We start from the raw sequence: 70129 nt of genomic DNA on the forward strand, positions 1-70129 counted from the left end.
GCGCTGCCCCAAAACGAGCACAGCCGCTCAAGCTCCTGCCGGATCCACCGACCCGCGCCAGCAGCCCCGAACAAAGGAGAGGAAAGACCCCGCCGACACGGCTGGCGAGGGAAGGATGGGACAGAGGGTGGGAAACTCGCGGCGGCGGCTATGGTTTGCCCCCGAGCCGCCCGCAGGGGCTCGTGTCGCGTATGCCGTGTCCTGATATTGTTTCGGCCCATCAATTCTCTTGAAAGTATAGTTGTGCTTCTATCCCGCGGAAGCACAAATTAGTGCAGTTTGAAAGCACATGTTAGTTCAATGTTGGAAGCATAAAATTTGACCAATTTTTTCGTCGAAATCTAACATGGGATCTAATTTTAAAGATTTTAACTCGAGAACATGATTGTGAAAATGATTTGTAATTTTGACGCACGGTTTAGAAGATATATATTATTTTAAAAAAAATCTAAAAAAGCACAGACGTACTTGCGTAATTTTTTCCCTCGGAGAAGGTGAGACGTAACCTCTATACAAGAAATAAATACCCTGATGGTTTCGAACATGCATTTATCTGCCCCCGGTAGGCCAGCCGCGATCTAATTCGTTCCTACCGCTGTGCCGCGTGTTCGTGTGCAGGGCAGGCAGCACAGGGAGCCGCTCGTGGGAGCCGCGGCGAGGCGCTCGCAATAACTCGTTCCCGTTCAGTGCATCGCCACCAAACGTTCCCGCGTCCTCCCTTCTTTTGGTCCGGTACATGCACGCACTCCTCTCAAAAGCAAACCATTTTAACGCTACAGCATCTCACAGCGAAGCAACATAATGCTCCAATGATGATGGAATGTACGTGCACTGCATCTGTGATTTGAAGAGGTAGCTTACGATCTTGATAATAATAAGTTTGGTCTCGTTTGTCTGCCTACGTGCACGATTGCCTGCATGCGGCCCCCCGGCCAAATCATTGAAACGTCGTTGCGAAATAGCTGGTGTTTCTCTCAAGGTCTTCAAATTGTTTGTGGCGGACCTAGAATCTTAGCCCTGTGGGTATTATATGTAATATGACTTTAATATATTAGTATGTAAATGTTTTTTTGCGAATATGCAAAGAGTTTATGATGCAACCGCGCCCAGATACAACAACTGAGGGGGGCATTACTGAAGAATTGCTTATAGGGGGAAGCTTACCGGTAACGCGTGGGCATTTGCACCCGCTACTCGCAATCTACTTATTCTGGAGACGACGCGAGAAATGAGATGGAGTATCTGAAGGCAGCCTCCTCTAAAATGCAAACTGGGTGTAGATCAAATGGTTAGGTTTCTTGTGGTGAAACCAGCCCACCAGCGTTCAACTCTTAGACTTAACACCAGTGTACACATCTTTCTGGATTATTTCAGTCTTTTCGGTGACGTTCGTTCGATCAGTGGGCGCGACATTCTCGTCGACTACGAAGCTCCTGTCGGCTCGGTATTTTAGAGGGCCTCATAGGATGAATGTATGTGAGCTTCGCCAATTATACTGTGTTAAAAGAAAGATGGAAATAGAAATTTGAACGTGATTGCCTGCAATGCGACAACCGACAACGTATAAAGTATGAGGTGGTCCCAGACTAGCTATATACTACCAACTATCCAATTTGCAAAAGAAAATATATCGATTATCCAGATGCAACATGACACAACTAGAATGATTAGATGGTCAGGAATTGTCAAAGCCATAAATGTGTTCACTTGATATATCTTTTGACAAAACCATCTGCAAGCCCATTCATGTTCATTTCTTCCTTTTTCCTTGTCTCTGGAGAGGATGCGTGCATATCTTTCCATTTATTGTGAATGTGATGCCAACTCGGGTGAGAACGACAGGGTAACAACAGAAAGCATATTACCTTTTGGTGAGTATATTTCTCGAAATAATCTATAACAGATTTCCTGCTTCCACAGGAGGGCCCTAGAGATTTATGATTCGTTATTTGTACACATTACAGATACTTTACACATTACATATGACACCGCATCGTTCCTTCATGTTTCGTTTAATTGTTGATTGAGATCACTATCATTTTCTGGCAGGTAGAATAACGATAAGTAGCAATAGCTTCATGAGTGGTCACACTTCCCAGTGGTATGGTGATGTGAACTTATGGAGTCAATGGGCAACCATCTTATCGCATGTTAAGAGTTCCGTAATGATCGCCAAAAAAAAATGTTCAAACTCTGCATGAGTTTATCTTAAAAAACACTTCATAATTTTACGACCTAATAGTCTATCCGTTTCCAAATATTTAATTGCGTAGAACAATGCCCGTGCGTTTCAAGGGATATAAATATTTTAGTACATTAGCTTGTGATTTCCATGTCCATAATAATGCATTGTGTAAATAAATGTTCATTAAATTTTGCCTATGAATTATCTTATATTTTGATCAGAAGTTTGGTAAGTAAATTAAAGTGAAATTGATTCAGAAGTTAAGTATATTAAGTTGATTGATTATCATACATGGAAGGTTGGACGAAGGGGTGGTGGGAAGAAAGATGAAATGGAACCTTACGTTCTTTTTAATTAGTAGAGATAGTAGAGATTAAAGAAATGGTAGGCTATAAGATAGTAGTATACTAGAACTAAATATTTTTGGTAGAGGAGTCCAATTTAATGATTATTCCTAATTTTTTCCATTGACATTCATATAAAAACGTAAGACTTTCTGGTTCTCATCGATGCCGATTAAGATCGACAATACTAAGTTTGTGAGCACCTTCAAGATTACGCTTGAAAACTGTACCCACATCCCTTTAATGTGTACAATAATTATGAGGATCGTAGCCATAATCACAGAATTGAGCTGAAACTGAAATTTTGAGTATAAATACCAAAAAGAAGTAGCCATCCATTATAGAGAAGTTTCACAGGGGAAAAGAGAGTAAAGGTAACTACTATGTATTTGTCAAAAGTAGGTGGTGCATATTTCGTGATCCATGATAGAGCCATGCATATACTAAGTCAAGTAAAGAAAAAGGCAGTAACATTAAAAAAATGACCCTGATAAGTGTCACACGTGTGGCACGAACACATGGCAACTCCCAACATTTTTTATGGCAAGTTTAGTGACGAAATGATGGCAACTTTTTTTTTGAATGGCAGTTTCAATTCTTTTGTAGGTTTGTTTTTTCTTTTTCGAATGGCAAGTTTAGTTGTAAAAAAGCCAAAGCCAGAGTGCTTCATACCACACGTGTGGCACTATCATTTAGGTTAAAAAAAGGCAGTCAGTTTACAAATTCCATAATGCAACTTCGTATTTGAAAGTTCAACATATTATTCCAGCTTTTTCTAAATTGCACTGTGTTGCATGGCAATACATCATCCTGCAAAAAACAGTTTGCCAATATATATCAGCAATGCATATTGCACAATTAGTGCAAGTAAAAGACCCAAACCTTTGATATCACTTGCTAATAAATTCCAAATTAGAAGACATTCTACCTTTTTTTTCTAAATGTATATGTATATTGACACGTTTGTGCGTTCGTTCATTCATTTCAGTATATATATAGTCTATATTAAAATATCTGAAACATCTCATAATTCGGAGAGGAGGGAATAATAAGGCCACGCTTGGAATGGTTGTAATTTAATACGGGTGTATTTTATTTACGGGCAAATTTCGAGTAAAAACTAAAACGACGGGCGGAGGCCTGCATTTTTTACAAGTGTATTTAGAAGGGAAACGATATCCAAACAGGCCCCAGGTATGAAATCATAGAAATACATTCTCACCATGCACAGAGTTTTCAAACCAATTAGCCAAACATAGAACTCCACGGAAATTTGCATCCAAACCCAAAGAGGCAAAGAAGTAATGGCCCCAGCGGTCCAGCACCCTGTGCTCCCTTTTCCCACCACCACTTCCCCTTCCTCCGCGGGCACAGCAGCCATGGCCGCCTCCAGCGACCTCCTCGACGTCGACCCGCCCGAGCTCCAGTTCCCCTGTAAGCTCCCCGCTCCTCTCGCCCCCAAGCTCCCCTTGCTACCTTCCTCTCGCTTCGGATTGCTTTTCTCCTGAATTTTCCCGCTGACCCCTCTGCAATTTCTCGGCATGCCCAGTCGAGCTCGACAAGCAGATCTCCTGCCCCCTCAAGATGATCAACAAGACCGACAGAACCGTCGCCTTTAAGGTGGTTCTCCTGTTAACCGCCGTGTTTAAACCCTAGAAAATCCTGTCGCTTTAGCTTCTTGAGGGATCCTCTTATGAGTTATGCTTTTCTTGGTGCCTCTGTGATGCGTCCGGGTAGTAGGTTAAGACGACGAGCCCCAAGAAGTACTGCGTGCGCCCCAACAATGGCGTCGTGCGGCCACGGTCCACCTGCGAAGTTGTAGGTACTGTGTTGTTGTTATGTTCACTGGACCACCTACAGCTCAAGAAACTGCTCAAGTTCAGGCTTTACAGTACTCCTTTTATTTCATTTCATTCATTGGAGGTGTTTCAACGCGTTTTGTGTGGACCAGTGACGATGCAAGCCCAGACTGTTGCACCGCCGGACTTGCAGTGCAAGGACAAATTCTTGGTGCAAAGCGTGGTCGTCGCCGATGGCTTATCGGCCAAGGACATCACCCCTCAAATGGTAATGCTAGTACTAGACTAGAGTGTAGTTTTGATGTGGTTCATGGCTTTAGTTTGACAATGAACTTGTGGGTGTTTCCTAGTTCATGAAACAAGAGGGTAACGTTGTCGAGGAGGTGAGGATGAGGGTCACTTATGTGATGCCACCCGAATCGCCGTCGGAGATTGCGGAGGAAAGCGATGGGCCACAGCGTATCTTGGCGCCTATGCAGCGAATTGTGAATAATGGGAGGAGCGCTTCGGAGCTGTCGAGTGGCTCGGTGTCCTTGAGATCAGCTGAGCTGGGGACAGTAAGTCTACTGAATGTTTCATACGTGGTATTTCTTCTATTAGTGTGAGTCCCTAAGGACATAAATGATGTGTTTTCAGGAGGTCGGATCACCTACTGGACCCGTTGTAAGGACTGAAGAATTACTGAAGGCTGCAGGACATGCTGCTGTATGTGCTATATGAGTTCTATGCTCTATAGTTATTTTTTTAATATAATTTTAACATGTTGGTTGTTTGCCTTCTGATATGAAACCGCAGGAAACAAGAACATATACAGGGCCTGATGCACAGTCCCTTGAGGTGTGTTCTTTTGCCTTCCAAAGCAGTTTGGCAGTTCTTGTCTTCCTTAGTTGTTGTTCTGTGTTCAATACTAACAGCCAGGTCACACGGCAAGTGAAATACTGGAGATACTTATTTGACACATTTTGATCCTTGCCGATTCAATACTGCAATAATATGTTTCCTCTGCTAAGAATAAGGCATATGATCGATTTTTAGTTGCTTCATATTGGAATTATATGATCAAGTGTAGTTATGATTTTTTTTTAACTGTGCACACATGGGTATTGTTGTCCATCCATTTAATTTGCTTTAGATCTTATTGTCTTGGCCATCCTTCTAGTTCACCATAGACATCATACAACTGGCATTGGTTACATGGACATCTTATAATTTAGCTTGTTTTTAGTGTTTAACTAGTGATTGTCTCGGCCTTCCTGGTATCATCTTACTTGTTCAATGAGAATGTAATCTATCTTTGGATTTCACTTGAAATTGTTGTTTCTGGCTGAATAACCACACCCCTTTCTCCAATCCAGCTGTTGGCTTTAATTACAAAATTGACAAAGGAAAAGGATTCTGCCCTTGAGCAAAATAAGAAGCTTCACAATGAGTTGGTGAGTATTACTGTTTTAAGTTCGAAAGTTTGAATCATGTGCTCTTTCCATGAGCTATCATTGGCACCCTAAAAGCAGATGTACTTAATAATGGAAGAGGTCTGTCTTCATGATTAATATATATGAAAAGGTCCGTTTTACTCCCAACTATAATGTCAGTACATAAGCTAAGTAAATGCTCCTGTAAAACATACACACAAAAACCACTGTTGAAGGGTCCAAATTGCATATGTGTGGCAGTATACACCATTAATTAATGCAGTTTGTTCAACATTGCGTGTAATTTTGTGTTCTTATAGGGATACCCATATTGTATCAACAGAGTTTTGTTGCCTGAAGTATCACGCACCTACTCTAGATATGGATGGGAAACAATAGTAGATGCTCACTTATACACTCAATAATGTGAAGTAGGCACTTGTAAGAACTGGAGTAGCTCTGCCCAGAAAATTCATTTGCTTGTTTGAAGGGAATACGGCAGGGACTCGAAGAAGAGATGGAACCTATCCTCTTGATGCTCCAAGATAGAGGGAGCAGATGATTCTGGGTCAATGAAGTCCTACTTCTTCCTTTCCAATGGAGAAATTCCCTCAAGTGAACTCCATGAATATGATCAAACTGGTGAATTAAGAATTATCACCTAGGACGATCAGACTGCTGCGTCGGGAGGATGTATTTTAGTTGATTTCTGCTAGCCTAAACTAAATACTGTGCTAATTGAGGAACCAAAAAAATTCAAGTTTTCGACCAGAATGATTTTATTTGAACATCAAGATGCAAAATCTAGATTGTAAAATGAAGTCAAAGTCCTTGCTGGAAGAATTGACCTGCCAAATTCTGATATCCGCAACCACCTTGATCCTTTTACAAACTGAATGTTAAACATTTGCCTCTTCAACATGCAGGAGCTAGTAAGGCGTGATGCCAGTAAACAAGGAGGATTCTCGCTGATATTTGTACTGGTGTGTGGGCTGCTTAGCATCATTCTGGGCTATCTTGTAAAGAAATGAGGGTTTCAGTTTCAAGTCCAGTCTATTGATTTAATTCCTACAGTAAATAAAAGGTAACATCTCGTGGTGTTCGTCGCCGGCCAGCTACCAAGGTTACAGGGAACAATATTTTTATTTCCCCTTTTTGAAACTTCAGATCAAACCAAGCTTGATGAAGTTTGTAAATGTCCAATTGATGGGGCATGTCCTGTGGAGTGGCATCTAATTTGATCCATAATGTATTTTAATTAGTGATATGAAACTAACGGCCCTTGATTGTGGTTTGTGATTGTATGACTTGTTTATTGTCAGCTTCAGTGTGGATGTACCAAACAGTACCTGTCCAAATCTAAATATACGATTGCTTGAATCGGTTGGTAGCAGACTTGGAACGTCAAAAGCAACAACTCTAGCAGTGTAGTGCAACACATTGGAGTGTTTTCTTTACAAAGTGCAGACCGTAACCCAAGCAATTGTATACACCAGGTAAGAGTTGATAAAATTTACAAGAACAGAGGGCGTGATTGCTGGATCGGCACGCTACACTAACACACTTGTTCGTCTTACAGTAGGAAAAAAATACACAAGCTAATCGCTAATGAATCTTTATATTGAGATATTCTTGAACTGCTTGAAAGTTCATCCAATGGCACTTGAGCTACATGTCTTTTTGTCTCCGCATTGATCTTTCAAAACATTTGCATGCAAGTTAGAGACGTCCATCTTCGGTTTTCTGAGGAAGAGACAAGATCAGCAAACAGAAAAGTTGATTGTCTTCAAAAGAACTAAACTAAACTAGATCTGCAAATGTGTTAAATGGTCCGATTGTCCCTCCTCTAGTGGAGTTCAGGATCATAAAACAAACTACCATCAGAAAATTTTAACAAATTTCTATTTTCAAGCATCAGCAAAGGGGCAGCATTACCAGCAAATCGCCATAACCATACAATGCTTACCATTGCAAAACTATCTTACTAAGTTACAACATCTAATTTGCAGGAGGATAGTTAGGCTAGACGTGAAACCCAACAGAAACATATGAAAAAAAAAACGAAAGAGAGAAGAAAAAAGAGAGTAAACGAAGTATAATAGACTAGGTTAAGGTTTTGGCACATGGATTGCAAATCTCCATGTAGTCCTACGAACAGCCAACTCTCTACTTCTCTGTGTACTATCCACTATCCAATCCTTCAGCTCCCTTTTTACCGCATCCACCCATGTCAACTTTGGTCACCCCTGACACTCAGGCTCCTTTGATTCAAAGGAAATTTGTAGGATTTGATTCCTCAAGAAATTTTCCTACATAGCTTGTTTGATTTGTAAGATTGGAGTCCTTAGGAAACTTTCTAAGTATTGGTTTGCACTTTATTTTGGAGGGAAATTTACATCCACTTATTAATGTAAAATTCTTTTATTTTTCCCATGTCATCAAATACCTTTTTATCCAAATTCTATAATTTCCGAATCCTATAGGATTCTAGGATTCCAGAGGACATACTATTCCAATCATGTATTTTTCCTATCCATGTGTTTTAAAAATCATGCGAATCAAAGAGGCTCTTGGTATTTTCACTACCCCTTAGAATCCCACTATTTAACAGGTGCTTCTGGAGGCCTCCGTTGGATATGGCCAAACCACCTTAGGCGGTGTTGGACGAGCTAAATGTTATGTATGGAACATATTCATCACCAATTTGCAACAAAGGATTCTTTCTTTTTTGGTGTGAGCATATTTACACCCTCAAACAAACATTCAGGAAAGCGAATCTTCTCTCCGCTGAAATATATATTAATATGAAAAGTAAAAAAGTGAAGACTCGATAAAACAAGAGGAGATAGACCACAATGGCAGATAAGATAACTTGGGAAGGGGTGGATTGAATATGAAGCTCTGGAAAACATCTTGACAACATCTCCGACAAGATATCATCTCATGTCATAGTAGCAACAAAACATAAAATCATTACGATTGCGTTTCTACTCCCGTCGCCTCCAGGGGGCGGCTCGGGCGAACCCTAGCCGCCGCCGCACTGGCCCTCCCTCCCCCCAGCTCCCCCGCCGCCGCCCGGCAGACGGCGGGCTCTCCTCCCCTCCCTGCGAGGGGTCTCTGGCTAAGGCATGACGGCGCCCCTGGGTGCCCGGCGTGGCGGCAGAGTTGGCACGCCTGGGGCGGCGGCTGGGTCACCACGGCTGCGGGGGCAGCATGGGGGTCGGCCATGGCGGCTGATCTGGGGTTCCCAGCCCAGATCGGTTCTCCTCCAGGGTGTTGCGGGCTCGGCGCCGGCCGGCGGCACGAAGCTGCGGTGGGCGCGCGCCTAGGTGTTCCTCCTTCACCGGCGTGGTTGGGGGCAGCCGGAGGTGTTGGCGTGGTGCCGGCAGCATCCAGAGTCGGCTCTGCCCGACGGTCAGTGTGCGCGGTGGTGGGAATCTGGCAGGCTGCGGCGTGTTGTGGATCCCGGATGCCAGAGAGGCGGCTCTGGGTGGTGGCCCGACGGGTGTTCGCTTTGTGCAGCGAGGACGGCTGGTCGTGGTCATCGTTTGTGGTGGGGAGGCCGGCGGCATCCGGTGTCACCTATCTCCACCGTTGATGAGCGTATCTCTCCTTCCTATGGCGGTGGACTCCACACGGTCATCGGCCGGGGCCAAATCTCTGCATGGTTTGCCATTGTTGGCAGCGATGACGCCTGCGGGTGTCGTGTCCTTCTTGGGGGCGCTGCCGTGGCCCTGACCATGTCCCTCCTCAAACGCTGGGGGAAACCCTTGTTCCGGCTCCCCAAAACAGGCGGTGGCGGCGTCACGGCGTCGTTACCTTCATGAAGGCGTTGCCTTGGCTGTTCGTGGAGTCCTCGGAGCCAGAGTTTGGGGCATTTCGTTTTGGTGTGGGTTGCCTCTTAGGACATGGACCTCCAGGGCGCTATGTATGCCATCGCCGGCGCATCCTGCAAATCTTCTTCTTCAGGTCCGGCGATCCTACCACCCACTTGCCGACTCTTCTAGGCGCTATGTGGGGGGGGGGGGGTGTACGTTGATCCAGTCAGCTCTGTAGTCCTCATTGCGATTTAGTTGTGGCTTGCAACGGTAGTGACGTGGCCTGTTTGCTCTGTCCCCATCTTCTTCGCCTTTGTGGCTGGAGTTTGGGCAAGGCAAGTTCTCTCTTTCTCATGTGTAGTAGGTGTGGTTCTAATCCCAGGGATTAGCGTGGTGTGTTGCCTTTTGGCATTGTATTCGAACCGTGGATGGGTCTCTTCACCCTTTCTTCTATCAATATATGATATGCATGCTTGTGCGTATTCGAGAAAAAAAACGATTGCGTTTCTGTTTGCAAGTCCACAGGATCAGAACGTAATTGCATGATGTGACATGAATTAATCCAACTTGTTGCCCAGTACAATACATATAACAGTTTTGCTAAAGCACGTCAGAGTAAAACATGAACAACTAATGATTCTCTTTGCTTGGACTGCATCCTTATAATCTATATTTTGTGTCAATCCAAAATTTAAAATCAAACAGGGATTACTATGACTATCATACCTCAAATAATCATCCATTGCAGATCCTGCAGATAAAATCACACAAACCCTTGCATCATCGACGCACATACCTGCATCCAAGGAATACACAGACAACAATCACGATGGAATCACAATGAAAATTAATGAAATCACAACAACTGCCTTCTTCTACAATGACACTACCTCGACGAGTAGCCCCGGTCTGGCTGCCTCTCCTTCCTTGCTGTAGTGGCAAGCAAAGCTCGCTCACGCTCCTTCTCCTTGGCCTCCCTCTTCCTCCTCTCCTCCCTAAGCTCCTCGATACTCTTCTTCCCTCCACTCCTCTTCTCCCCGTTGCCTTCGGGGTAATCTCTCCTCTCCTTAGAGGAGGAAGCAAAAGGCTTCGACATGTACCAGGGCGCAGCCACGCCCTTGCCGGCAAGGCCATAACCCAGCTTGTACTTCTCGTCGTCAGGCCCCGCCGTCCTAACCTCCTCCTCCTTCTTACGCTTCTTAGGGTTTGGCTTAGTGTCTGCCGCAGGCTCCCTCTCCCGAGCTGCGCCTCTCCCGCCGCTAGCGGAGGCAAGCGCGGCGAAGTCAGCGGCCCCACCGCCGCCGGAGAAGAGGTTGATGTGGTCTCCGTCGGAGGCGACGGGGGGTGGAATCGCGGGCCGGGCGGCAGGGGGTGGAGGCCGCGGCGGGGCGACCTGATCCGCGGACCGGGCGGCAGGGGGTGGAGGCCGCGGCGGGGCGACCTGATCCGCGGACCGGGCGGAGGAGGGGGGTGGAGATGGGGCACGGGGAGGGGAGGGCGAGTCGGACTGGAGGCCCCGGTTGCGGCGGAGCGCGACGAGGCGGGCGTGCGACTCGCGGCGGCGGGTGGCCTCGCGCTGGAGCTGGTCCTGGCGGGCGGCCTCGGCCTCGTCGACGCGGACCTTCTCCTGGTTGTCGAACCTGTAGACGTTCCACCGCTTCTGCGGCAGGATGTTCAGCCCGCCGTGCCCGCCCATCTCCGCCTACCGGAGCAGGTTCCTCGCCGACGACCGAGGCGGTTGGGTGGGGTGCTCCGGCGAGTGGGAGATTGGGGATTGCAGCCTCGTTCCCCACGGGTTGCGGTTTTGCTTTGCGCCCGTGCGGGAAGCAAGGCTGGGCCACGGGCCTACGGCTTTTCCTCACTATATTGGGCCGCATTTTCTGCCAGATTCGAAATTCTAGGCCCAACTGCCGTCCTGGGGTTCAAGGCAGTGACGTCACCCTCTCACTTCCGGCCCCCGCTTTTGTTTCCATGGAGCGACTGAAATCGGCGGTGCCGGCCGATATCCGGCGAGCCGTCGGCGAGGGCACGACCCGCGACCTCCCTTCCACCACCTCTCTCCTTCTCGCCTTCCTCGACGACCTCCCTCTATTCCACCAGGTAACCACCCAGCCCGCCGCTTCACTCTTATTCTGTGCTCCTGGCCGGGGCACTAGTCACCATCGTAGCTCGGTCGCTGGTCTCAGTGGCTATTTCGCGCCGTCTCTCAGGTCATCGGCGAGCTGGCCGACCCGGAGCTCGCGCTGTGCCGCAAGGACAAGGGGAGGGCAGCGGAGCTGAAGGGCCGGGGCAATGCCTGCTTCTCCAGGAGGGAGTTCGAGCAAGCCCTTGGGTTCTATTCACAGGTAATTTGTAACCACAAACTTGTCAATACGGCTCATTGCACCTGTGCTGTGAAAAAAGAGAGAGAGAGAGTTTTGTTCCAAACCATATGCAGAGGTAAGCAGTGAAGTCTGTGGGGTTGTTCACTTGTTTGGTTGTTAAAATAGTGTCAACTTGATTTATTAGAATTGACCCCAGTTCCTCTTAGTCACATTTTTTGAATTGGTGATAATAGGCTTTTCTTTCGTTTGTATTTCTGCAGGCGCTGCGTTACGCACCGATTAGTTCTGATGGCACTGGTGATATCTTGGTACCTGCATTATATGTCAACCGTGCCTCCACTATGCATGTGAGTTTTTGATATATCTGTTTGCAGAATCTGGACATGTTTGGTGCAGTTTTCTTATTATAGGACTTTTTTTCCCATCAAAAATAGTGAGCATCTTGGGAGGCAGGTACTAAACTTTGTCATGTTTAATTGCATTGTGAAAAAATAAACGTCAGATTTTTAACCATGGCAAATCGAATGTTTTTTACGGTCGCGAGGATGGCAATTTGCTTTAGCAAGCATGGAAAATCCGGGCAAAAACTGAACAACTACTAAATTTGCCATAAAAAACGTTCGATTTTCCATGCTAAAAAATCTGACGTTCGATTGTAGCGAAATCCAAAATGATTTGTTTTGTCCTGTTTCCTGAGGTGTCCTTGCATATATTCTAATGGATTTTCTGAATTTTGCAGAAATTGGGCCTCCTGGAAGAGTGTCTGCGGGATTGCGACAGGGCCATCTCTGTTTCACCTAATTATGCGAAGGTAGTAGGAGTGTGATAGTTGTAACAATGCATCTTACGCGTAATGTTTGTTTCTCTGTTTTTGAGAATTCAAGCTCCAGCATGGAAGCCAAATCAATGTTTTAGTTTGACCTGTTTCTGTGTTTCAGGCATGGTACAGGAGGGGAATGGTAAATGCATCGTTGAAGAATTATTCATCTGCCATGCATGATCTAGAGGTTGCATTGAGCATGGAAGTAACTTCTTCTGGGAAGAGCAACATAGAACAAGAGTTGAAGTTGATATTGTTAAAGCCTCAATGTGTGAACAAAGTTGGAAGATCAAGCAGTGATTGCAAGGATGCAGGATTGGCACATACAGGTTGGACTTTGGGCACACATACAACTTTTTTGGATCTGTACCTAATACTAAGTGACAGATAATATTTGGCTAACTGGCAGCAGATGCACATAAGGTTGTCCTTGAGTGTATTGCAACGCCGAACAAAGGTAGAGGAATGACATCTCCAGATGATATTCCTCCGACCTCCTTGATTCATGTTGAGGATCCTCTTGCTGCGGTATGATTTTGATTTATCTCTTCAATTGTATACACCAAATGCTGTGTCCCAACCTTCCTGTTGTCCTATTTATTTTCGGAGGCCATATCAAGTTGCCAAAATCTTTTGTGTAGTTCACATATGAATTGATTAAGTTATGTGTTTATTTGAGGTGTATACAATACAAGATTGTTTTATGAAGCCAGGCATTTAACTAAACTCTATGTGCTTTATGTGCAATTATTTGTTGTGTTTATTTTTTGCAAAATTGTCAATTGTTTTAAACTGAAGTTTTGTATGTCTCTTACTTGCAACAGTTGTATGCAGATTATCCTGAAATCTTGCCGGGAGACTCACTGCCATTATTGCTTTAGTGAAGCACCTGCAGATGTTGTGTTCTGTCCCTTGTGTACAATACCAGTTTATTGTTCAAGAAAGTGCCAAGAGCAAGCTGTAGGCGGAATCTCTTGGAATCAAGACACTTATCTTGAATCTAACAGTAATGCAGTTGATCTTGGAATACTGAGCCTAACTTCTACAAGGTGCAAGGCTACAGACTCTAAACAAATTGCTGAACATAGGCACGAATGTGGAGGTGCCCATTGGGCAGCTGTTTTGCCAGCTGATATAGTTTTAGCTGGGCGACTAATGGCACAATACATAGACAGCAGAATGCTGACTGGAAAGAGCTCTGCCATCTCTGGTCCAAAAATGGTAAAAAAAAAAAACTTATATTTTCATACGAGCTTACCATTTTGTGGTGCTGTTAGCATTAGATATTATAACATAAGTATCTCTCTAAAACAAGATATATAGCACAAGTATTCTAAGTACTGTTAGGCCAGGAACTAATGGGCTAAAATGGCTATTGCAGGATCTCATTCAGCACTATGATGTAGATTCTCCTACTAGCAAGTTGGAATCACATATATATGCGATTGTCTTGTTATCATGCCTCCAAAAGCATTATAAATCAGATCTTTCGTGGAAAGAGGAAACTTTAGCTCAGGTATATGTGACTTATTTTTTGAGTTTCCCCTTACGTACATGGGTATTGCTTTGATATCTCAGCAGGGGTTAATAAGCATTCTTTGATCTTGTACAGATGGTTCTTTTGATATGTCAAGTTAAAGTCAATTCAATTGCTATTGTTTGTATGAAATCCATGGATGGAAGCCAGGGACTGACAGAGAATAAAGGGTATTCTGCAGCTGATGATGGAGTTATGTGTAGTGTGGAGCAGGTTTGTCTTCTACACCCTTTTCTTTTCTGGGATCAATACACCATCCTATAAAAATTGAGGAATATATATTGCCTACTATTCAGTATGATGCGTCTTATTATTGATTTATCCTCCGACCTTTAGATATTAGTACACTACTTAAGCACACGGTGTTGTCCTGAAAGTAAAAAACTTGATAAGATCCAGGAAAAAGATGATAAGATGTTTAAATTCATAAACTTGAGAAAATGTGTGGAATGTTTTAGACCTTGTTATGTCAAGTAGGTACCTGTAAATCACACTACATTACACTGTAGGGTTAGTATAGAATGCATGGCATTGTTTACTTTGCTTTATGTGGCTTCTGCGTCTGATGCTCATTTAGTCTCTTTACCATCTGTAACCTGTGTTTGTTTTTGCTTACTGCTAGGTCAAGGTTGCTCAAGCTATCTACATGTCTGGTAGCCTCTTTAATCACTCGTGCCGGCCAAATGTACATTCATATTTTCATTCGCGCACTCTCTTTCTAAGATCTACCACATATATAAAATCAGGGAGCCCAGTCGAGCTATCATATGGTCCACAGGTCTCTCCCATCCTTCCTCTCTTGTATGTGTATCAGTGTATGTGTGACATAATTAAAAGTAACCATGAATTTATGCTTTGCACTGTTTGTGCTTCTCATTTCTAGGCTGGTGAGATGAATCTTGTGAAAAGACAAAAGTCACTTCAGGAGAATTACAAATTTAGTTGCCAGTGTTCAAGTTGTTCAGAGCTACATCTATCGGACCTTGTCATTGATTCATTTTGTTGTCCACGAAGTAGCTGTCTTGGTGCCGTGTCAGAATCAACTTGCTACAAATCCGAAGAGAATTGTGTGCACGTTTCCGTAGATGAATCTGATATCTGCAAACTATCATTGCCTGTAAGATGATTTTTCCCTCCCGAAATTTTCTAATAGCTAGTTTGGTGGCATCAGTCTGAAATTCTTTTTGTTCAGCATGTTTCCAAGGTTGATGAAGATATAGAGAAGGTTGGGAAATTGTTTTTCAGAAATAATGCTGATTTGAAGATTGATCCTGGATATTGCATGAGCTGTAGATCACAAATTAACCTGTCTTCTGCTGTTGCTACATCAGAGAAGGCAGCGTCAAAGATCAATAGGTATGTTATGCATTATTGAATGTGGCTATCTGAATTTGGTTGCATCTTCCATCAGTGAATTTTTAATCTTAGCAAAGTCGGATAACAATTCAATTCACAGGTTTAAGGAACTTGCAGTTATAGACGGAATCTCCGAAATTCCCATCACAGATGCATTACAATCCCTACAACAGATAAAGAAGTTGAGGCACCCATATAGCAAGGCTCTTGCCCAGGTTAGGGCGCTCATGTTACTCACCTTGATAGAAATTTGGCTCCAAATTCTCCTGGCACTCACTGTTGAAAAATATGTCTCAAAATTTACATGCAGGCAGAAGATGCGATTGCAGAAGCCTTTGCAAAGATAGGAGATCAAGAACAAGCAAGAAAGCACTGCGAAGCATCAATTATGGTAGTCACCTCAATTATCGCTCAAATCTCTAACTCGTTTACTGAGAAATACAATGGGAGAAATGTACTTTGATCTCGGGATGCATAGTGCTCCCTTCTCCGACAAGCAGTAGTCAAATTATCAGCTAGGCTTTACAAAGATAGGAGATGATGATGTTATCACAATTTTGGACTTCATCACTTAACTTGTCATGAGAGGAAGCCTCTGGAAACTTGTTTGCTCCCTAGATAAACGGCTAAATTCATGCTAAGAAGTGTGTTTGTCGATTACAGCTTCACAAAATCCACTTTTGAAATTTTCACTTTTTCTGAAGTGCATCTTTTAATAATGCAGATCCTCAAGAAGCTGTACCACCCCAAACACATAGCCATTGCACATGAGCTGATCAAGCTTGTTTCCATCGAGCTGTCTCTGGGGGACAGGGCAAGTGCAGCAGCTACATTCGCCCAGGCAAAGGCGATATTCTCGCTTTATTATGGACCTGATGTTGAGAGGATTTTACCCTATGTTGATGCCCTGAAAAGAACTGTTAGTGGAGGGTTCATCGGAGCACCTTGACAATCACAGGAGCAGACGATCCTCACAGATATGTGCACCTCTTCGCTGAGAATGGATGAACTGACGTGTATCAATCAGTGTACAATATTACTTATTTGGCTGAAGATACAAAGCTAGGACAGGCAGCTGACTTGACCCATTGTGTTACAATCTTGTCCCTGCAATGTACGATTCTGAGCTTTCTGGAACTTAGGAATTCATGATATTTCCTAATGATTCCGCGTAATTTAGAGTTTATGAATTTTACTGTCATGTATTAGCCTGCAAAGCACTTAACAGATACATATTTTATGTGTCCGTTGCGTGAAGAGAAAACAGTTTTATTTTGCAAAGCACAAATTCTCTCACCTCACCAATCAAAGAGTCCACCACACTCCACAGCAATCGGAAAAATGCCAACAATGTGAAATGGACACAAATCAAGCTGAAATTTTGAAAATGCATAAGATGAGGCCCCTAAAAGCACACCCATGTCACACATACTAAGGTATATATAAAAAAAAACTTGTACGAGGCTTTTTACAAACAGTGAGCCTTCACAACGCAACTGTGGCAACTGTGATGATGATGATCCATCTAGACATGTCACGTTACATGTGCTAAGATATCCAAAAATGCTTGGACGAGGCTTTTTACAAACAGTGACAACTGTGGGAGTGACTGTACAGGGTGCCGAGGATCGTCCATCTAGATGCATGCCAATCATATTTGCAGGCTTTCAAAAGATTGAGTCACAAAACATTTGTCAGTTTTTTGCATCCAGTTTACTCTCAGCTTCGCTGATGATCTCCAGCTCCTCCAACAGAGTAGCAAGTTTTTTCATGTCATCATCCTGCTTGCTCTGTGGGGCCTTCTCACGGTAGCCTGATGCACTCATTTTCTGTGACAAGGTATCATATTGCCTGCATTGGTGATGGAAAACGGAGCATGTTACTACCAAAGATAAAGAAAACGAATCGAAGTTCAAAAAGAAAAGACCAATATGAACAGAATTAGTGGATTAGCTAATTTAACAGTAGCATAACTGCACTTACTTTTGAACTTCCTCTCTCTTCTTCCTAAGCTTCTCATGTTCAGCTTCCGTGTCGAGAGCCCCTCGGAGCTGGAGATACACGGCTAGATCTTTGTTTACAATATTTGTGGCACAATCGGGTGGGGTTGGATCATCCTCTGTCAGGATCTGGAAAATTGCTTGGTCAGAACTTTGCTTTTTTTAGTTAGGTGCACGTATCAATTTCGAATTGCAGGCCAAAGACATGATTGCCTAAGACCTTCACGGAATTAGAATTTTATGTACTGACAAAGTAAGGTGAGTTGAAACAGGAAATGTGCATACAGCCAGGGGCGGGTCTAGGGGGGTGACGTGGGTGCCATGGCACCCCCTATAAAACAAAAAAATAGTTTATATAGTATATTTAACCTTAATTTTTGGACTATTTGCTGAATTTACTATGATGTCCAGGCACAATTATACTACTTTTGCCTATGTATTGATGTTTGGCACCCCCAGTAATTTGATCCTAGGTCCACCACTGCATACGGCAAGAGCAAGGCATATATCATCGGAGTATATGGTTACTTGTGGCACATATATCTTCAGCTTCCTTCCAAAAGGATTTTTTTAAGCCTTAAAGAGGCGACGAAAGTGCAAGAAAAGACAGAAATACGCATAGATATTGCATGATCTGTCAAACCTTAAGAGATGATACAGAAGCAAGCGTTGCAATTTGAGCCTGGTAGCACCAAACAGTGGCTGCAATCTCTAGGTTTCGGCAGAGCACAAAAGATGGGCTCCTGTTGAGGTGAAAATATAGATATGTTATCAGCTAGAAAAGAGCAAACTTATTATGAACCTAGACTAAAATAAAATGGCAATCTTAGTATATTTGAGCATAGCATCTGCCATACTGTGTGAAACTCAAAATGATCTATTTGGTGAACAGAAACACACCTTAACTGTATATCTGTTGGTGGCCGGAGAGATCTCAGCTTACTCACAGCATCTAATACAATCTCCATTTCATTCTCAACTTTATCGTTTGCCCATTCCTGTCGTCCCAGGAAATTTATCAGGCACAAGTAGTGATAACAAAATTGTATTGTGGGGTATATAATTGCTTAAACGTAGGATTTCTCAAATTGAGATAATACGCTAACTTTTACTTTGCATTTTTTTTCATATATTCATTATAGAGTAGCTTTTTTTTTTTTGCGGGTGAGAGTAGCTTCTTGTTAATCCTGCGCAGTAGGCCCTACAGTACCGTTCTCGAAAAACAGTAACTAGAAGATCAAATCCTCTGGTTCATTCCTAAGTTGTCCTGAAAAGAAATGTTTACCTGTACAGCTGAGGGGTATTCTGATATCATAATGGAATCTTTCCTACAAGCCTCCTTAGGCTGAGGAAGGCGCTGCCAAAGCTCTTCTGTTATGTAAGGCATGAATGGATGGAGCAGACGCAAACCAGTGTCCAGGCATGCCCATAGTGTATCTCTAGAAGCACCTCTTGCAGATTCGAACTCTTCAGATCCATTGAAGTAAGGTTTAATTGCTTCTATAAAGACATCACAAAGCTGGTATTGCCACCAAAAGTATATAGAGGATGTCGCGTCGGAGAATTTATATGCTTCTAATGATGACACGGTCTTGCCAACAGCCTTACTAAGTACTGAGAGTATCCATTTGCAGATGGGCGGCATAGTATGCACCGCGAGAGTTGCTGGTGGAGTGTACTGATCTCCAAGCTTAATCATCGCAAAACGAATGGCGTTCCACAGTTTATTGCACCATTGTCTGTACCCATGCACTCGCTTGATATCCAGGTTTATCTTGTCGGACTGGTAAAAAATGAGAAATTTTAGTACTAGTAGAGGTTTGCAATAATAATAATCAGAGAAATGGGAAAAACTGGCGATAAGCATAACCTGAGAAGTGTAGGAGATCAGAGCAAAACGAAGGGCATCAGTACCACACTCAGGAATACCATCAGGGAAATCCTTCTTTTGACCTTCTTTTGCCTTTTCCAACTCGCCTTGGTCCAGATTGCCCTGTTCCAACTTTTTCTGAAGACCTTCCAGTGTTATACCATTTATTACATCAATGGGATCAATGACATTTCCTAGTGACTTGGACATTTTGCGGCCATGTGCATCACGAATAATTGGATGCAAGTAAATCTGAGAAACAGATAAGATAGTCATGACGCAAGGTTTAACAACTAATTGTGGATTTTCAATTACACCTACAGAACTGATTCTAAAAAAATTGCTCCCTAAAGAACTGGTGTGCTTCACTTCCAGTGGAAGTTGCCATCATTAGGATAGTAACCTGGGTCATCATAGTTTATTTCAATGCTATGTGACATACTGAAATGCACTGCTTGTAAGTAGATAATGTGACATATAAAAAAAAGGGCAGCCCGGTGCATGTAGCTCACAAGGCAGCAGCTTTACCACTGCGCCAAGGCTCCCCTTCCCCGGACATATAGGTGCAGCAAAATATATATAAAGCTTTTTGACAGAAAAAAAATATAGAAGAACATGTCAATCTAGACATTATTAAGGTGGAAATAAGTGAAAGAAAAGATAAATAAATGGCACAAGATTGGGTCATGGGCAGAACCCCCAAGAGTGATAATAATTCGTTTTTGTTGTAGCAGTCACACATCACCAAGTTGAACGTAAGCAGGCTTCTGCCTAGAGAGTGGTTCGACAGTACAGGAGCAAAGCACATAATAGCTACTGACAAGACAACCATTTGGCAAAACTGTGATTGCATAAATTGGATCCAGAACTATCTAATAAAACTTCAACCTACATATTACCTTTCGAAATGGCACATCACCGTGGAGTAGCATTCCCATCATCACCATCCTTGCTACCCAAAAGAAGAGGATGTCCAATCCAGTTTCAAGAACAGAAGTAGGGTAGAAAGTACTAAGATCAGCTGTATTATCCGGCCAACCAAGTACAGTTAGGGGGAAAAGACCAGCTGAAAAACCATGTGTCCAACACATCAGGATCTTGATCCAACTGATATTTCTTCTCTGGGTACCTCTGTTTTGCCTCCAGTACTGCATCACTTTTATTTCTTGCGATTATCCAGTGGTCAATGTATGAACCCATGTCTTTCTCTTTGTCATCTTCTAATGTCACATACCAAGCAGGTACACGGTGTCCCCACCAAAGTTGTCTTGAAATACACCAATCGCGTATGTTTTCAAGCCACCTGCAGCACACAGAACAACAGTAGTGGATGGATTATTCGTTTCGTGTTAGCGTAAACTGATCCATAAAAGGAAAGATCCACAGAACAACAGTAAAGCAAATAGGATGTACCTGTACCAGTCTTGCTCATATTGTGGTGGAATGATCTCTATCTCTTTGGATTTCACAGCATGAAGAGCTGCCTTTGCCATGGTGTTACAATTAACAAACCATTGGGGCTTGATCATTGGCTCCACGATATCATTAGTTCTTGAACAACGACCTAATTCGATCTCATTATTTTCCATGCCTCTGTATAGACCCTTCAGTTATTGACAAGTGCAAATTGATTAAAATTTGGAAATTACTAAAACAATACATTACGGAAAAAGATAAGCGACAAACAAGGATAAATAATCAGGTAACAAGATCAAACTTTGAATGAAACAAACAACTTATTAATCAGCCATCTTCAAGAATTCTCATATATTACGACAATGCCAGATCGAAAAGGGAGGCCAAAAGCTTGAACAGAGCCAGCTATGCATATACGTATATACCACACATAGTGCGCAAATCAAAATACGGAATAACATATTTCTAATGTAAACATGTCAACGTAATGCTTCCATACCTGCCAAATGGCTCACGATTGAAATATAATTAGGAAAACCGAGAAACATAAAAAAAACAATGTTGTTGCTCATACAAATAGAACTAAATTTACACTCCATAAATTAGCAAAATTCGAAGAAATCAAATCACATCCAAGACGACTCTAGATGCTTTTAGAAGTCAACAGTATAGAACTATGATACCTTTTTTGAATTAGAAGTTTTTATTCCATTATGACAATACATTGATGAATCTTTCCCAAAAACATTGAGGATAAGCAATAAATTAGATACAACTACATGAATGAAGCAGAACTAGTTCTAAAGGAAAAATGGTAAACACTGAAACTATAATAATACCTTTTCCTTTAGCGCATCAATAACAGCAGCTCGAGCGGTGAAACGTGGCATTCCTTCAAATTGTGGACCTCCATTTTCATTTATGTTCCCGTCATCAGTGAAAATATTGATAAAGTCCAGGTTATGCTGTTTCCCAACATTGAAGTCCTTGCTATCATGAGCTGGTGTGATCTGCATATAGAAAGATAGAGATAAGAATGGGCACTGATTTCTGAATGTAAAGGCATCCAAAGTTCCAAACCAGCTCTTCAGATGGGCACACCTACCTTGACAGCGCCAGTACCAAAAGTGGCTTTCACTAAGTCATCGGCGCAAATTATTTCTAGTTTTCGGCCATTAAACGGATGGACGGCATATTTTCCATGCAGATGCTTATATCTTTCATCCTGAGAATGAACAGCTATAGCGGTATCACCGAGCATAGTTTCTATCCTAGTTGTGGCAACGATAATTTCACCCAATCCTTCTTCTAGAGGATAGGCAAAAGATGTCAAAACACCAAACTGAACTGGGTTGCTATAACCAGGGACCTCTAACAAAGTCTCTGCCTTGAGATCAACACGGTCAACCTGAAAACCAGGAATCGAAATATAAGATACAACCCTGCATTCCTGCTCACACATGCAAAGAACCAAACTGGCCAGCACACTGCAAAAGTGCATGCCTCACATACCTCGATATCAGAAATTGCTGTACGGAGCGTGCAATCCCAGTTCACGAGACGAATATCCCTGCAAATGATGAATCATCCAAGAGGTAATAAAGTAATTTAGAGGATTCCAAATAACATAAGATGAGCAAACACATAAGCTCAGCAGAACAAGATACAAAAAAGAGTGCACATTCTGTATGGAAAACTAACCTATATATCAAACCTTCCTTGTATAGCCTAACAAACGCTTCTGTTACAGCTTCTGATCTCTGCTCGTCCATTGTAAAACACTGAAAAACTATGCGATATTTAGACAGACATGTTGTTTTTCTTAGCTATAGCAATGGAGGAATCGGACAAGGACTTTACTTCGTGCGACCAGTCAAGCGAGGCTCCAAGCGTACGCAATTGTCTCGATATGGTGCCACCATACTGATCTTTCCAGTTGTGGACCTGCAAAAAATGATGATTGATACATCGAATGAGTAAATGTGAAAATCAACCAGCATAACAAAGTATGGGCTGGCACTGAACCAAAAAATTGTCTCAATTAATTAAATTAACAGAGCAATTCATTTCATGGCACTGTAAAAATTTAGTTCATTCATTGGCATATGAGCTACCTTGTGCAGAATTTTGTACTGGTATCTAGGGACCTTTCCCTTGAATTGAGCAAAATACATAACAGATGACTCAATGCAAGAAAAATCATTTATGAATATGATTATTTAATCCTTTAAAAAACATGAGTTCATTACAGGTGAGATGATATATAGTGGGTCAGAAATCAGAGTGCTTGCCTCAGATAGAAATTTATCACGCCCTAGATCATGCCTTGACAGCTTCCTCTCACGCATGATCTTCTTTTCCACGACGACCTGATATGGAGGTGAACGATTTTGTTAGATGAAACACTTGCTACAGTAAGAAATAGTAACAATGGATCAGTCAGATAAGACTCAATGATCAACATAACTTTTGAGTAGACGTCAATTTGAACTCAGGCTAATAATACTAGGCCATGAACAACCACAAAAGGTATAACTTGTGCAGAAGATAGATACTGGAGCCTTGGACCCAGTATATATGTTCTATGCACTGGAATGTACCACTTATCAGACAACATGAAGCATAGCAGACCTGTGTAGCTATGCCAGCATGATCCATTCCAGGAATCCACAAAGCATTGTAGCCTGACATCCTCCGCCAGCGGATCATAGCATCCTGCATTGTTGTCAATGCAAAGAAACAAAAGAACATGAACACCACCAATGCTGATAGGGGCGAACAGAAGGGCACCAGTACAGATAAAATCACTACCTCAATGGCCACTGCAATTGCATGGCCTATGTGAAGGGCTCCTGTCACATTTGGGGGTGGCAGGACCTGCAAATAAGTATTTAGTTCTTGTCATTCACAGTAATACATCTTCATTTGTACAAATTATGTTGTACGCAAGATTTACAGTGTGAAATCATCTGGTGAGCAATTCACATAGCGATCGCAAGCAGATGCTTATTCTGAATATAAGCATTTGCCATTTGGGTCATGGAGGGACTTACTATTACAAACGGTGGCTTTGAGCTTGTGGCATCTGCTACAAAATACTGTGATGACTCCCACCAAGGATACCATCTGCATGACAGTAAGAAAAGGAAAATACATAGTTCAGTGAGAAATTTCTGACCATGGACTCCAAAAGCTTTGATGGCATGATTCAACTAAAGCGAGAAAGGCAACATACGATTTCTCAACAGCGGGCGGGCTGTACTGTTTGGCCATTTGAGAAGCAACCAGTTTCTTCTGTCCAGTGGGAGTATATGGATCAATGAAATCCTCAGGATTCTCATTGGTGGCGCCTTTCTTCTTTTGCTTCTTCTCACTCTTGTTAGCTCCATCAGATGCTGATTGGACCTACAGACAATCACATCAGTCAAACAGAACCTCTCCTCCAAAGTCCAAACCAAGACATGAGTTGGCGTCGCCGGTCGCCACCTGTAGTCTGGCCTCCTCTTTCTGCTTTGCCTTGAGCTTCTTCTCCTCCTTCTCTTTCGCCTGTCACAGAACACAGATGACCTGTGGGTAAAACTACTCACACAGGAAACAGTTTGACTAGTGTATTCTCCTACTCCATCGTGAACAGCACAGAACCAGATTAGAACAAGCACCTTCTGTTCTTTCTTCAGCTTCCTTTCCAAATCCTTCTCATCGAGCGGCTGCACGCGCAGTAAACGAATCAGTTCAGACAACCAAGCCAAACAGAAGGTATTTCAGCGATTGCCCAAAGGCCAGGTGAAAATAGGAGCCGCATTCCTAGAAATCACCGCCACCTAACCCCACCGATCATAGATGATGACACCTCACAACCCCCAAATCCGTACTAGAGCACCCCAAAACCAAAATTCCGCGGAATAAAAAGCGATCCCAAGACACAAGCTAGGGTTGCGCGACCAGCAACCAACGCGATACGAAAAGGTCGAGGGGAGGCGGCGGGGGAGAAGCTGCTCACCTCCTCCATGGCGCGGATCGGGCCCTCGGGCGCGAGCTCCCCGCCGCCGCAGCAACCACCACGGCAGCCGGCGCGGACTGCTGCGATTAAGAACCACTGCGATTTTTCCGATTCGGGCGGGTTCGAAGTAGAGGCGGGATCAGACGGGGGCGGAGTGCTTTGGAGCTTTGATTCGGGAGCTTTGAACCTCGTATAGAGTTCGTGGGATCCAAGTTTTAGCGCGCGGAGGTTCGCGGCTTAAACTTGGGGGGGGGGGGGCGAAAGATGCGGTGGTACGGAGAAATTTCGATTATGCCACAAAACCGACCGTTGTTTTGAACAAAAGCACTGGCTTGGAAGCCAAGTTCTTGGGGCGTAGAAACTTGATAGTCAAGTTTCATGTGCATTGACCCGTGTTGCAAAGCAGTAAATGGTAAAAGGCGAAGAAAACAAGGTGGAAATTGAAACGACCTACTGGCGAATGAAATCTGTGTTTGGTGGATGACGATGATGTCAATCATCTAGCTAGCTTTTGACTACTTAATTGTTAGTTTAACCAAACAAAATTTTTGTGACAGATTACGAAATGTGGTGTATACAAAATCCTTATGGTGGAAGGGGCCAGATTCTGTCGTAATCGAGGTACATATCTTTTTTTCCTTTATAAAAAAAACAATCAGCCCTAGCCTCCAGGAACCAATGTAGAGAGAGGAGAAAGAAAGCAACCTCGACACAAACGTTATTGGAGTTCCCACATCTCCGCCGACTGCCCAAGTGACAACGGGAGGGAGGGGAATCGTGATGCCTTATTCCGCGTGTGTCCAGGAGTATGGGGTTTTTTGGTGAGGGTTTTGATTGTTCGTGGCTCTGGTTCCGATGGTGGCAATGGTGGCAGCAAATGTGTTTTGGTTATATCTCCCTTCGATACAGATGTTCTCGCCGCTATTAGTGTTGGATCTAGGAGGCAGAGTCTTGCTCTGTCTCAGGTCCTATGAATCTGGGCGGGTGCTTTTGTGTGTCATGGTGTTCACGTCAAGACAGTCCTCTTTTTCATGCTCCTTAAGGTGATGGTGTTGCGGACAACATGAGGCGTCATCAAAGAAGAATTGACCCGTGGGGTCGGGAGATATTTCCCTGGCCTTTTTGTGGTAGCTACAAGAGTATGGTCTCTTTTTCTTCATTTGGGTGTCTCTCTGACATGACAGATTTTGCTCTTCGCTTGCGTGCAGGTCATGCTCCTTCTCGCATGCAAAGGTGTTCTCTCTGTCGCCATCGTTGCGAAGCTGGCGAAAGTTTTGTTTAGGAGATGGTTTGAATATCTACGAAAGGATTCTACGATGGCAACTTCTTCTCAGACGCATTGATCCAACTGGATCTTAGCATGATTAATTGCCGACCGAAGGATACAATATTAGGCCGACTCCAGCAACGGAGCGGCGGTGGCGGAACGCCTTCGGCTTATGGTGGAGATTGAGTTTGTTTGACACTCTAAAAAACCTAGATGTAAACTTGTTTTTATGATGTCTTGTAGTATTGGATGTCCTTTATAATATAAATAAGATGATTTCTCGTGCGTTGCTGTGGGGAAGCTCGAGTCATGTATCTGAAACATCGTTACCGCACCGCAAAAACAAATTGTGTTAAGATGATTGCAATATATATTTTGTGTTGTGACTTTTTTTGCATGCAAAGAAAGGGTTTTATTCCTCGGTAATAGTGTTACAGTCGGCTAATACAAGGTTAGAAATACTGACTGGGACATGGCGCAACCACCAGGCGGTGCTACCTCCAGAACGGCCAATATTAGCAAGACTATGAGCAACATTTTGATGACGCTCGAGCTTCTGCGGAATAAACCCACGCGGTTCCAGGAGTCTTTTGATTTCCATTATAAGGTGTCCATAAGCAGATCTTTGGAGTGAATCATCCGTCAATGCTGCAACCACAATAGAGCTATCAGACTGAACTACAATAGGAAGATTTGATCGTTCCAAACTGAGTGAAACTCCTTCCAAGACAGCACTGATTTCAGATTCTAGGGCATCTTTGCAATGGAACAGATAACGATAAGCTGAGAAGATGACTGCTCCCTCTGAATCTCTTAGTATCATACCTGAGCCGGCCAAACCAGTTTCTTTAACATAAGAACCATCTACTGATAGAGCCACCCAGCCCATAGGAGGTTTAGGCCAAGGTTTCTTTCCTTCCCGCTCCTGAACCAATCTGTAAGGCCTCTCTCCCACGGTCATTTTTCCTTTGATGATCTCCTCGATACCATAATTCTGAGCTTGACTATAGGAACTTAGGTAGCTAGTCAGAAAAGTTCTAGAGATATCAGGCAGTGGAGTCGGCTTATCATGGAGCATGTCATTCCGTAGACTCCAGGTCCGCCAAAGTAACATGATTACCATGGCTCGTACATCTTCATTTTGAGCCTGCAAGGCAGTAAACAACCACTCTTTACCGGTGTCCAGAACTTGCTCCTTTGCTGGCAATGGCCAGACTTGGCGCATCTCATCCCAGAACTCATGTGACTTAGGACAGATAACCAAATACCAATAAGCAATGTGTAGTATCGAGTTTAATCAATTCTCCACACCTCATGCATGAGATGGCATGTGATGACATGGTCGGCATGCATAACCTGTTGGTGTGGATACTTAGGAAAAGTAGGCACTGGGTTGCAACTATTCAAGAATAGAGAATCCAGGGCCTTAAAAAATATTTTGTTGATTATATTTTTAATTCAACCGAAGCTGGAACACATGACTTAGTTTACGACAAGAGCTTATAGGTAGTTTATAACAGGATTTAAGCTCTAGCACAAAAGAACTCGATTTTGTGCTACAGGCTTAGTTTCTCCCTACGGCTCCTTCCTTCACAGTTGAAAGAAGGCACAAGAGGGTATACTCCTGAGCGTCTCCACTTAAAATTTCAAAGTGCTAAATTTCTCTGCCCTCCTAGTTTTACAAAAATAACGGTGAGAATGCCACTCGAGAGAATAACACTTTGTTGCACCAAAAAACGCTTCGCTGCGCTCCTGCCTCTCTCCTTGTATCCCGCACGAACCGGCCTAGGGGGAAACGCACTGCGCCAAGACCGAGGGTTCCTCACCGCCAGTCCCTCGCCTCAATGGAAGAAGGATGGTGCATGACGTCATCGCCCTCTGACATCTTGTGCTTTGTCGTGTCCGCAATCCCCTACCTCCTCCATCGCCTCTAAGGCCGGCGGCTCCTTCCTCCGGTTGAAATTTCTCTAGGCAATTCAAGGATATTATCCGAGTCGATTTCGCTTATCGAAATCAGCCAATCCATAAGTTTTTTGTTTTTTGACTGAAATTTGGGTCAGCTGAACACTTATTACTTTTTAGCGGAATAATCAGAAAATAAGCTAAAGGGACAAAAGCAAAAAAGAATTGGACCGAAAGCCTCTCAAGAGCTTATTTTCCCCTGCAACTTCTCCCCGCGGCTATGGAGAAGCCGTTTCTGCAAAAGCCATGACTCAAAAGAACCGGTCCTCGAAACACCAGTAGTAGGCAGTAGCCATACAAAAGCAGTAGACATTTCATTGCAAGGCAGGATAACAACTAAGTAGATTTCCACCAGGAAAATGCTAGTGACACCTTATCCATGTAGCCACTTTTGAAAAACAAAACCTATTATGTAAACTTTGAAAAGTTTTTAGAAGTACAATTTTGCAGCAACTTAAATAGTGTTTTTTGGCCAATTTTCTTTTTCAATGGGTGGATTTTATTTACTCAAATGAAGTATCAAGTGGATAAAACACAATGAGCACACACGCAACTTCTGCATGGTTAGGATACACACAATTACCACAAACACGCTCACACAAGTAAACACGTTGGCAAATAGCAAAGTCATACAAGATCAAAGTTATGCCTTAGCATGGAAAAAATTGCATAGCGATCAAAATAACGATCAACAAACCACAACAATGAGAATATCCCACACCAATCATGTCTTGACACCACAAGGGCTACGAGGTTCTTCAACTGCAACACCTTCAAGAAGGGAACGACGCTCAAGCGTCACCATCACCGGATCCAACCATCAAAGGTTAGAATATAGGTTTCACCCTAAAGAACAAGCCCGGGCATATTCGAGCAATGCCTTCAACAAGGTCATGACACAAAACATGGTCATTGTCATGTACCATAACCAACTCGGGTCATACCTAGGATTTTCACCCCAGAGCTCAAGATCGGGTACTCGAAAAGCACCATCACATTGAAGTCAATCATGTGTTGTCGCCATCAATTTTTCACGATCCCAACACCCAGATGCATTGGTCTAGAAAACCCACCACACCGTTGCTCCAACATACCCTCGACGTCAAGCCATCGTGCATAGATTGCATTGCATTGTCGAAGGCGCACTATAGAGCCGCCAAAACACACAATGGATGTTGCATCATGCAATCTCGTCAGTATGAGTCGCCAGCCAGTGTCACCATGGTAGAATCCAAAGAAGAAATATTTCCAAATCAAACACCTAACCTTAACGGCCGCCGATCTGATCTGATGAGACCACCAACAAAATAGGGAGCAACTAGCCCCGACCCTCAGTAGCAACCGTCACTGGGAGCGCCACTTGCACCCCCCCCCCATGGCCCCGATCAGGTCGGATCCTGCACCCGCGCCACTACATAGGCACATAGCAGCATGAGATCCTCCACCAACATGACAAGCATCGAGGGCTGGGCCACAGCGCGACGAGAGGGAGGGCAGGAGGACCAGAGGAGCAACAGTCGTGACATGCCTCAAAAGGGGTAGGGGCGACGCGCGATGCTGACGAGATGAAGAGCCACACCGCCACTTTCCTCGGAGTCGGCATGGGCTTCGGGGCGGCTCCTCTACTGGCGGCGAGACATGAGGAAAGGGGGAGGTGGCGGTGGCTGGTTGCCCGCTAAAGACGCCTATAGGAGGCGGTGGCCAATTTTTTTTGAACACAGTACAACGCACATACACTCACCCCTATGAACGCACACAGCACACCCTAGCCCTATAAACACCTCTGAGAGACTGAGCCGACACATCATCTTGAGATTGATGAAATCGCCACAGCCACCTTCGTAGTCAAGAATGATTCCTCCCATTGAGCACACATCACCGGAGGGCCTGAAATAATCCAGAAAATGCAAGCACCGATGTCTGGGACTTAACTCTGGTGAACTGGGGATACCACAGTTCTCCTAACCATCCAACCACAGGCCCCAACGGCCAATTTCTTATAAGAATCAAATGTGCCAAGTTCCAATATTATTTATTTATTTTTGAGGCAAATGTGCCAGATTCTGATAATCCGCACTTAGGTTCGACCGTGCAACTAGGAGGTAGAAGACTGGCCAGTCATCAAACCCAACCAACTTGTGGCACTGGACCGGGCGGCCCAAAGCAGAACAAGCAGGTGCCCCATTTGTCCTCGGCCGAGCAGCCGCACAGTTCCGTTCCTAGTAGACCTGAGCAGTTTTTGCTCAAAAAAGAAAAAAGAGTAGACGTGAACAGTTGAGCCAGCGCCAAACAAAGAGGCGGGCAGCAGTTAGGACAGTTGGGCGCACAATCTTGCTAGACATAGTTTCAATTTAAATTCTATTTTTATTTGGGATGATGATCCTCCCAGCTTTTTAATTTCGGACACTGTGGATGATGCAACTTTGATTTGAGTTTAATAAAGTGCGCCAAGTGGTTTAAAAAAAAAGGTGGGCAGCAGGTATGACAGCATCGAGTTGCTCTAAAAAGAAAGCCAAATCGAGCGCCTGAGGTTTCCCCGTCGCCTTCACTCGTCAGTCACTCAAAGGAATCCAGCAAAGCAACAGGTCGCCCGGCGTCCGCAACGCCACAACCCGGCAGCACCGGCGCCTCCGGCCACGACCGACCCAATCCATCCCTCCTCTTCCGGGAATAAAATCCCGTCTCCATGCGCACGGTGTGGGTGGGGCGGCCGCCGGTCGGTTGGCACGCACTCGCCCGTCAGCTCACCGACCCTGCCGCCATCCCGCACATACGCACACAGCAGCTGATGCGGGCAGATTCAGACGTCACAGGCGATACAGGGGAAAGTAAACACCACCGCGTACCTCTTCCGCAACGCAGACACCGGCAAGTCCGACTCATCGCTCAACGTCAGTGCTAACCTACCGTTCAGCAAGAGCACGCACACTTGCACCTTTATGTAAAGCAAAACCCGACGCCGTCACCAGCTTTGGTCTCTTCTCTTCCCATTGCTCACATACCTCGGCAGAGTATTCTCAACTCCCTGCTCAGCCTTCCCTTCCCTCTCCTCTCCTTCCTCCGCCCACTCCACTCGGAGCTCCAGAAGCTTGGATGGCGGCCCAGGTACGCAGACGTTGGCGCGGGTTCTTTCTTGGGTTAATTCATGCGATTGCTCGCGCCTGATCCTTGGATTGTATGTATGTTCGGCCGATTCTCAACAGAAGGTGGTGCTCAGGGTCCCGACCATGACCGACGACAAGGCCAAGCAGAAGGCCATCGAAGCGGTCGCGGATATCTACGGTAACAGTTTGCACCTCCCACCTCTGCTGCTTGTTTTGTTTGCCCGTTGGACTTGGAAGTTTTGGTCTGGTATTTCCATCGAAGAAGACAGTATGCATGATAGTTGCAGAAGCTGGCATAGCAATTCTTGCATCATTTGTTTTCCACTCAATCTGTGGTTCATGTATCTGAAAGCATTTGCACATATTTTAGGTGGAAGCTTGAGAGCAGAAACCATGTTAGGTGGAATTATTCTCGCGCACACATTGACATAAAGATGGTGACAGTTCAATAGAGCATCGCATATTTCAAATTGTTGCCATCGGCTTTAGGTGTAAGCATGAGAGGAAAAATCATGTTAGGTGGAATCATCTTGTCATGCATATATTAACATGAAGCACCATTCAACAGAGCCACATCGTATAGCTACGCATGCGAAATGTTATTTAACTTACAGTCTTACACTATCATGTTCATTGCTAATGCCATGAGGAAAAGTTTGTTTTCGGTCATATAGCAGTTATAATCTTCAAAGAGGTATTTTTCCTTTCTAGTTCTATGAGCACCATATCTTAACTCATATAAGGAAAGATGAATGAATATACTGATGGGAAGGGCTGTGACGTATTAACTAATAGTACTATTATACCAGCAGGAAAATGATGCAATACACACCTCGTTTTGTGCGCAGGCATTGATTCCATAGTTGCGGATCTGAAGGACAATAAGATGATCATCATAGGCGAGATGGACACTGTGGCAATCGCAAAGAAATTAAAGAAGGTTGGGAAGATTGACATTGTGTCCGTTGGACCTGCAAAGGAAGAAAAGAAAGAAGAGAAGAAAGAAGAAAAGAAAGAGGAGAAAAAAGAGGAAAAGAAAGAAGAGAAGAAAGAGGAGAAGAAAGAAGAGAAAAAATGATAAAGCATACCACACCATCCCATGGCCTTTCTCCTGTGTGCACTTGTAATAGCTTTGTCTACGGATCTATGTTTCTAAGAGATATGACTTTGTACCATTACATCTAAAGTTCATATTAGTGATATTTCTTTACAGAAGATAATACACTTTGTTCTTCCATTTCTTAGCATCTATACACGCCTACCTCATCAAATTATCTTCAGTTCTTCATGCATGCCTAAAATGCTCAGCTTTGGGATACCAACATCAAATTGGCAACTCATAAATAAAACCTATGAATATTGTGATGAATCATTGAAGGCATGCACCTACTACCAGATTAATCTTGGAATATTATTTTGTTATAAGAAACAGAGGAACAGACGTACAGAAGGTTGACATTGACTAGAACGATAATATTAAAAATTAAACTACCATGCTGCACCTATTGTTAACCCTTAAAAACATGATATAATAGGTTAAAAGAGAACCACTAAGCAAAACAATGCTTAGGCTTTAAGGTCTTGGTGCTAACAGATAATGCACAATTCATCTAAGTTTTTTTCTGATTTGTGACATGTAATCCACTAACCCTATTACTAGGGTTGGCAGAAACGAAACTAGGGAGTTTTGAGTGCTTTCTGTGCTAGCCAATCGAAGGACAAATAAATTTGAAGGCATGTTACTTACCATTTAACATTTATATGGTCGTCATTGAGTAAAACCATATGTTCCATCTTGTACTGTGGATGAATATCTGGCACTACAAACAATATTGATGACTAGTGCCCACCATCTGGTTCAGCACTAAAATTAGGAGCAAAACTACTGTGAATAGAGCTCAACAAAAGGAAAACTTTTTGTGTGTGTAGGAATTAGGACTATTGAAGCAGTGTTAGTTCATTACTCACTAGTCATGACTAGTGCCCACCATCCTGTCCAATTTTATTCTTGCATAAAACAGTTATGGTATACAACATACATTTATGCACTTCGCTAATAAGTATCCCCACACAAAATGTGACACGCAAAGTATATAACGATTATAGTGCAATTGGCTACATGGGATACTCCCTTATGACCTCTCTTTCTGAGCAGGAAACAACCAAATTACAAGCAACTCTGCATTTTTACTATAGGCCCTCTCACCTCAGCATCTTCTATATCCCCCAAACCTCGACAACAAATGAAGATATTGGCCCTTCTTTGTCATGTACTTAATAACATGATTAGCTTCAGAATCCTTTCCAGCATTTCGCAATCTACACACTAAAGTACTGTACACTGAGAAGTTTGGCGTGCATCCATGCAAGTCCATATCCTTCAGCATAGAGCAAGCTTTATCAAACTCACCTACTATGCAAAGCCCGCGTATCATTGAATTGTATGTGTACACATTCGGAAGCTTCCCTCTCACCAACATATCATCAAACAACTTCTGGGCTTCCTCAAATTCTGCGGCTGCCACATAGCCTGTAATCATAACAGTGTAGCAGACAGCATCCGGTTCACACCCTTTCTTCACCATCTCGTCAAAGAAATACCTGCAAGCTTCTAGGTTACCAGCACGGCTAAGACCATCTATCAAGTTTGTGAAATGGAGCACACTCGGCACACAACCAACATCACTCATATAGTTGAGTAAATTGAGAGCTGCAAGCGGTTTGTCTCCTTTACCAAGCACATGAAGCAAGAGATTGTAAGTATGAAGGTCAGGTGTAAGCCCGTTCTTTCCCATCTCATCAAGCAATCTATGGAACTGATCCAATTTTCCGAGCAAATACTTTGCACGCATGACCACGTTGTATGTCAATACATCAGGAGTGTGGCCCTCTGTTACCATTTTCTGGTGAACCCATTCGATCAAAGAGTACTGTTTTATTGTCAGGAGCGTGTGCAATATCGCATTGAACGAACTCCTGAACGGGCGGTAGTTGAAACTACTTGACTTGATGAACCTTTCCACCAGCCTCCGCCTCAACCCAGCCTGCCCACATGTGCATATCAAAATGTGGAATGTACGAGCAGAGACAGGCAGCCCAATCTCCGTCATCTCCTCAAGCAGCCGCCACATCGCCTTAACCTCCCCGCACTCGGCAAAGACCTTCATAACGAGGTTGTACATGCTCGTGTTATGGCGGTACCCATCCTGCTGCCCTGCCCACACGAAGAACTTGTATGCCAGCCTCGGGTACCTCTCGCGGTTGACACTATCAACAGACACAACAAACTTGAACATCACCTGTCTGACCAGCTCGTTGGTCACCTTCAGGTTCATTTCGTCGAGCGCCTTGCGGGCGCTGAACCCCGGGCCATCCTGCAGCAGGACCTTGAGAATCCTATCTGCCAGCCTCAATTCCTCACGGGGCCTCCGCCTGGAACCGGAACCAGAGGACAAATTTTCGGCGTCATCGTCGCCGCTCTCCGGCTGGCCGGGCAGGGGCGGGGGCGGCGGCATTCGGAGGAGCACTTCGGGCGTAACGGTCGCCGGATCTAGGCCCGCCTCGCCCGCTCTCTCATGAATGCAGCCATCATCCTGCAGCCCAGTGCCGGGCACCTCGACACCGGTTCTTGAATCGTCGCCGCATAGGCGGCGGGAAGGCCAGAACAGCCGAGCTACTCGGAGGGGAGGTGCGCGAGCGCCCCGTATCATAAGGAGGTGCCACTCAGGAGCTCGCGCAAACGCATCTCCCGCGAGTGGCTGTGGGAAACATGGCGCCGAGCTTTGGCTCGTGGGATGGTGAGACCGCAATGGCGGGGAGCGGGCCTTTGGCTCGAGATGGTTTGAGTTGCAGTGTTTGGGGGAAGAGGAGGCGGGAGCGGCGGCGCCAAGAGGAGGAAACGTCGACCGTCGAGGTGTTGCCGCCGATACACGCTCGTGCCAGATTGGGCCACACGGCCCATGTTGATCCTAGTCCAAGCCCACTTTAGAGCAACTCTAACCCATCCTAAGGGTTATAAAAAAAAATCATCCTAAGGGCTCCTTTGATTTTCATAGGAATTTTGGAGGATTAGAATCCTTAAGAATTTTTTCTATGTTGGTTGTTTGATTCGTGGGATTGAATTCTATAGAAATTGTTTCTAAAGATTTTTTTACTACCTCTCACGGGATTTCTAGCATCCACTCAAACCTTTTTGAAATAGTCCTTTGTTTTTTCTATGATGCAATCGAACAATCCAAAAATCTTATACGATTGAAATTATCATTTTTTCTATGCTTCAATCGAACGAACCAAAATCTTGTAGGATTGAGATTAACATGACATTTCAATCCTATGTTTTTTCTATTCCTCCTATGTTTTTTTTCTATTCCCGCGTTTTTAGTATCCCGTGAATCAAAGAGGCCCTAAAACTTTTTCAGCTCCCGAAAACTCACTCTCAAATCAAAGAGGCCGTGGCCTGGCGCGCGCGTGGGCCGGCCCATCTCGCTCCCCCTTCATCTAGTCGGAAGCTAGACTCGTTGAAGGCGAGATATAGGGGCGCCTGGGCAGGAAAATCCAGCTTTGCCTTAATGCAGAGGGTGTGTTGGGCTGTTTCAAGATGTTGGGACTGTTTTTTTGTTTGCCCAACTTCTCCAATATCAGAAAGACTAGCACAATGTCCGTGCGTTGCAACGGGAGAAACATATTCATAGTCTCACAGCGGGAGGGACAATTGTCTCGCTGTAAACGGACATCCGCACAACCCTCTCCTATCAGCACCCGCAGTCAACGACTTAATCCCTTTGTCATCACAAAACCTCTTCTATCACAACATAGTAGTTAAGTTGTGGCGCCTCGTCCAAATCCATCAACCAAGTCACCGTGGATTCACTCTGCTCTGGCCTGGCCTTCGGAGCAGCCTACCAGATCTAGTCATGAAAATTTGTTGTTTTGAGGCTAAATTGTTTGATTTCTTCCGTAGCCTGCACATCATCATATAGTATTTAATGGAATTTTGCGTATTTGTAGAGAACAACCATATCGGTGGGGAAAATCAATTGTCTTAGAATTTTTAAATATCCTTTTCAAATAAAATAAAGTTCTAGGCTCCCTAGATCCACGGAGCCAAATTGCCTCACTTAGTGATTGATCTGTTATTACACATTTGAGGGTGTTTATCAGACCAAACAAATTCCTTTATTCATGCAAAATAACTGTACATCACATATCTTTGATGAAAAACATACTGAATATGACACCATCAAATCTGTTAGTCTGATAATATTTTCATGAGAGAAACTATTAAGTCACTTCTCACATGTATTTCAATGAGTTTTTTGCTGGAAACAAAATACTACAATACTCGCAATTGGGTCAACTCTTAGAGAACAAAGCACGAGCTCTTTTATAAGAGTAGAGCGCAAAAAGCATTTATTATTTTAAAAAATGAAAACCAGTCACCTCCATCAATAAAAAATAGATGATCTCACAAGAAGATTTTACACTAAATAACAGATAGAGTAAAGGAAGTAAAGCCTGGTTTCAAAGTCAAAGTATTGCTTCACAAGATCAGCTTGAAACTGGGCAAGATATGTTTAATTATGCATGATGCCATAGTCATTATACATCATAATATCGGCGAATGGAATAAACGGCGGCTGAAAAAATAGAGGCCAAATGCCTGCTCTGGAAGCAAAAGATATGCTTCAGGAGAAACACAAATCACAAGAAATCTGCTCGTTACTAGTAGTAGATGGAGGTAATGTTGTCGAGGATGAGCAGCACATAGTTAGGGGCAGTGGTAGCAGGGGGCTGCTGCCTCAGGAAATGGAGGAGGCATGAGGGGCTTTGTTGGGGCACGGACGCTGCTAGAGGCAAAGTTGCGATGCTTAGGTCGTCGTTGGAGGAGACGTGAGAGGGGCGGAGGGGACGCGCGAGGATGAGGGGTGTACGGTGTTGATGATGGGTGGTCGGCCTACTGACGACGTCCTACTCGGTGTGGTCGGATGGAGGAAGGAAGGGAGCGGGGGAGACATCGAGGAGGGAAAAGTCATGGTAGTGGTGAGAGACAGGAGGAGAGGAGCATGGGCCGGGCAGCACCGACAAGAGCCGCCACGATAGATCAGTTATAACATGCTTGTATGGAGTTTTTTTTTTTCCTGAGATGTGACTAGTCGGGAGAGATCGGAGTTGTCTAAAATTATCTACCTTGGTGTAAAATTATCTACCTTAGGGTGGGCGTCTTTCTGCAAAATCGTTACATTAGATGATGGTTGTAAATTAAAAATGGCAGAAACACTATCATCACCAACTCAGATTTTTATAGAGTAGAGATTATTGTGAAAAGGAAAGGAAAGTTGTTGGCTATGCTCTAAACTGAACTTTCCCAATTTGGTGTAGTACAATGCTGCTGAAGAAGTTCAGCGTTAGCTGGTCAGAGTGAGCACACGTCATTTGGAAACGACGAGCACAACAAAACAGACGAAGAAACATCGTGTTTGAACTTTGAACACACAGATTACACAGGAAGTTCAGAAGAACTTAAAAAGACAAAGACAGAAACATGAACATACACACGCGTACCGTACATGATTTACAGAACACACAAAACGTGTGAAACTTACACGAACACTTCTGGAACACAAGCCCCAAATACATACACGAACGATAAAAGCAGCTAAGCCCCAGATGAACCCAAACACCAGTCAGTGTACACCTGAACCAGCCAAGCGACTTATTCCAGCGATCCCACGAACTGATCACACGCTGCTGCACTTCACATCACATTCGTGTTGGTCCTCGGAGCCTCGCCGTGAAGCACCGGCCCCTCCGCCGCGACGCCCTCCCCGATGTTTCCCTCTGCAGCAACAAGAACAAGAACCCGTCGTCAGCTCCGCTGCGAACGCCGAAAATTTGTTTGCCGTTATATAAGGGTGATGGGGCGGGTGGTGCGTACCTGTGGTGGGCTGCACGGTCTCCGAGACGCGGTTCCCGCCAGTGAGCGACGTGACAGCGCCGCGCGCCCTGGTCACCGCCTGTGCCGGCACCTCTCGCGCCTTGGCCACCGTGCTCCCGACCCCCTCCTTGCGCTGCTGCACGGCGCCGGTGATGGCCTCGCTCAGGGAGCGCTCCTCCTCGCCCGGGCGCAGCTTCTCGGCGATGTAGGCTGTCACGCCGGTCACCCCCTTGTCCTGCCCGTTCCCCGGTCCACCCGCGCCAGGGGTGGCCGTCGCCCTTGTGGTGGCGCCGTCCTGCGCACCGACGCCTGGGGTGGCCGTGGCACTGGTGGTGGCGCCGTCCTGCGCGCCGACGCCAGGAATAGCGGTGCCGGCCGATTGTGTCACCTGCTGCGCCTTGCTCGCCACGGCCGTGCCCACGCCGGCGACCTTCTCGTACACCGTGCTAGCCAGCTTCTTGCCGTACTCCGTGGTGCCCGCCGCCGCGGACATGATCTTGTCGGTGTACGTCGCGCCAGGCGCGCCCTCCGTCGTCGCGTCCGTGGCCGCGTTCTTCAGCCCCTCCGCGCCCGCCGCGTCCGTGGCCGCGTTCTTCAGTTCCTCCGTGCCGGTGAACGACGCCGGCGTTCCCTCTTGCGGCAAGTCGAGGTCCCTCTTCCCGGCACCTGCGGTCATCGATTCAGGGGCGGCAGTTGCGCTGGACTCGTCCTGCGCGTTCCCGCCAGCGCCGAAGCCGGGGGTGACCTGCTGCGCCTTGCTCGCCACGACCGTGCCGACGCCGGCGACCTTCTCATACACCGTGCTCGCCAGCTTCTTGCCGTACTCTGTCGTGCCAGCCGCCGTATTCTTGAGCCTGTCCGTGTAGCTCCCGGTGTACTCGGCGTCCGTGGGTGCGTCGTTCCATTCCTCCCCGGTGCCGTCCGACACCGGCATTGCCTCATACTCTTTGCTCACGTCGACTTGCTTGGGGTCGTCCGACACAGTCATCGCCTCGAAGTCACGGACGACGTCCGTGGCGCCGATGTCCTCGCCACCTCGCGGCATGGGCGTCCTCGAGTTCGGCGCGGCCGGGTCCTCGACGACGGGGCCGCCGAGATCGCCGAGCCGCACCCCCTGGGTGTCGTCGCGCTGCACCTCCTTCGCCGACGCCGGGCCGCCGAAGTCGCCGAGCCGCTCCCCCGCGGCGTCGTCGCGTCTCACCTCATGCGCCGCTGCCGGGCCGCCGAAGTCGCCGACCCGCACCCCCGCGGCGTCGTCGCGCTTCACCTCATGCGCCGCTGCCGGGCCGCCAATGTCACCAAGCCGCGCCCCCGGAGCGTCGTTGTGCTTCACCTCCTTGGCCGCCGCCGGGATCCTCTCCGAGTCGTACACTGCAACGGATTATCACAGGCGATACAAGCCTTAAGCACCGACAGAGTACACGCACGCGCACACGAGTGACACACACCGCGAGCATCTACTTACTGGGTGGGCCGTGCAGCTCGGGGCTGGAGTCCGCGAAAATGGGCTTGTCCTCGACGTCTTGCTGGTAGCCGCCCTTCTCCACCTCGGCTTCCCTCATCGCCGCATCCTCCTCGTCCTCCTCAGTGCTGTTGCTGCCACCGGTGTCCTGCTCGTGATCGTGATCGTGGCCGTTGCCGTTGCCGTGGCCGTGGCCGGCGATGGAGTTCTTGATCTTCTTCACCTTGTCCTTGACCTTCTTGAGCACCGGCTTGTGCTGCTTCTCGTCCCGGTGCATCTGTTGATGCCCGCCCTCCTCTGCTGCAGCCACACACGTATGTCATTTTGCAAGTAAATCAACAATGGACTCATAACGGATGTACGAATGGCGACGCCGTGCGTGCCGGGAATCCAGAGACCAGATTCGGTGTGGCACTACTCACCGGCGATGTTCTCGGGGACGTGCTTGCGCGTGAGCATGGCCGGCGCGTCCATCGTCGCACGTACGTCGGTGCAGCTACTAGGCGATCTCAGACTCTTTGATCACTGTGACGAAATTGGCTTGTTGCTCGATCGCTAAATGCTGTGTGTGGGATGGTGAAAGCCTTGGTCGACTGAGGATGGGATATAAGCGGAGCAGAACGGGGAGGCGAGCGCCACCTCGACGCACACGTGGGGTGGGTGGAGAAGAGGAGGGACGCGTGGCGCTGCCGCTCCGTGCCGTGACGGGGTTTAGTTTGGGGGGTGGAAGCGACTGGAAGGTCCAGCTATCCCTGATTGGCCGGGGTGATCATGGAGCGGTTCCGCGTTTACGACGAGGTGGAATGGAGGCCGACGAGCCGTCTCGTCATGTGGCGTCCGCCTTTTGGCCCGGGATGCGCCGCGTCGGGTTTTGCCTCTTTGGTCGGTGTTTTGAAAAGAATTTATGAGAACAGTTTCGATGGGCAAGAAAACACATTCGGTAATACAGCGACCAAATAATTGAAGGGTGTCAGGTTACTCTTAACAGATTTACTCCCTCCTTTCGTCTAGGCCTAATGCATTTTTCGAAGCTAACTTTGACCAAATATTAGAGCAATAAGATATGACATGCAACTTACACAAAGCATATTGTCAAGTCTGATCTAAACCTTAATGTTATAGATCTCGTTTAAAACAGACCCTCACGTCCAAATCTCTGAAGTTTGTACCCTGTTTTCTTTGATCCCGCTCTAAATGAACCTTCACTCCGATTTAAGAGGGGATTTGGTGATGTGGCACAAGGAGTCCGGGATTATTGACTGACGAAATTAATTATGGCCATGTCGGTGTACACATATGTGGGTCCTGTCTTGTCAGTGTGCTGAAGAAAGAAATACTGAAGGGTTTCAGGCAAAAAATATAAGTCGCCGACGAGGGTTTGAGCAGCAAACCGAGCTGACCGCCGGACCATCCCGCTCTATCTGTCGGAAGATATATTTGTATTCCATATTATGCAATAGGATGCCCATGGCGATGCTGGTACTCGATGCGCTTGTTCCTCCCCTACGCAGTCGCACGCGCGCCTGCACTGCATACTCCGACGAGTGCGATGAAACTGCTCCCACGCAAGCTAGCTCCAGTTGCTTTCGTATCCAGCCGGAAGCAATCAGCACTGCAGGTTTGAAGCTAGCTTGTACCGTTGTACGTATGTCTTTTTCTTTCCTTTCTTTGTATGGGTACTTGCGTCTCGGCGGACTGCATCGATTCAGCAGTGATGCGTACGTGCATGCATCGATCCAGCAGCAGCGACGGGCATTTCGTCGAACAGCTTGGATGCAGCAGCGGAGTTCGAGCAGGCATATGCAGTCGCCGGCGTCGGCCGCGAGCGCGCCAGCGTTTGACGATACGTGCTTGGCCATGTGCGTGCTGTGATGTGCTGGACATGGACAGGACATGGTGGCCGCCTGCCCTGGATCGAAAGCAGCCCCGTGGACATGGACGCCGCCGGCTTCCATCTGCTGACAGTGCGCGCGTGTTTTTTTTTTCGGGGTAAAAGGAGATTTCATTACTCAAGGAGGCATATCAGCCTTCGAAAGGTTTACAACAAAGTCCAGCCCTGAGCACAGCCAAACTACAGTGCATGGTGTAGCACGTCCATACGCGGCAAGCGCATGACTAACCTTATTCTGCGAGCGACTAATAAGAGTAAAAAAAATCTCCCTACGAGCATCTTGTGCTAGTCTTCGAATCTCCTCAATGAGCACACGGTACTGCGATCTATCTCCAGTACGTGCTAGCAGCATAGACATCGCTTCTGCACAGTCGAGCTCAACCATAATAAGCAGGTTCGTACGGTAAAGCGCAAGCTCCAGGCCCTCTCTGCACGCAGCCAGCTCTGCCTCAAGGCCATTATCGCATGTAAGGAGCTGTCTACAAGCAGTATAGATGATGTTGCCTCTATCATCACGAAGAATCATAGCACCCCCGCCTCTCCGGTTGGAGGGACATGGCTGCCATCTGTATTGAGCTTAGCCCATCCCGGTGGAGGAGGGGTCCAGTGCAACTCCGGCTTGGGCACTTCCCTTGTGTGTATAACCGGGAGGCTATCATGCACCACCATTTTCCCTTTCTCCAAGTCGCCATGAGGGTGTTGATGGATACAAAGCAGAGAGGTGATGTACCCATGAAGGAAACGCCGAGATGCTTCTGTCGGCAGCGGCGCCTTATCATGTGTGATCTCATTCCGCACATACCAAGGTCTCCATATGATCATAAGGACAACCATACGTGCCGTTTCTGTCAGCGGCTCAAGGAGGGAGAGTAGCCACTCCGGGCCATTGTTGCATATAGTATCCACCTCCGGGATTGGCCAATCCAAGGCCATGGCATGCCACAGTTCGCGAGCCAATGGGCACCTGCATAACGCATGGAACCCGTCCTCACGTTCCATACCACATAGGGGGCATATGTCAGTAAGCTCGAGATGGCGAGAAAATTTGTTGGCCCAAGTAGCAAGCGAGTTGGACACAACTCTCCAAGCAAACACGCGTGGATTTAGAGAGTCATGGTCCTCGCCAGCGAGCAAGCAAGCGCACTTCTCTTTTCTTGTGCGTGCGTGTTGTCTATATACGATATACATACACCTATGGTTGTTATGTCTACACGAAAGTTTGTTTGATGGGGTGGTTAGGAGGTGGCGCAGTCTAATTATAGGGCTCTGGTTCGAACTGTTTCCGTTTATATTTTACTTTGCTATTTATTCCTTCAACTCACAAGTGGGTCCCACAAACATGTGATGTATAACTCATACATCCCGGCCTTTTCCGAGCTACATAGGAATCCCCCGTTTGGATACGGCTTAAAGGTCAAAAACGACCGGGATAAGTAAGGTCAGGGTACAGATTTTAGGGATTTAAACATTGGGTTCATTTGCGTCGCGCTCTATAATCTCAGGGTTTAAAATAGACTTCACTCGCCTTTTGGCCGGGGATGCGTCCTTTTGGCCGGGGATGCGTCGCGTCGGGTTTTGCCTCTTTGGTCGGTGTTTTCAAAATAATTTATGAGAACAGTTTCGATGGGCAAGAAAACACATTCTGTAATACAGCGACCAAATAGTTCGAGGGTGTCAGGTTACTCTTAACAGATTTACTCCCTCCTTTCGTCTATATAGGCCTAATGCATTTTTCGAGGCTAACTTTGACCAAATGTTAGAGCAATAAGATATGACATGCAACTTACACAAAGCATATTGTCAAATTCGTATATGAAAGAAGCTTCCAATGATATAATTTTCACATTATACATCTCATATACTATTAATCTTGTCAATAGTCAAAGGCAGTCTTGAAAAACACATTAGGCCCTACATAGATGAAAAGAAGGAGTACTAATTCTTCTCTAGATGAGAATTTCTTTTAATTAAAAGAAGGGCAGCCTCCTTGATTTCCATTAAGAAAAGACACAAGGATCAAAAGAACTAAGGCTAGTCCTCAAACAGAAAACACTACACAACTAGCTACCAGATCACCTCAAATAAAGGGTTCAAACTCCAAAACGGATTTTCAGAATATGGGGCAATGGAGCACTTTATTTTGAACCCCAAAACAAGTGCTTAAAAGATTTGAATTTTTTTCAAAACTTTTTTCATGAATATGCTTGCATGTGGTCTAAGTACGTGTGAAAATTAGTTCGAAAATACGTTATTTTGTATGCTGCACAAAAAAGACAAAATTTCAGCCCCAAAACAAAAAAATGACCCCAAACTTGCATGTATTTTGTCTTTTTTGTATCTCACACATACAAGCACGTACACTAATGAAATTTTGGCACATTATACTGCACCGCTATATGTGCATGTTGATAATCCCCAAGTGCAAGGAATAATCGTAGCAATTTTTAAAGGTGGAAGTGATAAGTATGAAGTGTCGAACCGACAAGGAGCTAAAGGTAAGATCAATATTCTCTCAAGTCCTATCTACCATTGATACGACTCTACGTACACTGAACATTTGCTTCCATCTAGAAAATGAGAAATAAAACTACGTTGTCGGTATGAAGAGGATAGCTTTGCATGATATCGGAGAACTAAAATATAAAAATAGGTGTTGTTAACATAAAGTTGAAATATATTACTATATATTATAAATAGCGAGTGTGGAATAATGATTGAGCGGTGTGCGGAATTATCCTAGGCAATTGTTAACATGATCGGTAGTCGTTATTGCAATTTTATATAAGGGAGAGGCATAAGCTAACATACTTTCTCTCCTTGGATTATATGCACTTATGATTGGAACTCTGATACTATGCAACTTTATTCTTATAGACACGTGTTGGGCCTCCAAGCGTAGAGTTTTGTAGGACAAAAGAAATTTTTCCTCAAGTGGATGACCTAAGGTTTATCAATCTGTGAGAGGTGTAGGATGAAGATGGTCTCTCTCAAACGAGCCTGCAACCAAATACAAGAAATCTCTTGTGTCCCCAACACACCCAATACAATGGCAAATTGTATAGGTGCACTAGTTCCGCAAAGAGATGGTGATAAAAGTGTAATATGGATGATAAAAATATATTTTTATAATCTGAATAAATAAAAACAGCAAGGTAACAAATAGTAAACAGGCACAAAAACGATATTGCAATGCTTGAAAATGAGGCCCGGGGTCCATACTTTCACTAGTGCAACCTCTCAACAATGCTAACATAGTTGGATCATATGATTACCCCTCAAAATGCAATAAAGAACCACTCCTGAGTTCCTATTAGCGGAAAACAAAAGATATAAATTGTTTGTAGGGTACGAAACCACCTCAAAACTATTCTTTCCGTTTGATCTATTCAAGAGTTCGTACTAAAATAACACAAAGCTATTTTTTCCATTCGATCTATCCTAGAGTTTGTACTAAAATAACACCAAAACAAATTCATATTCATAATACTCAATCCACACAAAGAACTACAAAGAGACCCCAAAGTTTCTATCGGAGAAAAGATAATAAAAACGTGCATCAATGATGTCTACTACGCAACATTATTCTTGTAGACTCGTGTTGGGCCTTCAAGCGCAGAGTTTTGTAGGACAGTAGCAATTTTCTCTCAAGTAGATGACCTAAGGTTTATCAATCCGTGAGAGGTGTAGGATGAAGATGATCTCCCTCAAACGACCCTGCAACCAAATACAAGAAAACTCTTGTGTCCCCAACACACCAAATACAATGGCAAATTGTATTGGTGCACTAGATAAGAGATGGTGATAAAAGTGTAATATTGATGGTAGAAATATATTTTTATAATCTGAATAAATAAAAACAACAAGGTAGCAAATAGTAAACGGGCACAAAAACAGTATTGCAATGCTTAAAAATGAGGCCTAGGGTCCGTACTTTCGCTAGTGCAATCTCTCAACAGTGCTAACATAGTTGGATCATATGATTATCCCTCAAAGTGTAATAAAGAATTACTCCCGTGTTCCTATTAGCGGAGAACAAAAGATAGAAATTGTTTGTAGGGTACGAAACCACCTCAAAGCTATTCTTTCCGATCGATCTATCCTAGAGTTCGTACTAAAATAACGCAAGCTCTTCTTTCCGATCGATCTAATCAAGAGTTTGTACTAAAATAATACCAAAGCAAATTCATATTCATAATACTCAATCCACACAAAGAACTACAGAGAGACCCCAAAGTTTCTATCGGAGAAAAGATAATGAAAACGTGCATCAACCCCTATGCATAGATTACCCCAATGTCACCTCGGGAATCCGCGAGTTGAGTGCCAAAACATATATCAAGTGAATCAATACGATACCCCATTATCACCTCAAGTATTCATACTGCAAGACATACATCATGTGTTCTCATATCTGAATATTCAATCCGACAAGACAAAACTTCAAAGGGTAAAGATTCAATTCATCACAACAAGAGTATAGAGGGGAGAAACATCATATGATCCATCTATATTCACAAAGCCCATGATGTAGATCACAAGAGAGAGAGATTAAACACATAGCTACTGGTACAAACCCTCAACCCCGAGGGTGGACTACTCCCTCCTCATCGTGGTGGCTGCCGGGATGATAAAGATGGCCACCAGAGATGATTCTCCCCTCCAGCAGGGTGCTGGAACGGGGTCTAGATTTGTTTTCGGTGGCTACAGAGCCTTGCGGCGGCGGAACTTCTGATCTAGGTTAACCCCGATGGGTTTCGGAATATTTGGGAATTTATAGTGAAAGAAGGGGTACGGGAGGCCACCGAGGTGGGCACAACCCACCTGGGCGCACCAGGTGGGCCTGGCGCGCCCTGGTGGGTTGTGGCCCCCTCGGGGCACCCCCCCAGGTGCTGCTCTGGCCCATTGGTTTCCTTCTGGTCCATAAAAAATCCAAAAAATAGTTTTGTGGTGTTTGGACTCTGTTTGATATTGATTTTCTGTGATGTAAAAAACAAGCAAAAAACAGCAACTGGCACTGGGCACTGGGTCAATTGGTTAGTCCCAAAAAATAATATTAAGTTGCTATAAAATGATTGTAAAACATCCAAAAATGATAAAATAACAGCATGAATATTTCATAAATTATAGACACGTTGGAGACGTATCAGCATCCCCAAGCTTAATTCTTGCTCGTCCTCGAGTAGGTAAATGATAAAAGAAATTATTTATGAAGTGTGAATGCTACCAAAGTGCACAAGTTTGATCAATGACAATTTCAATCATTTTTCCTAGCATCATAACAACAATTCTTTCTCATAAATTTTCTCATGTTATAGTGGCAACCAATTCACATGTTAAGGTTTAAATAATGAACTCTATTGAAACCCAACAACCTATGTTCTTAGTCACCAAGCAATTGCAATGCAACTTATTCAACGGAGTCTAAGTAAGAGCTCCACATACTCAACCATCATATAGTCTTCTATGATTGCTAACACTCACCGCGTACACATGAGCAAAACGTTTCAACCGGATATATAGAAAGATAGGGGCTTATTGTTTTGCCTCCCAACGTATTCACCTCAAGGGTGATGTCAACAATAATAACTCATGCTACCCATATTCAACTGGACATATGTGCCTAGATCTTTCCTCACCACATTATGCTTGCCAAAAGAGAAAAATAAAAAGGAATAAAGAGAAAAACTTTGGCTCTTTGCATAAAGGTAAATACTGAAAAGTAAAAGATAGGCCCTTCGCAGAGGGAAGTAGGGATTTTTAGAGGTGCCAGAGCTCAAAGCGAAAATTGAGAGATAAAAACATTTTGAGAGGTATACTTTTTCCCACCAACGAAAACGACTTAGAGCTTCCAACACTTTCCATGCTAGATATATCATAGGCGGTTCCCAAACAGAAAATAAAGTTTATTCCTTTTTCCACCATACTTTCACTTTCCATGGCTAGCCGTATCCACGGGTGCCCTCCATACCAACACTTTCCAAGGAATTTATTATTTGACAACATAAAGTAAATTCATTTTTCATTTCGGGACTGGGCATCCCTAAAACCTTTGCCTTACTCTCGTGCAATGACAAGTGAATAAACACTCATCGTGAGAGTAACACATCTAGCATGGAAAATATTGGCCACCTCTCACCGCCTCGCGAGCAGTACGAGCACACAAAAGAGAAATTTATTTTTGAAAATTAGAGATGGCACATACAAATTTGCTTAGAACGGCACGGAAATACCGCATATAGGTAGGTATGGTGGACTCTTGAAAATAAGATTTGGGTTTAACGGTTTTTGGATGCACAAGTAGTATCTCTACTTAGTGCAGAATTTTTGGCTAGCAAAGATAGGGGGCAAGCACCACATGTTAAAGGATCTATGACAATATGACTCCTATGTGAATATGAGCAAACATAAATCATTACGTTGTCTTCCTTGTACAACGTCAACAATTTTGGCATATAATATTTTGATGGGGGCTCACAATCACAAAAGATTTCCAAGATAGTGTATTTGCATGTGAAAGTTCTCTTCCTTATACTAATTATTCGTGAATTGCCTGTATGACCAATCTTGTGATTGTCTAGCCTCAAAAGGTTTCATTTTCTAAACCCAATGTGAAGCTACCACTAGGCATGGTATAATTTCAACTTTATGACATTCAATTTATTCAACAATTTACTCATAGGAGATAAGTGAAGCACAAGAGTAAATGACAAACTACTCCAAAAAGATATAAGTGAAGATCATGCGAGTAGTTAAGTAAATAGATAGCTATGTGAGGACTCTCTCTTATTTAAAAACTTTCAGATCTAAGTATTTTATTAAAACAGCAAGCAAAACAAAAAATAAAATGACATTTCAAGGATAGCACACATCATGTGAAGAAGCAAAAACTTAGGCTCAACCGATACTAACTGATAATTGTTGAAGGAAAAGGTGGGATGCCTACCTGGGCATCCCCAAGCTTAGATGCTTGAGACTTCTTGAAATATTATCTTGGCGTGCCTTGGGCATCCCCAAGCTTGAGCTTTTGTGTCTCCTTAATTCTTGTCATATCACGGTATTCCTAAATCTCAAAAGCTCCATTCACACAAAACTCAACAAGAACTCGTGAGATAAGTTAGTATAAACCAATGCAAAAACCTTATCATCCACTACTGTAGCAAATCACTAAAACTATTATTCAATATTGCATACTAAATGCCTCTGCATATTTAATACTCCTATCCCCAAATAGAATCATTAAACAAGCAAACATATGCAAACATAACAGCAATCTGCCAAAACAGTACAGTCTGTAAAGAATGCAAGAGTATCAATACTTATTCAACTCCAAACATTATGAAATTCTACCACACTGTAGAAAATTTATCATAGCTTATTAGGCAAAAAGTTTCAACATTTTATCACATTCTGACTTTCCTCGGGAATTTTTGCAACATCGATAAACTTTCTGTTTTCAAACAGCAACATGTATACTTGCAAGATAAGCATGGCAAAGGCTATCAATGCCACTTACATTGAAATAAAAGATGCAAAAAATATTCTAAATAATATCAAGCAAATCCTAACAAAATAAAATGACGCTCCAAGCAAAACACATATCATGTGACGAATGAAAACATAGCTCCAAGTGAGGTTGCCGATAATGTTGGAGACGAAAGAGGGGATGCCTTCCGGGGCATCCCCAAGCTTAGTTGCTTGGAACTTCCTTGAATATTACCTTGAGGTGCCTTGGGCATCCCCAATATTAGGGTCTTTTTCACTCCTTATTCTCCTCATATCGACATCTCAACCAAAACTTGAAAACTTCAATCACACAAAACTTAACGGAACTTTGTGAGATAGGTTAGTATGATAAAGAGCAAATCATTTCACTTTGGTACTGTCAAAGAAAAGATTCACAATTTTTATCACACAATGCATACTGTAGAATATCATTTCCACAATTTATATTGAGCAATATAAGCCATAGAAACTAGAAAACAAGCAAACTATGCATTGAAAACAGAATCTGTCAAAAACAGAACATTCTGTAATGATCTGGATAACTACCATACTTCTGCTACTCCAAAAATTATGAAATAAATTGGAACACGTGAGAAATTTGTATATTAAACTTATTAAAAAAGAATCAACTCAAAATCACTCTTCTGTTAAAAATGGGACTTATTTTCGTGAGCACAAAAGTTTCTATTTTTCAGCAGGGTCAAATCAACTATCACCCAACATGATCCCAAAGGCTTTATTTGGCACTTTATTGAAACAAAAGCAATAAAACATGATTACTACAGTAGATTAATCATGTGAACAAACAAAAAAGTGTTGGGTTGTCTCCCAACAAGCGCTTTTAATGCCTTTTAGCTAGGCATGATGATTTCAATGATGCTCGCATAAAAGATAAGAATTGAAACATAAAGAGAGCATCGTGAAACACATGGCAAGCACATTTAAGACTAACCCACTTCCTATGCATAGGTACTTTGTGAGCAAATAACTTTTGGGAACAAGAATCAACTAGCATAGGAAGGCAAAACAAGCACAACTTCAAGATTTTCACACACATAGAGAGGAAACTTGATATTATTACATTTCCTACAAGCATAAGTTCCTCCCTCATAATAATTTTAAGTAGCATCATGAAGAAATTCAACAATATAAACATAACATAAATCATTATTTTCATGATACATAAGCATAGAAATTTTCTTACTCTTTGCGTAAGCAAATTTATTCTCATCAATAGTTGTGGGATCAAACTCAACAAAATAACTATCATGGGATTGAAAATTAAAATCATGATGACAAGTTTCATGGTTATCATTATTCTTTATAGCAAACATGTCATCACCATAATCATCATAAATAGGAGGCATGCTTTCATCACAATAAATTTTCTCATCATAACTTGGGGGAGTAAAAAGATCATCTTCATAAAACATAGCATCCCCAAGCTTATGGCTTTGCATATCGTTAGCATCATGGATATTCAAGGAGTTCATACCAACAACAATGCAATCATGTTCATCATTCAAATATTTTGTGCCAAACATTTTATTGACTTCTTCTTCTAACAATTGAGCACAATTTTTCGATCCATCATTTCCAAGAAAGATATTATAAAGACGATCACTAATATGATGCAACCTCAAATCCATTTTTATGTAGTTTTCTTTTATAAACCAAACTAGTGATAAAACAAGAAACTAAAAGATTCAATTGCAAGATCTAAAGATATACCTTCAAGCACTCACCTCCCCGGCAACGGCGCCAATAAAGAGCTTGATGTCTACTACGCAACTTTATTCTTGTAGACTCTTGTTGGGCCTCCAAGCACAGAGTTTTGTAGGACAGTAGCAATTTTCCCTCAAGTAGATGACCTCAGGTTTATCAATCCGTGAGAGGTGTAGGATGAAGATGGTCTCTCTCAAATGACTCTGCAACCAAATACAAGAAATCTCTAGTGTCCCCAACACACCCAATACAATGGCAAATTGTATAGGTGCACTAGTTCGGTGAAGAGATGGTGATAAAAGTGTAATATTGATGGTAGAAATATATTTTTATAATCTGAATAAATAAAAACAACAAGGTAGAAAATAGTAAATGGGCACAAAAACGGTATTGCAATGCTTAAAAATGAGGCCTAGGGTCCATACTTTCGCTAGTGCAATCTCTCAACAGTGCTAACATAGTTGGATCATATGATTATCCCTCAGAGTGTAATAAAGAATCACTCCCGAGTTCCTTTTAGCGGAGAACAAAAGATAGAAATTGTTTGTAGGGTACGAAACCACCTCAAAGCTATTCTTTCCGATCGATCTATCCTAGAGTTCGTACGAAAATAACGCAAGCTATTCTTTCCGATCGATCTAATCAAGAGTTCATACTAAAATAACACCAAAGCACATTCATATTCATAATACTCAGTCCACACAAAGAACTAAGAGAGACCCCAAAGTTTCTATCGGAGAAAAGATAATGAAAACGTGCATCAACCCCAATGCATAGATTACCCCAATGTCACCTCGGGAATCCGCGAGTTGAGTGCCAAAACATATATCAAGTGAATCAATACGATACCCCATTGTCACCTCAAGTATTCATACCGCAAGACATACATCATGTGTTCTCATATCTGAGTATTCAATCCGACAAGAGAAAACTTCAAAGGGTAAAGATTCAATTCATCACAACAAGAGTATAGAGGGGAGAAACATCATATGATCCATCTATATTAACAAAGCCCATGATGTAGATCACGAGAGAGAGAGATTAAACACATAGCTACTGGTACAAACCCTCAGCCCCGAGGGTGGACTACTCCCTCCTCATCGTGGTGGCTGCCGGGATGATGAAGGTGGCCACCGGAGATGATTCCCCCCTCCGGCAGGGTGTCGGAACGGGGTCTAGATTTGTTTTCGGTGGCTACAGAGCTTTGCGGCGGCGGAACTTCTGATCTAGGTTAACCCCGATGGGTTTCGGAATATTTGGGAATTTATAGTGTAAAGAAGGCGTACGGGAGGCCACCGAGGTGGGCACAACCCACCTGGGCGCGCCAGGTCGGCCTCGCGCACCCTGGTGGGTTGTGCCCCGGTCGGGGCACCCCCAAGGTGCTGCTCTGGCCCATTGGTTTCCTTCCAGTCTATAAAAAATCCAAAAATAGTTTCGCGGTGTTTGGACTACGTTTGATATTGATTTTCTGCGATGTAAAAAACAAGCAAAAAACAGCAACTGGCACTGGGCACTGGGTTAATAGGTTAGTCCTAAAAATGATATAAAGTTGCTATAAAATGATTGTAATACATCCCAGAATGATAAAATAACAGCATGAACACTTCATAAATTATAGATACGTTGGAGACGTATCAATCAACCCCTATGCATAGATTACCCCAATATCACCTCAGGAATCCACAAGTTGAGTGCCATAACATACTTCAAGTGAATCAATATGATACCCCATTGTCACCTCAAGTATTCATACCGGAAGACATACATCATGTGTTCTCATATCTGAATATTCAGTCCGACATGACAAAACTTCAAAGGGTAAAGACTCAATTCATCACAACAAGAGTATAGAGGGGAGAAACATCATATGATCCATCTATGTTAACAAAGCCCATGATATAGATCACGATAGAGAAAGATTGAACACATAGCTACTGGTACAAACCGTCAGCCCCGAGGGTGGACTACTCCCTCCTCATCGTGGTGGCCGCCGGGATGATGAAGATGGCCACCGGAGATGATTCCCCCCTCCGGCAGGGTGCCGGAATGGGTCTAGATTGGTTTTTGGTGGCTATGGAGCCTTGCGGCGGCGGAACTTCTGATGTAGGTTAACCCCAAAGGGTTTCGGAATATTTGGGAATTTATAGTGCAAAGAGGGGGTGCAGGAGGCCACCGAGGTGGGCACAACCCACCTGGGCGCGCTAGGGTGCCCTGGCGCGCCCTGGTGGGTTGTGCCCCCCTCGGGGCACCCCCGAGGTGCTGCTCTGGCCCAATGGATGTCTTCTGGTCCTTAAAAAATCTCCGTGGAGTTTCGTTGTGTTTGGACTCCGTTTGGTATTGATTTCCTACGATGTAAAAAACAAGCAAAAAACAGCAACTGGCACTGGGCACTGGGTCAATAGGTTAGTCCCAAAAAATGATATAAAGTTGCTATAAAATGATTGTAAAACATTCAAGAATGATAAAATAACAGCATGAATACTTCATAAATTATAGATACGTTGGAGATGTATCATCATCCCCAAGCTTAATTCCTACTCATCCTCGAGTAGGTAAATGATAAAAGAAATAATTTATGAAGTGTGAATGCTAGCAAAGTGTATAAGTTTGATCAATGATGATTTCAATCACTTTTCCTAGCATCATAACAACAATTCTTTCTTATAAAACTTCTCATGTTATAGTAGCAACCAATTCACATGTTAAGGTTCAAACAATGAACTCTCTTGAAACTCAACAACCTATGTTCTTAGTCACCAAGCAATTGCAACACAACTTATTCAACAGAGTTTAAGTAAGAGCTCCACATACTCAACTATCATATAGTCTTCTATGATTGCTAACACTCACCACATACACATGAGCAAAACGTTTGAACCGGACACATAGAAAGATAGGGGCTTATTGTTTTGCCTCCCAACGTATTCACCTCAAGGGTGATGTCAACAATAATAACTCATGCTACCCATATTCAACTAGACATATGTGCCTAGATCTTTCTTCACCACATGATGCTTGCCAAAAGAGAAAAAATAAAAAGGAATAGAGAGAATAACTTTGATTCTTTGCATAAAAATAAATACCGAAAAGTAAAAGATAGGCCCTTCGCAGAGGGAAGCAGAGGTTGGCATGCGCTTATTAGTTTGTATGCTCAAACCCTTAGTGCAAAAGAACATCACATTATATTGCCCCTTATGATAACAACCTTTATTATGCAGTCCGTTGCTTTTATTGCTTTGCCATCACAAGTTCGTACAATGCTCAATTTTCTCTTACACTAAATGATCTAACACTTTTAGAAGCAATTTTTATTGCCTTATTGCACCGATAACAACTTACTTGAAGGATCTTGCTCAATCCTTTGGTAGGTATGGTGGACTTTTGAAGATAAGATTTGGGTTTTAGGGTTTTTGGATGCACAAGTAGTATCTCTACTTAGTGCGGAATTTTTGGCTAGCAAAGATGGGGGGAAGCACCACACGTTGAAGGATCTATGACAATATGACTTCTATGTGAATATGAGCAAACGTAAATCACTACGTTGTCTTCCTTGTCCAATGACAACAATTTTGGCATATAATATTTTGATGGGGGCTCACAATCACAAAAGCTTTCTAGGATAGTGTATTTGCATGTGAAAGTTCTCTTCCTTATACTAATTACTCGTGAATTGCTTGTATGACCAAAATTATGATTGTCAAGCCTCAAAAGATTTCACTTTCTAAACCCAATGTGAAGTTACCACTAGGCATGATATAATTTCAACTTCATGATATTCAATTCATTCAACAATTTACTCATAGGATATAAGTGAAGCACAAGAGTAATTCCATAGAAAAGAGCTTCGTTGACGGGATGTGAATGCCGCTTACTTAGCCTCCTTGGCAACTATTTGAGGGCTCTATTTTATTTAAAAACTTTCAGATCTAAGTACTTTATTAAAACAGCAAGAACAACAAAATAAAATGACATTCCAAGGATAGCACACATCATGTGAAGAAGGAAAAACTTAGGCTCAACCGATACTAACTGATAATTGTTGAAGGAAGAAAGGTGGGATGCCTACCTGGGCATCCCCAAGCTTAGATGCTTGAGACTTCTTGAAATATTATCTTGGCGTGCCTTGGGCATCCCCAAGCTTGAGCTTTTGTGTCTCCTTAATTCTTGTCATATCACGGTTTTCCTAAATATCAAAAGCTCAATTCACACAAAACTCAACAAGAACTCGTGAGATAAGTTAGTATATACCAATGCAAAAACCTTATCATCCACTACTGTAGCAAATCACTAAAACTATTATTCAATAGTGCATACTAAATGCCTCTGCATATTTAATACTCCTATCCTCAAATAGAATCATTAAACAAGCAAACATATGCAAACATAACAGCAATCTGCCAAAACAGTACAGTCTGTAAAGAATGCAAGAGTATTAATACTTCCCTAACTCCAAATATTATGAAATTCTACGACACCGTAGAAAATTTATCATAGCTTATTAGGCAAAAAGTTTCAACATTTTATCACATTCTTACTTTCCTCGGGAATTTTTGCAACATCGATAAACTTTCTGTTTTCAAACAGCAACATGTATACTTGCAAGAAAAGCATGACAAGGGCTATCAATGCCACTTTTATTGAAATAAAAGATGCAAAACATCATTCTAAATAACAGCAAGCAAATCCTAGCAAAATAAATTGACGCTCCAAGCAAAACACATATCATGTGACGAATGAAAACATAGCTCCAAGTGAGGTTACCGATAATGTTGGAGACGAAAGAGGGGACGCCTTCCGGGGCATCCCCAAGCTTAGTTGCTTGGATATTAACTTGGGGGTGCCTTGGGCATCCCCAAGCTTAGAGTCTTGTCACTCCTTATTCTCCTCATATCGTCATCTCACCCAAAACTAGAAAACTTCAATCACACAAAACTTATCAGAACTTTGTGAGATAGGTTAGTATGATAAAGAGCAAACCATTTCACTTTGGTACTGTCAAAGACAAGATTCATAATTTTTTCCACACAATTCCTACTGTAGCGTATCATTTCCATGATTTATATTGGGCAATATAAGCCATAAAAACTAGAAAGCAAGCAAACTATGCATTGAAAATAGAATCTGTCAAAAACAGAACAGTCTGTAATGATCTGGATAACTACCATACTTCTGCTACTCCAAAAATTATGAAAAAATTAGGAGCACGTGATAAATTTGTATATTAAACTTATGCAAAAAGAATCAACTCAAAATCACTCTTATGTTAAAAATGATACTCATTTTCGTGAGCGCAAAAGTTTCTGTTTTTCAGCAAGGTAAAATCAACTATCACCCAACATGATCCCAAAGGCTTTACTTGGAACTTTATTGAAACAAAAGCAATAAAACATGATTAATACAGTATCCTAATCATTTTAACACACAAAAACAGTAGGTAAAAGTGTTGGGTTGTCTCCCAACAAGCGCTTTTCTTTAATGCCTTTTAAGCTAGGCATGATGATTCAATGATGCTCACATAAAAGATAAGAATCGAAACACAAAGAGAACACCATGCATCATAAGTTCCTCTCTCATAATAATTTTCAGTAGCATCATGAATAGATTCATCAATATAACCATTACATAAAGCATTCTCTTCATGATCCATAAGCATAGAAAATTTATTACTCTCCACATAAGCAATTTTATTCTCATTCACAATAGTGGGAGTATCATATGAGACTTGAATACTAAAAATTGTTCCCACATTAAGAGAGTAATGTTAAGTAAAAGCATAAAAATTATGACAATAATTATCACTACTTTTTATAACATAAGTATCATCACAATAATCATCATAAGTAACAACTTTGTTCTCATCATAGATAGGAGGCATGCAACCATCATAGCAAGTTTAATCACTCAAAGTAGGGGGACTAAAAAGATCATATTCATTAAACATAGCCTCCCCAAGCTTGGTACAAACATTAATTGCAGCAAATAAATTCTCAAACATGTCATTCTCATCAAACATAGCATCCCCAAGCTTGTGGCTTGGCATATCATAAGCATAATCACTCACATCATTAATAGTATGAATGGCACCAACGGTATAACAATTGCTATCATCATAATTTCCCAAGTTGGTGCCAAAAAGATTTTCAATATTATAAGAAGTATCATTATCTTCCCAATCATAATCATCACAACAATCAATATGCATAACAAAATTATCATCAAGTGCATCATCTTCCACAATTATTTTTGATTCATTTTCATGAGGCACAACAATAATAGGAGCAACATTATTTGGGAGAGATACCTTTTTACCTCTATTCTTTCTTCTTTTCTTATTCTTCACCACATCATTTGTGGGTTTAATTAATCTATTCAAGCTTCTTATTGATGAGATTGGTTGGATAGGAAGCTCCTCCTTGTTACCTGATTCATCATAATAAACACTAGGAGGGTATTGGGAAATATTTTCCCTTTCATTAGTACTCTCTTCATATTCTATTTGTTTTATCGACTTTAGATAGTTGTCAATATAAGGATTCTCAATGCAATTTACCGCATAAAACATATAAATTTCCTCTAGATCAAAATCAAGAAATCTCTCGATATTAAATTTTGGAATACCCTTAATTATACGTTTCATTTCTTCATACCCCAAAAGAAGACTTAGATCTTTATGATTCTCAAGGGTAATCAAGTTATCACAATTTTTGGACACGATTTGATCATGAAAGAATTTGCATTGGAGATTTAAATGACCATGTTCATTGCAAAGTTCACAAGGATGGCGAAAAAATTAAATCTTTCAGCACAATCATCTAGCCTCTCTTGGAACTTTTTCGTTTCTAAATATTTATGCTTCTTGCAAAATCTATCTTTCCTTTTTGGTGTGCAATTGCACTCCCAATTCACTCTGCAAAAAGTGACATGCTTATAAGAAATATTTTTGTCATGACATGTGCAATCATCATTAGCATTTTGGATATTCAAGGAATTCATACTAACAACATTGCAATCATGCTCATCATTCAAATGTTTTGTGCCAAGCATTTTATTGACTTCTTCTTCTAACAACTGAGCACAATTTTCTGAACCATCGTTTTCAAGAAAAATATTATAAAGATGATCAATAATATGATGCAACCTAAATTCCATTTTTATGTAGTTTTCTTTTAAAGACCAAAATAGTGATAAAAAAGAAACTAAAAGATTCAATTGCAAGATCTAAAGATATACCTTCAAGCACTCACCTCCCCGGCAACGGCGCCAGAAAAGAGCTTGATGTCTACTACCCAACTTTATTCTTGTAGACACGTGTTGGGCCTCCAAGCGCAGAGTTTTGTAGGACAATAGCAATTTTCCCTCAAGTGGATGACCTAAGGTTTATCAATCCGTGAGAGGTGTAGGACGAAGATGGTCTCTCTCAAACGAGCCTGCAACCAAATACAAGAAATCTCTTGTGTCCCCAACACACCCAATACAATGGCAAATTGTATAGGTGCACTAGTTCGGCGAAGAGATGGTGATAAAAGTGTAATATGGATGGTAAAAATATATTTTTATAATCTGAATAAATAAAAACAGCAAGGTAACAAATAGTAAACGGGCACAAAAACGGTATTGCAATGCTTGAAAATGAGGCCCGGTCTAGCGACCAGACCTCAAATAGTCTGATCTACCGTGCACCAGTGTCATCCCTGGATCAGTAATGCTGACACGCACAGTACTTGGAGGATTTATAACAGAGTAGCAATCACACACTTATTACATCGAGTATCTCAAGAGAGAAATAAGTATGACAAATATGGCTTAAGGCCATCTAAAACGATAACAGCGGAAGACTTGGAAGATAAGTGAGTCCATCAACTCCAACGGCATCACTGAGTATAAGACCACGACCTAAGGCAATCTTACTCGTCGTCTGAAAAGTCTGCAACATGAAACGTTGCAGCCCGAAAACGGGTCAGCACATGGAATATGCTGGCAATGTAACACATAGAGAGTAATGAACATAATAATGCTATACTACATGCATATATGGCTGGTAGAAGGCTCTATGGTTATAGTTTTTGCGAAAAGCCAATTTTTCCCTACTGCAAAGGAATAAATTTTATTTAACTATCATGGTGGTTGTTAAACATTGAGAATGGTTGACAGCATTCTCAATCCCAATTAAGTATCATCATCAAACCCAACAAAATTAATTAAAGTAACATGATGAGATTCACATGATAATCCAAGTACTAGATACTCAAGATGTCCATAACCGGGGACACGGCTAATCATGATTAGTCTATACACTCTGCAGAGGTTTGTGCACTTTTCCCCACAAGACTCGATCGCCTCCGCTTGATTCTCGCACTACATGATGTTTGAGAAACGGATGACCGAGACACAGTCTTTCAGAAACAATAACTCTTTACTCCGGGCGGACAGTTACACCTACTTTCCCCTACATCTGCTAGCCCACCTCTTCAAGAGATCATGTAACCTACTCAACTATGCTAGAGCCCATAATAGCTTGTGGCTGCACATGGAAGTTTCTAGCATGAATAATCTCATGATCCCTTTGAACCTGGGTGGCGGTCCAAAAGAAAAACAGGCAATCCTGGAATACCCAGGTACCTCAATCCACCCAGATGTGAGTTTTAGTTGCCACCTTAAGGTTAACCATTAATTAACAATCTCACATCTGTCATGGTAACACTCAAACCCAATCCACGTCTACTAGCATAGCATAGTAATATGAGCAACGTAGAAGTAACTCCCAAGGGTTTGATAATAAACAGGTGATAGGTACTACCTCAACTACTTCCCAATACCCACAATTTAAATTAGATCCTAACCATGCAATGTTTGAGGGTTGATCTAACGCAATAAAACTGGGTAGTAAGGAGGTATGATCAAAGTGTTACTTGCCTTGCTGATGATCCGTGAAACTTAGAGATTCGAAGTAGCAAGCGGCGCACTCCGGGTACTCTATCGCAAACAAACAAGCATACAATAAGCACTCATCAAATGCACAGGTAAAACTCAAATAAAGATCTAACCAGAAAGTTCAACTTAAGAACTCCGGTTTGCAAAAAAAATCAAATCAAACGAAGCAACGAAAGTCAAACGGCGAAAGAAACAAGCTTCATTTACTAATCTGGATCTAGGTCAAATTTTACAGTAGCATAAACTTGTTTGAGTTGGTTAAACGGAAAGAGAATTTTGAGACAAAACTCTAGGCGCTTGAATCGCCTGATTCCGATAAACGAGCTAAAAGATATACTAGAACGAAAATCAGATCAGAAATCGCGATCTGGAATAATCGCGGAAAAACCGACGAAAAAGAAAACTGACAAACAGTTAAACAATGGACGTTCGTTAACTGCGACTAACCGACGAACACGTTCGTTAAAATGAACGGATCGACGAACGTTCACTAACTAACTAAACCGAAGAAGAAAAAAAAATAAACCGATCTATTTTTTAAAAAAACCTAGGGTTTCGGAAAAAAATAAACCGAAATGGTTTTTTTTTTTTAAAAACCGGCACGGCGGCGGCGGCTTCGGTTATACCTCGGCGAGGTATTCCGGCGGGCGGGACGGGGCTCCGGCGGGGTCTTCGGGGTGCGGCGAGGGGCGGCGGGGCTCGGGGAGGCGGCGGGCGGCGGCGTTCGGGGCTCCGGGCGGCGGCTCCTCTCGGCGGCGGGGTCGGGCGGCTCGGCTCCGACTCCTGCGGCTTCGGCGTCGGGACGAGGTGAGGGAGGCGGCGGGGTGGCGGGGTATATATAGGTGGGGGGGGTTGTCGTGGGGGAGGGGGCAAGGCGGCGGGAGTCGGCCTCGAGCCGGACTCGGGTGGCGGCGCAGTCTCCAGGAGGGAGACGGCGGCGGGGTGTGCTGGGCTTCGGCCCAGTCGGCGCTCGCGGGATTTGTTTTTAAAATAATTTCGCCGAACCAAAAAAAATCATAGAAAAATAAATAAAAATCCAAAAATGCCAAAAACAAATTTTCACCGTCTAATTAAAATAATTAGAACGAGATGAACATTTTCTTGGCCCAAAAATGCAGTTTTGAAAACGTGCAATTTTTCTAATGCAAATAAAATCCGAATAAAATCAAATATTTGATTTTAATATTTTTCCTCCAATATTTCAATTATTTTGGAGAAGTCATATTTTCTCCTCTCGTATATTTTAATATGAAATATTTTTCGGAGAGAAAAATAAATTAAAACCAAAAAAAAAAATCCTCGTTTCATTATTTGATAAAAATCAAATATGAAAACCGCGAAAAATCCCCAACTCTCTCCGAGGGTCCTTGAGTTGCTTAGGATTTTCAAGGATTTGCCAAAATGCAATAAAATATGCTATGCAATGATGATCTAATGTATAACATTCCAAATTGAAAATTTGGGATGTTACAAACCTACCCCCTTAAGATGAATCTCGCCGTCGAGATTCGGGTTGGCTAGAAAATAGGTGTGAGTGGTTCTTCCGTAGATCTTCCTCTCGCTCCCAGGTGGCTTCGTCCTCGGTATGGTGACTCCACTGAACTTTGCAAAACTTGATAACCTTGCTGCGTGTGACTCGGCTGGCATACTCAAGAATCTTAACTAGTTTCTCCTCATAGGTCAAGTCACTATCCAGCTGAATCGCTTCCAATGGCACCGTATCTCTCAGTGGTATCTCAGCCATCTCTGCGTGGCACTTCTTCAACTGGGAAACGTGAAATACATCATGAACTCCTGACAATCCTTCAGGCAATTCCAGTTTGTAAGCAACTTCTCCCATACGCTCCAAAATTTTGTATGGTCCTACAAAACGTGGCGCTAACTTTCCTTTAACTCCAAAGCGCTTAACTCCTCGAAGTGGTGATACTCGTAGGTAAACTCTGTCTCCGACTTCGTAAACTGTCTCCTTGCGTTTAGAATCCGCATAACTCTTCTGCCTGGACTGGGCTACCTTGAGCCTATCGCGAATCAATTTCACCTTCTGTTCTGATTCCTTAATCAAGTCTGGTCCAAACAATTGGCGGTCTCCAACTTCGTTCCACAACAAGGGTGTTCTACACCTCCTTCCGTACAAAGCTTCGAAAGGGGCCATCTTCAAACTGGATTGATAACTGTTGTTGTAAGAGAACTCTGCATACGGCAAATTGTCGTCCCAACTAGATCCATAATCTAGCGCACAAGCTCTCAGCATATCTTCCAAAGTCTGATTGACTCTCTCGGTCTGTCCGTCTGTCTGTGGGTGAAAGGCTGTACTGAACTCTAGCCTGGTACCCAAAGTTTCATGTAACTGATTCCAAAACTTTGAAGTAAATTGGGTTCCTCTATCTGATACAATGGTCCTCGAAACTCCATGCAGACATACGATCCTGGTCATGTATATCTTTGCCAACTTAGCACTGGTGTAAGTGGTCTTCACTGGGATGAAATGAGCTACCTTCGTCAAACGATCGACTACAACCCATATTGAGTCATAGCCTGAATGAGTCCTGGGCAATCCCGTGATAAAATCCATGCCTAGTTTATCCCATTTCCATTCGGGTATCGGCAATGGCTGTAGCAATCCTGCTGGCTTCTGATGCTCCGCCTTCACTCTCTGACATACATCACAAACTGCTACATACTCCGCGATATCCTTCTTCATTCCGGTCCACCAGAAAGTATCCTTCAAATCCAAATACATCTTGGTATTTCCTGGGTGAATCGAATACGGTGAATCATGTGCCTCTTGCAAGATCAACTTCCTGATCTCCGGATCATTGGGCACATATACGCGGTCCTCAAACCATAAGGTATCGTGCTCATCCTCGCGAAATCCTTTGGCTTTTCCTTTGCTCATCCTTTCCTTTATTTCTGCAATCTCCTTGTCTGTCTTCTGAGCTTCTCTGATCTTTTCCATCAGGGTAGACTGAATCTCCAACGTTGCTAAATAGCCTCTTGGAACTATCTCCAAACATAGCTCGCGAAGATCCTCGGCTAATAATTTCGGTAACTCTCCGGCCATGAGTGTGTTGACATGGCTCTTGCGGCTCAACGCATCTGCTACTACGTTAGCCTTTCCGGGGTGATAATGCAATCTCATATCATAATCCTTAATGAGCTCCAACCATCTCCTTTGCCTGAGATTCAACTCCTTCTGCGTGAAAATGTACTTCAAACTCTTGTGATCCGTGTACACCTCACAATGGTTTCCGATGAGAAAATGTCTCCATGTCTTCAACGCATGCACTACGGCTGCTAACTCCAAATCATGCGTGGCATAATTCTTCTCATGGGGTTTAATTTGTCGTGAAGCATATGAAACACCTCTTCCCTCCTGCATTAGCACTGCTCCAAGTCCTCGACGTGAAGCGTCGCAATATACTTCATAATCCTTGCGTTGATCTGGTAGAATCAACACTGGTGATGTAACCAAACGTTTCTTCAACTCTTGGAAACCAGCTTCACATTCCTCAGTCCAATTGAATTTGGTGTCCTTCTTTAACAGCTCTGCCATGGGCTTAGCAATCCTCGAGAAATTCTCAATGAACCTCCGGTAGTATCCTGCAAGTCCAAGAAAACTCCGGATCTCTCCAACTGATGCGGGTGATTCCCAGTTTGTCACAGTGTCGATTTTGGTGGGGTCTACTGCTATTCCTTCTCCGGATATAACGTGTCCGAGGAATCCAACTTCCTTCAGCCAAAACTCACATTTGCTGAACTTGGCGTATAGCTGATGTTCTCTGAGCTTCTCAAGTACCAAACGCAAATGCTCCTTATGCTCCTCTTCGTTCTTTGAGTAGACCAAAATGTCATCAATGAACACTACGACGAACTTATCCAAAAACTCCAAAAACACTTTGTTCATCAGGTTCATGAAATAGGCAGGTGCGTTAGTCAGACCAAATGACATAACGGTATACTCATATAGCCCATACCTGGTGGTAAAAGCCGTCTTAGGTATATCCTGCTCTCGAATCTTTAACTGATGGTATCCTGATCGTAGATCGATCTTGGAAAATACCTTAGCTCCTTGTAATCGGTCAAACAAATCATTGATCATCGACAGTGGGTACTTATTTTTGATGGTCACTTCATTCAATCCTCGATAATCAACAACCATCCTTAACGATCCATCCTTCTTCTCCACTAGAAGTACGGGTGATCCCCAAGGTGACGAACTTGGGCGAATATAGCCTTTATCTAGTAACCTTAATCTGCTTCTTAATTTCCTCCAAATCCTTAGCGGGCATCCTGTACGGTCTCTTAGATATCGGCCCTGTGCCTGGCAAAAGTTCAATCAAAAACTCTATGTCTCTATCTGGTGGCATGCCTGGCAACTCTTCTGGAAATACATCCAGGTAATCCTTCACCACTGGTACTTCTTCCTGTACAACTCCTGATAAGGAATTTACTTGAGTCCTCTTCGGCACATGCCGGGATACATACTTAATCCTTCTTCCTTCCGGGGTGGTAAGCAAAATCGACTTACTGGCGCAATCGATGTTTCCCCCATACATCGATAGCCAATCCATACCCAATATTACGTCCAAACCTTGCGAATCCAAAACTATTAGGTCTGAGGGGAAAACATGCCTACCTATGGCCAATGGCATCTGAAAACATCCTTGGCTTGCCATATACTCTGCTCCTGGCGAGGTTACTAACATAGGTGTTCTGAGAACTTTGGTGGGCAACTTAAACTTATCCACAAATCCCCTTGATATGTATGAATGCGATGCACCAGTATCAAAAAGAATGATTGCAGTAAATGACTTAACCAAAAACTTACCTATTACTGTATCAGGCTGTGCTTCAACCTCCTCCACGTAAACGTGGTTCACTTGTCCTTTATTGAAAGGGTTAGGCTTCTTCCCAGAGCTTCCATTGCCATTTCCATTCTGGGCTTCAGGACATTCATTTGCATAATGTCCAGTCTTCTGGCACTTAAAGCAAGTGACTTGGCTCAGGTCTCTCTTAGCTGGGGTTGAAGGGTTGGTACGGTTCTGGCCGTTGCTTCCTCCATTCCCATTACCATTCTTGGGGCCATTATGGTTGTGCGAACTACCTCCTCCATGGATATGCTGAAACTGTCCTCCCGATTTCGGGGTAAAACGTGGCTTCTGCTGAGCTCCAGAATTGTACTTCCCTTGTCCATACTTCCTCTTACGGTTTTCAATCTGCTGCTGCTTCCCTTCAATCATGAGAGCTCTATCTACCAACTCCTGATAGTTGTTGAAGGTTGCTACCATTAACTGCATGCTCAACTCATCATTCAGTCCTTCCAGAAACTTCTCCTGCTTGGCTGCATCTGTAGCAACGTCATCTGGAGCATAACGTGCTAACTTACTAAAGTCCTCCACATACTGGCCTACGGTGCGTCCTCCTTGGCGTAGGTTGTGAAACTCACGCTTCTTCATGGCCATAGCTCCTGCTGAAACATGGGCAGTACGGAAAGCTTGCTGAAACTGGTCCCATGTGACAGTGTCAATAGGGTGTGTGGCTGTGTAATTCTCCCACCATGATGCTGCGGGTCCATCAAGCTGATGTGTGGCAAAACGCACTCTCTCCGCATCTGTGCATCCTGCAGTGGTCAACTCCCTTCCAACTTTGCGGAGCCAATCATCTGCAACAATCGGCTCGGTGCTGCTGGAAAACACCGGCGGATTTAGCCTCAAGAAACGGGCTAAGTGATCAACAGGTGGTGGTGGGTTGTTGTTGTTGTTGTTGTTGTTGTTGCCTTGGTTCTGTACTAACACTTGCATCAGGGCATTCTGCTGCTGAATCAACTGAGTGATCTCCGGTGGGAAAACAAATCCGGTGTCGCGTCTCGGAGGCATCTGATAGGTTTAGAAAAGATGAGAATTTAGAATAGAATGAGGTCTAGAGGGAAAACACTACCCATATGCTCATGAGACAAACACAATCAATATCACTCAATCAATTCAAACAAGGCATACAATCGATCTAACTATCGTTACTAAGTGCTCGGACTATACTATATACATGGGGGAAAATACTACTACTGATATGGTGGTCTACTAGAAATTTTGATCGGTCGAAGACTCCATGATATCTGCTCCAGCTTCATCAACAAAATCTTCTTCACTGGGGTCCGAGTCAGTGTCGTCGATGATGATGTAGTTATCCGGGCAAGTAGAATCGTCATCTTCTCCTCCGGGTGCTGGGTCTCCCATGAATACTCCGATCTTCTTTGTCAGGTCGCCGTTCTTCCTCACTAGTGCGACGATTTCCTCCATATAATCCTCGCGTGTAGCCTTGAGTTCTTCCTCCAACTCCATGATCTTGGTCAATGCCTTCTTCAGATCTATCATGTCTGCGCACATCTGGTTCTCCTGGCGACGAATGTGTTGGTTTTGCTCCTGGATGAAAGCTGCAATTGATCCATCCTTCTTGGTGCTGATCATCTCCCATTGCTCATCCCGGCGTCCACAAATCTGATAAATAGTATCCTTAAGCTCCCTGTGGTAGACTTCTCCAATGCGTCCCATAGAGATGTGGGCTGCCATGCTCTTCCCTAAACTCCAGGTTGGTGCATCAAAGGAAAACTCTATAGGCTTAGTGACTGGCGTAAACGTCCTTCCTGGAACTTGAACTTGAATCTTCCAGCGCTCCTCTTCAGGTAGTGTGGCGTTGTAAGTCCCGGTGAAGCTTGGTATTCCGATGTTCAGGTACTTAGTGACTTCCTTCAAGTGTCGTCCAAAAGGTGTATCTTCATCCGGTTGCATGAACTTGTTCCTTGCATCCGCCATTCCTAAAAGAGTAGAAAGTGGAGAGGAGTCAGAAATGAGAAGAGAGTAGTGTTCTAGGGTTTAAGCTTAGTGGTCGTGTCCTACAGTCAACCTGGCTATGATACCACCTTTGTAGCGACCAGACCTCAAATAGTCTGATCTACCGTGCACCAGTGTCATCCCTAGATCAGTAATGCTGACACGCACAGTACTTGGAGGATTTATAACAGAGTAGCAATCACACACTTATTACATCGAGTATCTCAAGAGAGAAATAAGTATGACAAATATGGCTTAAGGCCATCTAAAACGATAACAGTGGAAGACTTGGAAGATAAGTGAGTCCATCAACTCCAACGGCATCACTGATTATAAGACCACAACCTAAGGCAATCTTACTCGTCGTCTGAAAAGTCTGCAACATGAAACGTTGCAGCCCGAAAACGGGTCAGCACATGGAATATGCTGGCAATGTAACACATAGAGAGTAATGAACATAATAATGCTATACTACATGCATATATGGCTGGTAGAAGGCTCTATGGTTATAGTTTTTGCGAAAAGCCAATTTTTCCCTACTGCAAAGGAATAAATTTTATTTAACTATCATGGTGGTTGTTAAACATTGAGAATGGTTGACAGCATTCTCAATCCCAATTAAGTATCATCATCAAACCCAACAAAATTAATTAAAGTAACATGATGAGATTCACATGATAATCCAAGTACTAGATACTCAAGATGTCCATAACCGGGGACACGGCTAATCATGATTAGTTTATACACTCTGCAGAGGTTTGTGCACTTTTCCCCACAAGACTCGATCGCCTCCGCTTGATTCTCGCACTACATGATGTTTGAGAAACGGATGACCGAGACACAGTCTTTCAGAAACAATAACTCTTTACTCCGGGTGGACAGTTACACCTACTTTCCCCTACATCTGCTAGCCCACCTCTTCAAGAGATCATGTAACCTACTCAACTATGCTAGAGCCCATAATAGCTTGTGGCTGCACACGGAAGTTTCTAGCATGAATAATCTCATGATCCCTTTGAACCTGGGTGGCGGTCCAAAAGAAAAACAGGCAATCCTGGAATACCCAGGTACCTCAATCCACCCAGATGTGAGTTTTAGTTGCCACCTTAAGGTTAACCATTAATTAACAATCTCACATCTGTCATGGTAACACTCAAACCCAATCCACGTCTACTAGCATAGCATAGTAATATGAGCAACGTAGAAGTAACTCCCAAGGGTTTGATAATAAACAGGTGATAGGTACTACCTCAACTACTTCCCAATACCCACAATTTATATCAGATCCTAACCATGCAATGTTTGAGGGTTTATCTAATGCAATAAAACTGGGTAGTGAGGAGGTATGATCAAAGTGTTACTTGCCTTGCTGATGATCCGTGAAACTTAGAGATTCGAAGTAGCAAGCGGCGCACTCCGGGTACTCTATCGCAAACAAACAAGCATACAATAAGCACTCATCAAATGCACAGGTAAAACACAAATAAAGATCTAACCAGAAAGTTCAACTTAAGAACTCCGGTTTGCAAAAAAAAGCAAATCAAACGAAGCAACGAAAGTCAAATGGCGAAAGAAACAAGCTTCGTTTACTAATCTGGATCTAGGTCAAATTTTACAGTAGCATAAACTTGTTTGAGTTGGTTAAACGGAAAGAGAATTTCGAGACAAAACTCTAGGCGCTTGAATCGCCTGATTCCGATAAACGAGCTAAAAGATATACCAGAACGAAAATCAGATTAGAAATCGCGATCTGGAATAATCGCGGAAAAACCGACAAAAAAGAAAACTGACGAACAGTTAAACGAACGGACGTTCGTTAACTGCGACTAACCGACGAACATGTTCGTTAAAACGAATGGATCGGCGAACGTTCACTAACTATCTAAACCGAAGAAGGAAAAAAATAAACCGATCTATTTAAAAAAATAAACCTAGAGTTTCGGAAAAAAAAAACCGAAACGGTTTTTTTAAAAAAAAAACTGGCACGACGGCGGCGGCTTTGGTTATACCTCGGCGAGGTATTCCGGCGGGTGGGACGGGGCTTCTCCGGGGTCTTCGGGGTGCGGCGAGGGGCGGCGGGGCTCGGGGAGGCGACGGGCGGCGGCGTTCAGGGCTCCGGGCGGTGGCTCCTCTCGGCGGCGGGGTCGGGTGGCTCGGCTCCGGCTCCAGCGGCTTCGGCGTCGGGACTGGGTGAGGGAGGCGGTGGGGTGGCGGGGTATATATAGGTGGGGGGGTTGCCGTGGGGGAGGGGGCAAGGCGGCGGGAGTCGGCCTCGAGCCGGACTCGGGCGGCGGCGCAGTCTCCAGGAGGGAGACGGCGGCGGGGTGGGCTGGGCCGCTCGGCGCTCGCGGGATTTTTTTTAAATAATTTCGCCGAACCTAAAAAAATTGTAGGAAAATAAATAAAAATTCAAAAATGCCAAAACAAATTTTCACCGTCTAATTAAAATAATTAGAACGAGATGAACATTTTCTTGGCCCAAAAATGCAGTTTTGAAAACGTGCACTTTTTCTAATGCAAATAAAATTGCAAATAAAATCCGAATAAAATCAAATATTTGATTTTAATATTTTTCCTCCAATATTTCAATTATTTTGGAGAAGTCATATTTTCTCCTCTCGTATATTTTAATATGAAATATTTTTCAGAGAGAAAAATAAATTAAAACAATAAAAAATCCTCGTTTCATTATTTGATAAAAATCAAATATGAAAACCGCGAAAAATCCCCAACTCTCTCCGAGGGTCCTTGAGTTGCTTAGGATTTTCGAGGATTTGCCAAAATGCAATAAAATATGCTATGCAATGATGATCTAATGTATAACATTCCAAATTGAAAATTTGGGATGTTACACCCGGGGTCCGTACTTTCACTAGTGCAACCTCTCAACAATGATAACAAAGTTGGATCATATGATTACCACTCAAAGTGCAATAAACAATCACTCCCGAGTTCCTATTAGCGGAGAACAAAAGATATAAATTGTTTGTAGGGTATGAAACCACCTCAAAGCTATTCTTTCCGTTCGATCTATTCAAGAGTTCGTACTAAAATAACACAAAGCTTTTTTTCCGTTCGATCTATCCTAGATTTCGTACTAAAATAACACCAAAGCAAATTCATATGCACAATACTCAATCCACACAAAGAACTACAAAGAGACCCCAAAGTTTATATCAGAGAAAAGATAATAAAAACATGCATCAACCCCTATGCATAGATTACCCCAATATCACCTCGGGAATCCGCAAGTTGAGTGCCATAACATACATCAAGTGAATCAATATGATACCCCATTGTCACCTCAAGTTTTCATACCGCAAGACATACATCATGTGTTCTCATATCTGAATATTCAATCCGACAAGACAAAACTTTAAACGGGAAAAGACTCAATTCATCACAACAAGAGTATAGAGGGCAGAAACATCATATGATCCATCTATGTTAACAAAGCCCATGATATAGATCACGAGAGAGAGAGAGATTGAACACATAGCTACTGGTACAAACCCTCAGCCCCGAGGGTGGACTACTCCCTCCTCATCGTGGTGGCCGCCAGGATGATGAAGATGGCCACCGGAGATGATTCCCCCCTCCGACAGGGTACCGGAACGGGTCTAGATTGGTTTTCGGTGGCTA

General features: G+C 43.4%; 7 protein-coding genes and 1 pseudogene across 12 annotated transcripts; 3 read left to right on the forward strand and 5 right to left on the reverse strand.

The window, feature by feature from the left end:
• Positions 1-3778: 3778 nt before the first annotated feature.
• Positions 3779-7120, forward strand: LOC109747691 (vesicle-associated protein 1-2). The gene is made up of 9 exons (XM_020306714.4): positions 3779-3963; positions 4079-4149; positions 4270-4351; positions 4481-4596; positions 4679-4885; positions 4965-5033; positions 5124-5165; positions 5684-5761; positions 6667-7120. Exons 1-9 carry the CDS (start codon positions 3834-3836, stop codon positions 6769-6771), a joined length of 900 nt encoding a protein of 299 aa, XP_020162303.1. The 5' UTR covers positions 3779-3833; the 3' UTR covers positions 6772-7120.
• A 24-nt stretch (positions 7121-7144) lies between these two features.
• On the reverse strand, positions 7145-11383 carry LOC109747692 (uncharacterized). 2 transcript variants are annotated; one of them, XM_020306716.4, is made up of 4 exons: positions 11000-11381; positions 10449-10951; positions 10285-10354; positions 7145-7483 (listed from the first exon to the last, which is right to left on the reverse strand). In XM_020306716.4, exons 1-3 carry the CDS (start codon positions 11252-11254, stop codon positions 10339-10341), a joined length of 774 nt encoding a protein of 257 aa, XP_020162305.1. In that variant the 5' UTR covers positions 11255-11381; the 3' UTR covers positions 7145-7483; positions 10285-10338. The 2 variants fall into 2 exon arrangements, with proteins under 2 accessions (XP_020162305.1, XP_020162304.1); XM_020306715.4 differs by having other exon boundaries at positions 10449-11383.
• Positions 11384-11432: 49 nt separating this feature from the next.
• Positions 11433-16859, forward strand: LOC109747690 (uncharacterized). Of its 4 annotated transcripts, none has more exons than XM_020306712.4 (15): positions 11433-11658; positions 11769-11903; positions 12143-12229; positions 12622-12693; positions 12821-13031; positions 13112-13230; positions 13537-13923; positions 14084-14218; positions 14315-14452; positions 14862-15017; positions 15123-15356; positions 15432-15595; positions 15696-15810; positions 15906-15986; positions 16320-16796. In XM_020306712.4, the coding sequence occupies exons 1-15, from the start codon at positions 11530-11532 to the stop codon at positions 16542-16544; spliced, it is 2388 nt and encodes a 795-aa protein (XP_020162301.1). In that variant the 5' UTR covers positions 11433-11529; the 3' UTR covers positions 16545-16796. The 4 variants fall into 4 exon arrangements, with proteins under 4 accessions (XP_020162301.1, XP_020162302.1, XP_040258602.1 ...); XM_020306713.4 differs by having other exon boundaries at positions 11434-11658; positions 13115-13230; XM_040402668.3 differs by having other exon boundaries at positions 11504-11658; positions 13115-13230; positions 13527-13923; positions 16320-16859.
• A 158-nt stretch (positions 16860-17017) lies between these two features.
• On the reverse strand, positions 17018-25263 carry LOC109747689 (valine--tRNA ligase, mitochondrial 1-like; annotated as a pseudogene).
• A 1297-nt stretch (positions 25264-26560) lies between these two features.
• On the reverse strand, positions 26561-27373 carry LOC109747694 (uncharacterized). The gene has a single exon (XM_020306717.1). It carries the CDS (start codon positions 27371-27373, stop codon positions 26561-26563), a length of 813 nt encoding a protein of 270 aa, XP_020162306.1.
• Positions 27374-30916: 3543 nt separating this feature from the next.
• On the forward strand, positions 30917-32434 carry LOC109747696 (heavy metal-associated isoprenylated plant protein 39). Its single transcript, XM_020306720.3, has 3 exons — positions 30917-31215; positions 31314-31392; positions 32063-32434. The coding sequence occupies exons 1-3, from the start codon at positions 31204-31206 to the stop codon at positions 32290-32292; spliced, it is 321 nt and encodes a 106-aa protein (XP_020162309.1). The 5' UTR covers positions 30917-31203; the 3' UTR covers positions 32293-32434.
• A 758-nt stretch (positions 32435-33192) lies between these two features.
• LOC109747697 (pentatricopeptide repeat-containing protein At1g55630) lies at positions 33193-35139 on the reverse strand. Its single transcript, XM_040402688.3, has 2 exons — positions 33625-35139; positions 33193-33548 (listed from the first exon to the last, which is right to left on the reverse strand). The coding sequence occupies exons 1-2, from the start codon at positions 34922-34924 to the stop codon at positions 33541-33543; spliced, it is 1308 nt and encodes a 435-aa protein (XP_040258622.1). The 5' UTR covers positions 34925-35139; the 3' UTR covers positions 33193-33540.
• Positions 35140-37672: 2533 nt separating this feature from the next.
• LOC109747695 (uncharacterized) lies at positions 37673-40275 on the reverse strand. 2 transcript variants are annotated; one of them, XM_020306718.3, is made up of 4 exons: positions 40033-40275; positions 39614-39910; positions 38149-39519; positions 37673-38051 (listed from the first exon to the last, which is right to left on the reverse strand). In XM_020306718.3, exons 1-4 carry the CDS (start codon positions 40082-40084, stop codon positions 37969-37971), a joined length of 1803 nt encoding a protein of 600 aa, XP_020162307.1. In that variant the 5' UTR covers positions 40085-40275; the 3' UTR covers positions 37673-37968. The 2 variants fall into 2 exon arrangements, with proteins under 2 accessions (XP_020162307.1, XP_020162308.1); XM_020306719.3 differs by having other exon boundaries at positions 39614-39907; positions 40033-40201.
• Between the last annotated feature and the right edge of the window lie 29854 nt (positions 40276-70129).

Source organism: Aegilops tauschii, chromosome 1 (assembly GCF_002575655.3).
Source record: "Aegilops tauschii subsp. strangulata cultivar AL8/78 chromosome 1, Aet v6.0, whole genome shotgun sequence".
NCBI lineage: Eukaryota > Viridiplantae > Streptophyta > Magnoliopsida > Poales > Poaceae > Aegilops > Aegilops tauschii.

Bases quoted from the DNA above. Each gene is read 5' to 3' on its own strand.
- LOC109747692 (XM_020306715.4), bottom strand. From the start codon at position 11,254: ATGGGCGGGCACGGCGGGCTGAACATCCTGCCGCAGAAGCGGTGGAAC.
- LOC109747690 (XM_020306712.4), top strand. From the start codon at position 11,530: ATGGAGCGACTGAAATCGGCGGTGCCGGCCGATATCCGGCGAGCCGTC. The intron at 12,694-12,820 runs GTAGTAGGAGTG...TCTGTGTTTCAG, and splicing joins TTTCACCTAATTATGCGAAG to GCATGGTACAGGAGGGGAAT. The intron at 14,453-14,861 runs GTTTGTCTTCTA...GCTTACTGCTAG, and splicing joins TTATGTGTAGTGTGGAGCAG to GTCAAGGTTGCTCAAGCTAT.
- LOC109747697 (XM_040402688.3), bottom strand. From the start codon at position 34,924: ATGATACGGGGCGCTCGCGCACCTCCCCTCCGAGTAGCTCGGCTGTTC.
- LOC109747694 (XM_020306717.1), bottom strand. From the start codon at position 27,373: ATGCGCCAAGTCTGGCCATTGCCAGCAAAGGAGCAAGTTCTGGACACC.
- LOC109747691 (XM_020306714.4), top strand. From the start codon at position 3,834: ATGGCCCCAGCGGTCCAGCACCCTGTGCTCCCTTTTCCCACCACCACT. The intron at 3,964-4,078 runs GTAAGCTCCCCG...CGGCATGCCCAG, and splicing joins GCCCGAGCTCCAGTTCCCCT to TCGAGCTCGACAAGCAGATC. The intron at 4,150-4,269 runs GTGGTTCTCCTG...TCCGGGTAGTAG, and splicing joins ACAGAACCGTCGCCTTTAAG to GTTAAGACGACGAGCCCCAA.
- LOC109747695 (XM_020306718.3), bottom strand. From the start codon at position 40,084: ATGGACGCGCCGGCCATGCTCACGCGCAAGCACGTCCCCGAGAACATC. The intron at 39,520-39,613 runs GTAAGTAGATGC...AATCCGTTGCAG, and splicing joins CGAGCTGCACGGCCCACCCA to TGTACGACTCGGAGAGGATC. The intron at 38,052-38,148 runs GTACGCACCACC...TTGTTGCTGCAG, and splicing joins GACCGTGCAGCCCACCACAG to AGGGAAACATCGGGGAGGGC.
- LOC109747696 (XM_020306720.3), top strand. The intron at 31,393-32,062 runs GTAACAGTTTGC...TTTTGTGCGCAG, and splicing joins AGCGGTCGCGGATATCTACG to GCATTGATTCCATAGTTGCG.